Source organism: Benincasa hispida, chromosome 11 (assembly GCF_009727055.1).
Source record: "Benincasa hispida cultivar B227 chromosome 11, ASM972705v1, whole genome shotgun sequence".
Classification (NCBI taxonomy): Eukaryota; Viridiplantae; Streptophyta; class Magnoliopsida; order Cucurbitales; family Cucurbitaceae; genus Benincasa; species Benincasa hispida.
In genome coordinates this window covers 40,753,516-40,821,849 of record NC_052359.1, presented here as the reverse complement: position 1 = coordinate 40,821,849, position 68,334 = coordinate 40,753,516, and the positions used below count along the sequence as shown (strand labels likewise).

The window sequence follows — 68,334 nt, the reverse complement described above, 5'->3', positions numbered from 1 at the left end:
GAAAAGTAATTAATCTATGTACAATTTCAATAAGTTTCAACCTTGTTAACTATGACAATAGTCGCGACTATAAACAGACTCGCGACTGTGGCAGGGCGGTACGCTCTACTCTCTCGGGACCCCTAATCTAATCAAAAGACTAAATGGCCCTTCTAAAAGGCGAGCACTGGAATGAAAAAGGCTTGTAGACTCGTGAGGCTGAACAACACATTCGAAAACTAAAGTGCACACTCAACAGTGCTTCAAAAGGTGTCAATTTTATTTTATTTTATTATTCACTAGAGAAATTATGATCTGGAAGTTGATCCGGGGCAAGTGTTTAGATCTATTATGACATAGCCATGAGGCACTCAATGGACCTTTGTTTCGACACACACAATCCATATTATATAAACATAAACTGTTGAGTTATCCAAGTATTTAACGTTTATGTGTACAACATGTTAATTTTTTTTATAATAATGTCAAGTTTGCAAGATTCAATATACATACATACAATATACCAATTCATAAGTAATTGAGTTGAAATATGACATGTATTTTGGTGGTATGTTTTACAGATTGAAGAGAATTATAGTTTTTTTACAGTTTTTTAAAAGAATACGTTGAAAAGAATCTGTTATGTTTTACAAATTGAAAAAAATATAGAGTTTTTTCAGTTTATGTCATAAAAGAGTTGAGAAAATATGTGTATAGTAGAAAACTAATCAACAATAGCAACCAAAAAAAAAAAGAAGAAGAAGAAGAATCAATCTCATTTACAAAAACTGTATCAGATATCCCAACTCTACTCAACTTAGCACTTAAATACAGACTTTCAAACTCAACTCAATTCAATTTTGCACACTAAACACAGATAATAATTATCAAATCAACTAAACTCTACACAAATAATTTAACTTTCCCGATAATAATTACCAACTCAACCCAACTTTGCACAACAAACACTGACAATTTAACTCTCCAGTTAATTTAATTCTCTAGATAATAATTATCAACTCAACTCTATAATTTTATCGTGAGTCAAATGCTCTCGTAATTAAATTAAATTCAAATAAAAAAAAGTTGAATTCAAAAAGGGGGGGAAAACGTAATAAGTGTGAATATTTAGAAATGAAAATAATATTAAGAATAGATGTGAAGAAAGTGATGACATGATCGTTGATTGGGATATTAGAATAGAACGAATGAATTAGTGGGAATAAGCTGTCGTCCATTAGGGGGAAGCATCAAAGACAAAGCGTCGCGATTTGATACGGAATCCCAATTATTTTATTTATAATTAATCCATCTCCTAAATTAATTTAATATTCACGCTGCCTATTGGTGGGCCCTACAACAGCGAACCCGGTTGGCAATTTGCCTCTACGACCAAGTCAAACGTTGACTTTCTTTTATTGTTTTCCCCCCTTTTCTTTTGTATTTTGCTTCACAACCAACTTCCAAAATCGACTTCTTTTTATTTGTTTTGACTCAAATTATTAAAAAATATATAAATATCCCACAAACCGAAATTAATTTAAAAGAGTTTTAAGAAATATATAATTGATTAAGTTGGATTATTTTTTCATCACTACTAAAATTATTTTAAAAATTCACGTCATAATTATTTTAATTAAAACAATAAAAAATCAACACAAAAGACTGAAATCCGATATTAGTGAAAAAATTGAAGCTAAAAAGTATAAATTTTGAAACAAAACTAAAACCTCTTAGGGTAAATTGTACAATTTTGAAAACTATGGACGAAATTGAAATTAAATTCAAAACTTAAAATCTAAAAGTATAACGTTTTGAAACCCAAGGACCAAATGAAAGCTAAGTTAAAATTCATTTTATGAATAGTTTTATCAAGTCATGGGAATTATTTACGGGGTTTTATCAAACTATAAGGAATTATAACTTTTACCACCAAGAAAACTAAATTGAGCCTTCTCTAAACCATCAGGACTAACTTTATAATTTCACCTAATTTTAATTTAACTTAAGCCCTTTCGGCTATGAGTATTTCTACATGCTCAATGATTTTGATATTGGCTAGCCATTTAGTTTCACTTACTCAATACTTGTCTTAGCCAACTCGCATGACAATTATATACGTACATTCCCATAATATTTTATCCCTAATGAAGACAAAAATCATTGTAACAATTTAACAACAAAAATGATACGATAGAAAATTTTGAACCACAAATCTCATGGTTGTCAACATATTCGTATGTCAGTTAAGCATAGCTTGCTTTAGTAGCATTTGTTTTGTTTAAATCAACGGGAATTGATTCTAAAACCCTAGCCAATCGAAATAAAAAAACTCTTGTGGTATAATAACTGATAGCACCATAAAAATGTTTTTTTCCCTAACTTAATTCGGGCTCATTCATGGATTTTACATGTTTATTATGCTATTTTGTAGATATTGAGCTACGAAGAGGTAGAACAAGCCATCGGAGTCGAAACAGGATGCAAACAAACCAAAACGAAGCTCCATAGAATCAACCTTGAAGAAATGATGAAAAATGACCAAAATGCCATTGGGAGCATCGCAGCCCTGCACTTTATGCTCTGCCTTACGCTTGAAGGCAGTAGTCGATGAGCCATGCAGCATTGCAACGCTGGCCTGGGGCATTACATTGCTTAAAAAATTGACAGACACGGGAGTCATGCGCACGCCTAGCAAAGTAAACAGCGTAACATCAGCGTAGCTACGCTATACTCTTAGTATAAATGAATTTTTTTTTTTATTTAGGTCATTCGATGCTCGATTTGATAGCCATCAACTTCATTCTCTTTGCAATTTCCCCTTCCCAGCATTAAACTCATTTAGTTCTTCATTTATTTTGACTTTTGGACTTCATCTCGAAACATGAGTGACTAAAGTAAGTGTTTCTATCTTAGGGTTAGGTTGATATTCATTCGATTTGGTTGTGAAAACTTGAATTTAATACTCTGCTGCTATAATTCTCTGAATTCTTGATGAGTTTTATTATCTATGCTTGAATATATTGTGGCTTGATCACCCATAATGTTTTCTTTGCTTTGCTAGGATAAAAATATGCCCATGTTTTCATATCCATCAGGGCACAAATTAGAGCATGTTTGTTAGTAATTTATAGGTTATTTAGGATAATCCATTTACTACATTGCATGACTAATTGTTCAAGAATCAGTAGATCAACCACAAGTAAAATTAAGCATACAATGATTTTTAGAACTTCAATGAACAACCAACCGAATGAGTGAATGTTGAATTCCTTGAGCTAGGCTTTAAATCAAATCAAGACATCGCTTTTAAAATTACACTTTTACATTATTATTTTTAAATTCAACGACAATAAAAACTACTCACAACCTCCCACCCTCACCATGTTACCTCTCGAACTCATAAATTGGTTCATTCATCTCAAGATTCCATGTGGAGACGATCCGGTCTTGCCACTTATACTATGTTGCAGTCTAGGTAGTAAAGATTGGAGTTTATAAATTTATTTGACTTTTAGGTTGCTTGTGACGGCAAATTCTTCGACGATCAATGACCCTTAATTCTCATCACTAAAACCCCCCAAATTAACTCCATTTCAACCCTAAGGATTGGGATAGACACGTATTGCCTTAATATCAAAGCTTCTGAAGAAAAAAAAAAGTTCCTCAAACCAAGATTCGAACACTCCAGGAGATAGGATAATCAATCCCACTTGAATGTTATCAACATGCAACTAACTCAACACATAAATTGTCAAATTCAAGAAGCTCCTTAGCTAAACTTGAAAGATGTACAAAGACCCTCAATTCATCGTGAAACCTCTCAAAACAACCTAATTAGAGACAAGCTTTAATGGCCTCCAAATGAAAACCCCAATACCACATCGTACTTCATAGTAAAAAGTCAAAAATACCCCTACTTAATATGTCACGAGAAGGATAAAATTAGACAATAAATTAGTAATTTGATATATTGGACGGTTTATATCAAGCATGGTCAACTTTCATGGAATATAATTTTTATACTTTGTGTTTTGTATTCCATTTATTTTAACTACTAGGGTTTGTTTATATATATATATATATATATAGAGCATAGTTTTTCTTTATAATTTATTTATTATTATTTTTTATTTCATAGGGTTTGTATTTCTCTTCCTTTGAAGCACAGCCAAGTTTATAAAAAGAGGAAGACTACGGATGCAATATTCTTTTCATAGCAATTTAACAATTTTGATGGTTGACTTCGCATGCCAAGTCTTTGTCATCCAATTCAATTTGATTTAATTATTTAAGCATTATTGTTTGGTCGCTGGTGTTTACAAATTAAATTTATAAATATTATTTCTACCTAAATTTTTATTTATTTTGTTATCCACTTTTCACCATGCTTAAAATATCGAGTCAAATTTTGAAAATTAAAATAATTTTTGAAAACTTGTTTTTTAAAATTTTGAATAAAAGTTCAAGTGTTTCTTTCCAAAAATTTGACAACCATAATATGAAAATTATTAAAAAAAAAAAAAAAGAAAAGAATAAATATATATAAATTTCAATAATAAAAAACTAAAAACAAAATTATTATCATAAATTCATGATCATAGTTGGATAAACATCCCATTCTATTACAGTATTATATAAGTTTATAGTTTTATTATTTCTTAATAAGTTGTAAGTTATGATAGTTATCGAATAGAGATATAGAAATGAATAATATGATTAAAAATAAAAGAATGAATAAGTTAATATCTGTACTCATTCTTAACGGGGTAATTGCAATTGATAACATTTTTAGGAATAATAACCAAGTGTATAACATCATTTTAAAAAAATTACAAATATAGACAAGTCTATCGGCGATAGACTTCTATTATTGATAGACTCCCAAATCTATCAACGATAGACTTCATTGATAGACTCTTACTAGTGATATGGTCTATCACTGATAAACTCCTATCAATAATATGATCTATCACTGATAGAATATTTAAATTGGTTATATTTGTAATTTTTTTTACATTAGGTTATATCTGCTAATACTTTCGATCTAATGTCTATTTTGCAACTGTCTCTTCTTAATATTGTTATATAATATTAATACACCCATTTTTTCATTTAGGTCCAAAAAAATAAGGCGATGTTTATATCTCTATTTTCATAATAAATCCATCATTAAAAAAATACATTAACTTTTATTTACACTCCCATCTTTTTCTTTATTTTTCTTTTAACATGATCCAACCTGTGATATCCACGTGAATTTTCAAAGAAGTCCTCTTTATTTAAATTTCGTTGATAAAAAGAACCGTTTAAAATACATTGAAAGTGTTTTAGAAACTATTTTAAAGAGTTGTCAAATATTTCATTTTTTTTCTAAAATGATTTATTTTCAAAATTAAGCACAAAAAAGAAATTAAGAATTTTTTTCAAATATAGTAAAATGAACCAAAATATTTACAAATATAGTAACATTTCACTGCCTATTTGTGATGGATTACTATATGTGATAGATTACAAATAGTAGTCCATCACGGTTTATCACATATAAATGTGATATTTCGTCATTATCTATAAATTATTTTCAACAATTTTATCATTTAAAAATCATATTTTCAAAAGTTAAATCAAATACACCATGTTTATTGCAGAGATGAAATGTAAAGAAAGGGTGAAGTAGGTAAAAGGGAAATAAGAGGGGCACTTTAGTAAATTTACCATATGGCATTTCATTTATAGCTTTGAGAAATTAAATGAATTTGTAGCTTTAAATAGTAAATGCCAAGAACAGTCTTGGATTCAAATCATTTCCCTTTCATGGCTCCTTTCTTTCACATGTTATTTGCATGATGCATCCTAAACTTTTGACTTATTTCTTATGACAATGAACTCCCCACTCCTTTTTTTTCTTTGGAAAAAATTTCCCCTAACATATGACATAACTTGACTTTAAGGGATTATTTGAGATGTTGAGATGATATAGGATGTCAAGAGTTATGATGTCTGAGGACTTCTGATATCTGTATTTGGGTGTGTAGAGTTGTTGTGTCTGAGTTTATTTGTCTGTGTTTTGGTGTGTAGAGTTCATATGTCAGTGCTATCTGGTTCAGTTTTTGTACTCTATAATAATTTGCTTGTATGAACACTATTTTTTTTTAAATCTTATAATCCAATTATTGTATCTGTTACGAAATCGACAATTAAAAAACATAAAAATGAACTAGAGATAGAGAAGATCGACACACAAATATATATATGGTTCACTAACACTGTGTTACCTACATCTACGGGCAGAGGGAAAACAGTATTATTGGGGAGAATGTTTTCAAAAAATTACATCAAAACAGCATCTCTAGGGTTAGAAAGTTTATACAACGCACTACTCTAAACCCAGGGTCATAATCGTAAATAAATACAAAAAAATAAATATGCTAAATACTAATTATGAATAGGTTTTGGGGGCGTTACCCCCGAACCCCTACCAATGAGACCCCCGTAATTAGTTGTTCGAAGAGCCAACAAACAAATTCAAGGCATTCCAACAGTATCCATCCTATTTAGAACAAGACAAGATTGCATTTTTTTTATTCTTTTCAATCTCAAGATATGGTATACAGTTCGATTTTATATTATTCATTCCAAATTCTCATCAAAGAAAGCCAAATGGTTTTACAAAATAGTGTTAATTTAGACCGGATATGAAATTTATTAAATTCATTCCACTGATAAAAAAAATTTAGATCGAATATGAAATTCATTAAATTCATTCATCTCAAAAGATTTTACATAATTTGATGGCCTTATACATGACCATTTTACAACTTGCTTATAAATATTTGCATCCATATCTAAGGGCCACATGCCACAGGCCATTTGTACATGTCACAAAAAATCAATAAATATATGATACTTATGGAATAAAAGATCAGGGGAAGTTACAAAAAATAATAACAAACCAACTTGCAAACACCGAGAACGTAATTAGTTAGTCTTGTCCAACAAAAACATTCCATACCTTTTTCTTTATGGTCTTATTACATTATTACATGATGTATAAATATATCTTCATCAAGGAATAAAAAGCATCGAGTTCAATTCTGCTATGATCGAGTATGAACGATCGAGTATGTTCGAGTATGATCGAGTATGAACAACTGAGTATGATTGAGTTCAATTTCGCTATGATCGAGTATGATCAAGTATGAACGATCGAGTATGATTAGGCATGACTGAGTATATTTGAGTATGTTCAAGCATGATCGAGTATGAATGATCGAGTATATTCAAGCGTGATCGAGTATGAACGAGTATGTTCAAGCGTGATCGAGTATGATTGAGTATGGTTGAGAGAGACGTGAGAGAGAGAACTGTCGATATGCGTGAAGTGGAAGGAAAATGAAACGTGACATACGATACGCAGAGGAAAATGAAATGATGAGATACGAAACACGAAAAGAAAATGGGCTCGCAAGCAATTTAAATCGATGAGATAGGATAATTGACCCCCAAACACTCAGATGATATATCAATCCATGTTATACCATTTCATGTTGGGCTCCTAAACAACCCCTGAAAAATAAATCAAATAGGTGCTCTTTATTTAAATTTTCTTTTTGCCATATGTTATTTTTATAGCTCATTTATCATTGTTTTTATAATTTGATTCTTAATTGAAAACAATAGATTAAATTATAGAAAATACCCATGAACTTTATACTTCATTTTAAAAAAAACTCTTGAACTTTCAAATGTTTTAATCACATATATATATTTTTTAAAATTGATTCTTATCATTAGTTTTGGATGAAAAATATCCTTAAACTTTTGAAAGTTTCAAGAATGTCGTTTTAACTCTACAATATATATACACATACACACACATACATACATATATATAATACCTTTACCATTCGTATATGATAAAGTCTGTTAATACCTCTATTTAAAAAATATATTTGAACTTTCAAAAATTGTATTAATACACTTAACCTATAAAAAAGTTTTTTTTTTTTTTTTTTAAAAAAGTCCTTACTATTAGTATACAAATAAAACAATCATTTATCTATACCCCATCACATCCCTTCTTATGGTTTCTCTCTCTCGTGCTTTAACTTTTTCCTAATACTTCTTTCTTTCTTCTTATTTTCATCTCTTCTTCAATTCTCTCTTACTCTCCTTCTTCCATACTTCAATTCAACTACTCCTTGAATTAAGGTATACAAGTTACAACAAAGAGAATGATAGAGCCACCAAAAGGACTTTAATGTTTTATCAATGTTGTATGTTAACAATAAAGTGTATATTAATTTTTCGTTTGAGTTTAACACACACACAAAAGAAAAATATATTAAGAATTTGAGTCATAATTCTTAAGACAACCAATAGTAGCGAAAAGATAAAACACATGCATTCTAAATTTGTATCAATAATTATCTTGTTGATCATCTTTGCAATTCAAATTAGTCTATTTGTTGCGAGTAGCTACAAAGGTTTCTCGTGATCGAATATGCTATTTCTTTTGTCGTTCATTTTTTTTTTTAACAATTCATCTAAGCTATGAGGGGAAATTTGATTTTGGGGCTTCGTGGGATTTTATGTTTTAACTTAAAATGTTAAGTCCTATTTGGTCGCTAAGAAGATTGGGGTAAATTTTAGGCAAATGGAGAAAACAAATGTGAGTATCTATTGACAAAAAAGATGGCATCTGTATGACTTGTTATTGAATTATTTATTTTTCAACTAAAAGATAACTAAAAAAAATCGATTATACTAATTATAAGAGCATTTTTATTATTTTTTTTAAAGGTTAAAGGCATCAATGCTTATTTCAAAAGTTTAAGCATATTTTTGAAATGAGATACTACCGAATTCCAAATGAGTATTTGAAAGGAAAATGATATTGACAATGACAAAAGTGATTTCAAATATAGAAAAATGAGCCAACTTATTTACAAATATAATAAAATGTTATTGTCTTTTGGTGATAGATAATGAAACAATGATCAGTATCTATTATTGACACCGATAAATATTTATCAGTATCTATAATTATTTACTATAGATAGATAATGATATTTTACTATAATTAAGAATACTTTTCATAGTTTTACCATTTTAATAATCATAGTTTAACTTGAAGGGAAAAAGAAAAAAACAAAACTCTATCGTCACTAAAAACTTTGGAATTTCAAAATCATGGCCCAAATGGGAGTGGTCCATTTAGAGTAATTTTGCAAAAACAGGGCCCAAACACAATGAGACGCTGCAAAGCGATACGTATTTACGAGGCTCCATTGGCTAAACCCTTCCCCATTTTTCATATTTTTTTTTGCCTGTTCATCTCAAATCTCTCTTTCTCAGCCATGTCCTCTGATAAAATCCGCTCTCCGTTGCTTTTCGGTGCTTAATTTCCAGCCGCTTCCCTTGTTAATCGGTTTTCTCCGTCGAGTTTTCACAGCAGTCGGTGGAATCGGCTAGGGTTCATGGAAGCTCCAATATTTGAGGGTTTGAATATCAATTGAACTCCGTTGTTAGTGTTAAAAGTGAGCGTTCCCTGTTCTGGATTGCGAAGCTCCGTGAAATAAACGCGTTGGAGATGGGGAGTGAGGATCCTGTCGATGATCGGACGTTCAAGGTTGATTTCACCGGCGAGGGAATGGCGAAACTTAGAGAGAGGATAAAGCTGAAGATGAAGGAATTCATGGGCGATTATACTGACGACACTCTCGTGGTACGGACTACCCTAGCCTTTTAACATTCATGTGCCTGAGAGGTTTTTTTTTCCAAGCAATGGGATTATAGATTTTCTGACGAGTCTGCCTAGGTGTTTTAGAATTTCTTTTAGGTTATTCATGTGGAGGCCTTATTCTTCTTCCTAACTGGTTGTTGAGGTATGTGTTTGGTTGAAGAAATGGGAATGTAGCAGTCGCCGGTTGTTATATATTTGCTAATGCCGAATGAAAATAACAAATAGTTCTGGTTCTTTATCTTTAAGTAATTACGTGCCTTAGTTGAATTTTCTCTTATCTAGTAAGGAATTCGCGAAAGGTTGATGGTTGATGTTTAATGAGATATACTCCAACTTGATGCCATGTATTATTCTTCATCCAAAGCAGACTGCATCTTTTAATGTGATATGCAATAGCCTATTTAAGAATTTGGTTAGCCGTCATCTTGCTTATCTGTCTGCTCCTCTTTGGTAAAAAACCTCCCTGAGCTAGGTGAACCGTGAACTTGCAACTGAGATTATTCGTTTAGTGTTTGATGAGCTAGGTGAGATATAAGTACATTGAAATAATGAAATGTACAAAAAAGGAAGAATCTAATTAGCATGAAAATAATAGTTGAAGTTACAGAATAGCCTATAACTATTACCTCCAAATGTGATGATTAAAATAATGTTCTCCTTAAACAACTAAGAATAGTTGGCAATAATCTTGTAGAGGCAAGAGATTGAGATTGAGCAAATTGAATGAAAATATGTTGTACTCTTTGTCTTTGCATTAGATTTTTCTGTTGAGGGATGTATTGAGAATGTCATTATGAAGAAAGATCTTGGAGTACTCATAATATCTCATCATGAGGGTGTTTCAAGAGTTCTAAAGAATTTAGTGGCAAATCCATTGTGTCTTTTGATTTTTTAACTCCCACAATATAAGATAGCTGAAATAATTTTGTACCCTACAGTTAGCTTCTGTCTAAACTAAAGCAATCCTTGGGGGGTCACTTAGGTCGGGATCTGATTTGAATTGGTTGGCTTACACGGTGTTTTTTAAAGCTCAAGGCGCAATAGTCTTCTAGGCTTAAACGCAAGATGCAAAAAAAAGCAGTCTTTCTTTTGTGAGGTGCACTATATATAAAAGTAATACATAAAGAAGTGAGAGCATAGTTGAAGTGGAAATATGAAAAAAGAAGTGAGAGCATAGTTGAAGTGGAAATATGAAAAAAGACCCTTAAACACAAGAAGTTTTTCATTTAGGCTTGTAAATTTGATTTTTTTTTTAGTTAATAAAGATGGAAAAATCTTAATCATAACTATATTTTAAAAATAATGAAAAAGCCCTGAGGCCCAGCGCTTCACAAAAGGCGCGCACCTTATTTTGTGAACCTCGCCTTTTGGCGCTAGACTTGCGCCTTGAGCCTAGGTGCACGCCTGAGAGGGTTTTTTTAAAATACCGAGCTTACATTTTACCACCTCTATTTTTGAGTATGGATATTGGAGTAAGTAGGAAATGCCTTTTGAATGTGTGTGTGGAAAGAGCTAGTGTTATAGTCTTCTTCCCCTATTGATACGTCTCCTCTTGCCTTCTTGCGTGCTATGTGGATTTGTCTTCACATCCAAACATTTCCTTTCCAAATTAGATCCCTGTATTGAGATTTGAGATTAGTATTACAAGATTGGTAGCTTCAAGTAGGGAAAAGTCTTGCAAGTGGTCTAGAGCTTTGGGATCAACAAGAATTTCAACTTTTTTGAAAGTTTCATCTTTCAGCAAGTTTTTCGTCTTCTTTAATTTACAAATCAACCATATCTTAGCCAACCCTCGAGACTAAAGTAGAGTTCCACCAACTTTTGAAGTCTTTGAGAAATTGTTGTGCTTGAGCCTCATATTTATTTATAAATTAATATAAAGGATTGGATCTCGTTTGATACTTGAAGATTCAAGAAGGGTTAATAGATGTAGGAGGTAGGTGTTTCAAGGTGTTGTAACTCTAAAATTTGAGATTTAGAGGAACCATTCATGGGAGACTAGAATCTATCAACAATGGACAAAATAAGCCATGTTGGATCAAGTTAACTTGGCTATGTTACGAGGGAAGGATATCAATGAGGGAGAGGTTGCCAATAACCTTGTCAAGGAGCTTTGTGCTTTTGGGAGGGCTTTTGTAGATGAATTTCCCCCAATTTCATCAAGGGGGTGTTTCGGGTGCTGAGTTGGTTATTATATTTTGTAGGTTATAATAGTCCGTAGTTTATAATAGTTTGTGTTTAGGATGCAGACTATTTTAATCTGGATTATAATAATTTGTGTTTGGGGTGCATACTATTTTAGTGTGCGTAGAAAATAGTAAACACTGTAACAAAGAGGGAAAGAGAGGATGTGTAGGAAATAGTAAATACTGTAATAAATAGTAAACACTCTAACAGAGAGAGATTTGAAATAGTAATCCTGTAGTTGCTATAGGGAAGCCTATGAATCAGGGGAGGTTAGTGACTTGAAATTCAAGGCTTTTGCAACAAAGCTTTGTTGGCTAAACGGCTTTGGCGATTTGCCCTTGATCTTGAATCCTTATGGTAGAAAATTATGTTAGGTACTTAAGCACCTTGGAGAACCACACCCCAAAAGCTAGCTATTGGGTGGGAGGACTAAGCCACTTACATACCACATTGGTCATCCCATTCTAACCAATATGGGACCAATGCATCCCATACTACCTTGATTCCTAACAATACCCCATCCCCGAAAAGTTGACATCTTGACGGCTACTCCGACGGTACTTCACTCGGCCACACTCGGTCAGAACCCTCTGTCGGTTCCACTCTGGAACGTCAACAACAAGCTCTGTTTCGATTATTAGGTACTTAAGCACTGGTGGGAAAACCAAGCCACTTAAGTACCACATTGGTCATCCCGTTCTAACCAATGTGGGACAAGGAATCCTATATTACCTTGGTTCCTAACAAATTATTCGGAGCAAGCATGGTCCCCATGCTTATGAGTGGGTGGCGAACAGGGTTAAAGGCACACATCAAAACCTTTGAAGAGACATTTCCTCACATTTTCCTTCCTTTTCTCATCTTGTTCTCTCTGTTGTGGGGGAGGGAAAGGAAATGTACTTTTGGGAAGATCTTTGGGTGGGGGATGGACCCTTTTCCTTAGGGTCGCCGTAGTTATATCATTTGTCCTCTTTTAAAAATTGTTGGGTGTCAGATTTCTTGATCTGATCGGGGAGTTCAGTCTCTTTCTCCTTTGGGTTCCTTTGGTCTTTGTCCAATAAGGAAGCGATGTAGGTGATCTCTCTTCTATCCTTGATTGAGAGTTTTGACTTTAGCCTTGTGAGGAAGAATGTTTCGGTGTGGAGTCCTCCTCCTTTGGAGGGCTTCTCCCACTGTTAAGTCGGTCTTTGACGTGTTATGGAAGATATAGATTCCAAAGAAAACGAAGTTCTTTTCTTGGCAAGTTTTGCGGGCGTGTGAACACTATGGATAGGATTATAAGAAAGATGTCTTTGCTTATGGGCCCTTGGTGTTGCATCCTTGGTTGGAAGGCGAGGAAAACCTTGATCACCATCTTCGGGAGTGTCAGTTTGCAAGATCTGTGTGGAATGACTTCTTTCAGGAGTTTAGTTTTGTGTTCACTCGCCAGAGGATGTTCGTTTGATGATCAGGGAATTCCTCCTCCAACCGCCTTTCAAAAGGGAAGGCCGTTTCTTTGGGATGTTGGGGTGTGGGCAATTTTGTGGGATCTTTTGGGAGAGAGAAACAACAGAGTGTTTTGTGGCGTGGAGAGAGGCCCTAGTGAAGTTTGGTCCTCAGTAAGGTTCCACGTCTCTCTTTGGGCTTCGGTCTCGAATTTTTTTGGTAATTATTCTCTAGGTAACATTTTACTTAGTTGTTGGAAGCCCTTTCTTTAAGGAGTTTTGTGGGTTATTTTTATTTTTTATTTTTATATGTCCTTGTATTCTTTCATTTTTTCTCATAGTTGTTTCTGTTAAAAAAAAAATGGAGGTTATAATAGTTGGAAACACCGACTATTGTAATTGGAGTCCCAAACAGGGATGGGCCACCATAATAGCTCACTCCACCCCCTTAAAGTTGGTGGCCAAACACCCCCTCAAAAATATTGAAGTCTCTTCCTACTCCATTAGCCATAACAACGGCACCCAAGATTTTCCAATTTACCTAAAAAGAAACCTGGATATAGACATCTTGAGAGGGGCCAGAAATATTGAACAGCTTGAGAGGAAGAAAAAATAGCAGTGGAAAGTTTTGAGGGAGTCCAGCCTTCTCTTAGGCAGAAGAGTCTAGCATGGTTCATCCTTTTGGATCTGAGGATTGCTGTACTACGTGGACTGGTTGGGGCTAATTAGCTCTTGGAGAGTCGTGGGAGTTCTGTACCAATTTTTCTTTTAGAGTTTTCTTCAAACCACACTGGAAACATTCATCTTGATAAGAAGATGCCATCTTTTGAAGAGAGCATTAACCATAGTAATCTTGCTTCTTCTTCTTTTACTTTTCTATTGTCTCAATGCGCTTCTTTCTTTACATTCTTTTGAAGATTGCATTTCATTTGAAATTTTGAACTCATCCTTCCAATTTTTCATGGTCTTAAATTCCTGCTCCCTCCACAAAAAGTACTGGAACATTTTCATTTTTTTGGAATCTGAGAGGCTTTTACCTGCTGTCTAGTGCACTTTTGAGTCACCTTAAGTAGAAGACATTATTTAATGCAATGGATATTGATGGGATCCGGTAGGAGCTAGATATCTCCACAAATAGAGGCTTTCACTCGCTGTCTAGTGCACTTTTGAGTCACCTTAAATAGAAGATGTTATAACTTACTTCAGGTATCTTTGAGGCCTTCGTAGGCTTTCAAATGCTAATTAGTTCATTTTATTGCCTTGGTGCTAGATAAAGAAAGGTAATTGGAAAGCTAGTTTATAAATTGGCTGGGGGGACTTTTCCCTCTATTCCTTGTTCCCCTGCCTTTATCATTAATTTGCTTTTAAAAAATTGTTTTGTGGCCTCGATTCTTCTGCCATTCGGGACTTCCTTGTCTATCTCTCTTAGTCTTGGTCATTTGCCTTACTGATTGAGAATCTTCAAATATTACGGCTCTTCTAACTTTAATTGGTGATTTTGTTGTTTGGTAGGTGAGAAGTGATCTTAGTTTGTGTAGCTCATTCCCTTTGGGCGTTTCTTTTCCCATATCTCTTTTTGTCGCTGTCGAGTGAATCCTTTGTCTTTGAGTCCTACCATCTTCTTATTGTTTTGGAAGATTAAAGTCTCGAAGAAGGTTACCTTTTTTCGAAGTAGACTTTCCTTGGTAGGGTTAATACGTTGGATCGCGTTCATAGGGTTGTGCCTAAGGTCAAGCCCAACATTGCACCATTTGTAGGGGACCACCTGAGGATCTAGATAATCTCATGTGGTCCTGTTAGTTTGCAAGATTGTTGTAGAGCAACTTTTTTGAATCATTCTTTTTCAGGTTGGCCTAGCAGAGAACTTGCAGTTCCATGTTCGAGGAGGTTCTCTCCCTTTTCTCTTTTTGTGAAAAGGGGTCAGCTTCTTGTGGTTAGCATGTCTTTTATGCTATTGTCTGGGGAGTTTGGATGGAAAGGAATAATAAAATTTTAAGTAGAGTGGAGCAATCTGTGGGTGAGGTGTGGTCCTTTATTAGGTTTCATACCTTGTTTGGGTTTTTGTTTATAAAGGCTTCTGTAATTATCCCTCAGGTCTCATTTTGGTTAGCTGGAGCCCCTTTTAGAGTAGTCGGACTCTTCTTGGGGTATTTTTTTAATTTGTTTATTCTCCATGTGTTCTTACATTTTTCTCAATGAAATCTCAGATTTTTTATAATAATTAAAGAAAGAAAATACTAGTTTATAGAGCTGAATGCTTGGAAAATTATTTTGAGATGTTGGCATTTATTTAAGTGACGTGGTATTGAGCCTTTGAATATCCTTTGCTTTCTCTCTCAGGCGGTGCTGTATGAGATTGTGGAAACTTTCTTCACTGTATTTTTAATTTAATTCAGCATTATACTTCTGTATTTTTCATATACCTGTTTGTTTGTTGCTAAGATTGTGTCCATGTTTCATTTTTCTATATTTATTGTAATATGGTTTGAATTTACTTCAGAGACTGGGATTTAAAGTGTCTGTTTGAAGAGATCAAGTTTTATTAAATTTAATGAATGTTCTTTGGTAGGAATACGTGATTGTCTTGTTGAGGAACGGCAGGCGCAAAGAAGAAGCACAGAATGAACTTAATGTATTTTTGGCAGATGATAGCCATTCTTTTGTATCTTGGTAATTTGATTCTCATCCCTCTTGTTCATATTTGTAATTGGGGTGGTAACTTGTGTTGAGACTTGTGTTAAGTCATTCTTGCAGCCAGTTGACTAATTGTTTTGAGCTTCATTTCAATAGGCTGTGGGACCATCTGGCTTCAAGTATGGATTTATATGTGGAGCCGCCTACTAAATCTTCTGCCAATGAGGTGCCCAGACCAAAGTCTCCAGTAGCAGAACCAGACACAATAAATAACTCTCACAATCTGGAGTCTGATTCAGAAAGAGGGAAGTCTGAAAAATTATCTAGTAGACGGCGTAATAGGGAATGGAGAGGAATTGCTAATGATGAAACCCGTGTTGTTCCAAGATCTGAAGTTAGTCGTGTCAAGCATTCTTCTCCTGAACAAGTTCCTAGTCATAGGAAAAGGAGCCGAGCGGATGATCATCAAGGCACTGAGGTTCATTATCTGACTTTTCTCTTCTAAGTTTGTACCTAGCGGCAGTTAACTGGGTTTTAAAATGTGAAAATTTTCTGGGAGGGGGAACCCATGGTCCCTAGGGTTGATTCTCTTCCTTGTTATGAATATGTTCCTTTTGTTGTTTCTTATTAAAAAAAAAATGTTCTTTTTAAACGTGAAATTTAAATTGGTGGTTTGCTGAACAATATCTTGTTTCTCAGTTTGCAATGCAATAGCTTTGAAATTTTAGGAATCCACAATTTTTTGTTCACAACTGCATGTTCTTATGTACTTAAAATTTTAAGTATCTTAATTTAAATAAAGTCCTCAATTAAGTATGTTGTCCAAGTCCTACTCGCCCTTGTGTGCGTGTCTTGTTTTTTTTACTGCTTTTGAACGAACTCTTAATTTCTTCTCCTTGCAATGTCAATATGTTTAAATTCAAAATTTTCTTTTATGTAATACAGCTATATTGTAATGCATCTTTTTTGGTGCTTTGGGAGTTTTCTTTCTCCCTCCATTTCGTTTATCAATGAAATTGTTTCCCAATCCAAAAAAAGGTATGCTTGGTTTATTTTCGTGATAATAATTTGACTGCTGTACTAAACTACCTTAGTTTTTGGTACTTTTAGTTATTGAAAACAACTTGGTTCAGAATATTGAATGGTTTATTGATGCATTATTCTAATGGGAAATAAATTCTCACGTTTCTTGTTTTACAGAGGGAGGCAGCCTTTCAGGTAAGCATTGCTGCTCCTCGGAGGCTGCTCCAGTTTGCAATGCGAGATGCTGTTGCCACCACTAGGCCCTCTAGTGCAGCTAAGGAGCCCCATTCAAAACGTCTTCGTTCAGTAGTTTCTACATCCAATAGTGACACAACTAATTGTCCTAGGAGGCTTCAATCGGTTGCAAAAGTTCCAAATCCTATGGCAACTGTGATTAAGGCTGTGACAGAGGCAGCTGAAGATGTGGTCAGAGTTAAATCCTCCAGTGTTTTTGACCGACTTGGTCGTCAATCTCGTGATATGGATTTAACAGAGTCCAGTGGTCAACTTGCAGAATATGGAGTAACTTCTGTTGAGAACGATAAATATGGGGATATGAATCATACGGAGGATCGACCATACTCAGCCACCTATCTCGAGAGAAACAATTATAGTGGAAAATATGCTCTCAATGAGGCCATGTTTGAACCTGAAACTGAATTAGCATCAGATTCTGCATCTGAAAATGAAGATGTTAATATTCAGGGTCACAGAATATTCGAAGATTCTTGGACTGCTGAATCAGGAGTAAGAAGGGGAGGCAATTTACGGACTGTGCCATTCCGGGCAGTTGAGAATTCTGATGATGAACGTGTGACACAATATAAACAGAAGGATCAACCTTCCTTGGTTGCAAATTCCTCACGTGACATTGTAAATATCTCTGTGAATGTTAATACTTGGAAACCACCTCACTATCAGGACCCAGGGCAGATTCCTGAACTTGCTGGTCAAAAGTTTTTGCAGGAGAGTGAATTACAACGTACCAGATCTGCTGTGCAAGTTATGGAGAATGGCGAGCCAGTGACTCTTGTTAACCAACGGAAAAGACCTGCGCCAGACCTTCAAAAGGAGTTCCAGAAACCTCCTTTATCTGCTAATGGTGGGCTCTCTTTTCTGGTGTCTGGCTCTTCTATTTAAATAATAATTTGTACGATTCTTTTGTTTTCTCTCTTTTTCTTTCTATTAGTGAGGTTTCTAATTCTATTTTTTCCCTGTATTTGGCCATCAACAATTCGTTTGGGCTCATACTTTATTATTCTCTAGTTAGTATTTCATTTTAAACAACTTTCTCATGTTACCTCAAGCAGGCCAATTTCCTGGCACTCGTCCTCTAGAGGAAGCTGATGCTCGAACCATTTTTGTTAGCAATGTAAGAAGTCTCTCTTTTGCTGCTTCTGTGAACTGGTGACTGTACATCACCTTACGTTAATTTTTACATACAGGTTCACTTTGCCGCTACAAAGGATAGCCTGTCTAGGCATTTCAACAAGTTTGGAGAAGTTGTAAAAGTTATCATAGTAACCGATGCAACCACCGGGCAACCCAGAGGGTGAGGTGTTACAGTTCTTTAGTGTACTTCAGCTATCTTTTTCTATTACCTCTACTACATACTACAAAGTTCCCTACGTTTCTTTTTAATAAATTGAGTGATGTGATTGGAGCAGGTCGGCTTATGTGGAGTTCATGAGAAAAGAATCTGCAGAGAATGCGTTGTCTCTTGATGGGACTTCGTTTATGTCTAGGATTCTGAAGGTACCGTTCGTATTTCTAACATTTTGCTCTAGTATGTAGCATCACTCAAAGTATAAGTGTTGGCAAACTTAACCTTCTATTGTTTTGTTTTTTTTCCCTTCCCTTTTGTGTGTGTGTTTATCGTTTATATCTTGAAATGGAAATGGATCTAGAAGCAAACAGAACAAATGTGCAGGCTTCTTTCAGTTTTGGGCTTTATTTTTGTTTAGTTTGGTTTCTCATTAAAAAAAAGAAACACTTGGCTGCATATGGTCAACTTATTTCTTCCACTGGTATTATAATTTGAACATTTTTATCTTTCCGGTTCAAACAAAGATAAATAAATAAACATTTATATCGTGATGTGAAAACCATGCCACATGACAAACACAACTAGCACGATATCAGATATCTTTTAGTCAAGTAGCGCTCAGTATCAGATTGATTTGAACCCAGTGTGTTGAGGTATCTGCTGCGTAATGTGAGTAGTCAATGAATGAAGCTGCCAAGTTTGATTGATTTGTCAATTGCAGGTCGTAAGGAAAAATGCTTCACAAGTAGAAGGTGCTTCAACTGCTACCTGGCCTCGTGCTGTGCGAGGCTCGCCATTTCCTACTCCTAGATTTACCAGAGTTCCATTCATGAGAGGCGTTCCGGGTGGATTTAGGGCTCGTTCCCTGATGAAACTTGGCGCCAGGAGCATGCAGTGGAAGCGGGATAGCCAGACCACAACTGCTGAAACTGGTGCTTCTCCCTCTGGTAATTCTGTACCCTCATCTGGTGCTCGTAGTCTCACCTATGTTCGAACAGAATCTAAGCCAGCGAACAAGTAGGAACCACTTGATCGAGAGTTCTCTCCTCAAGACACTATTCAAAATTATTTTGCTGAAAGAAAATGACGCAGATCCTCCCAAAATTTGTTTTCTTTTTTGGTGGTTCATGATTTTTCATGCATCATGGTGGAGGAGTTTGAGAAAGAAGACACCACGGGAAGTTTTAGCAGTTTGTAGGAGGCATATTTTTTTTTCCCCTTTTTTTGTTTCCATTGGGGAAAGGAAATTGGTGAGTGTTATAGGTAGGAAACTCATAATGGCGGTTCGGATGATTTCATAATTTTGAGCTCCCCCTTCTGATTCAGAATATTCTTGTTCAGTTACTAGATTAAAATTTGTGAATAGGGGTAAGAGTAGACGTTTTTCTTTTGTTGAACGGATATTGTGATATTTTGTAATTTTTATTACTGTTGTGACACAAGAGAATGAAAAGAGAAAAAAAGAATAGAGTTACATGAAAAGAAAATGAAATAAATTTACCTAGTTTGTGTATCACGGCTTTTGTACCTCTACACTAGCATGTTTTTGCATTGGTATTACCTGTTTCAGGTAGTTGAAAATTTTGGGCCTCTAATGGGGGATTTATTTATCCAGTTTGTAAGTTATTAGAAAATGCAATGCATTAGCCTGAGCTGTTGCTTCCTTTGGCTGTGCTACAACCAGTGGTTGTGGGCAGGATCTTACAAAAGTTTCGTGTGATGCTTGTGTTAACATTTAGGAGTTATGGATTGTACTACTCTCAGGATAGTAATTAAATATTAGTAATTAAATATTATGGCATTAATTCTGGAAAACACGCACTTTTATTTTTATATATATATAGAGAGAGAAGTTAGAGAGATGTTTAATGAAATTGGTCACTGGGAGACATGTATATAGAGATTTTATGACCCAGAGCTAGCGTTCTAATGGTGAGGGGAGGTTGAATATATGCATACTAAGAAGACGTTTATTGGATATGTATTAAATACGTGCTAGTTAAACACTGGTGGTACATAATAAATATAGACGCATTGAACGAGAAAATTAAAAGGATATTGTCCTTTTAGAAACTATTTAGGAAAATATTGTTTTCAAACTATTTGTAAAAATATTATTATTATTTTTTTTTTAAAATAAGTCGAGGGTTGAAAATTCGACCTAGATAGGTCGAATTTTGAACCCTCGACCTTCCTTTCACTTGTCGAATTTTGAACCTTCGACCTTAGCCTTCCTAACATTATTATTGAGTCTGTTTAATTATCATTCCGGAGACCTTTCTCTATCAAAAGATCGTATTTCTAAATTTTTATAAGGTCTCCCTAGAATTCCTTCCAAAGCTTGTTGAATAATTTTTACAGATTCTGTCATCTCAGCAAGTCTGACTAAATAACGAGCTAATAAATCTCATTCTTTTTGCTACTGAACTTTCCAATCAAATTCGAGAGCGAGATTTTGAGAGAGCGAAAGTTTGTGAGAGCGAGATTTTGAGCGAGAGCGGGATTTTGAGCAAGAGCGAGGGCGTGGGCGTGGGCGAGGGCGAGGGCGTGGATGTGAGCGTGAGCGAGATAGCAAGATTTTGAGCGAGAGCGAGAATACTGTACAAATTTCCTTTTTAATTATTACACATTCCACCTTCTTCTTTCTAATCTTTTTTAAAAAATTTTCATTTTATAAAAACAATTTCTAAAAATATTTTATTATTTTATTTAAACTCTAAAAAGAATAAATTAAAAAATAAAAATAACTCATAAAAATAAAAATGTAAATTAAAGATCTCATTTATATAAAAATAATTACAAAAATCAATGTGTCCCACAAGGCGGACGTCGTCGATTTCAAGCTGGTTGTCGTTGTCGCCTTTGAACATGAGGTTCCTCGGGTTCTTCTTGATGTTGCTCTGGTATCTGCAGGCGCTTCATAATATAAATATTCATTATGCTCTCCACGACCCCGACCATGTCCATGCACGTATGAAGACGAAGAACCAGCTAAGTCATAATGTCCTTAACCAAATGTTGGCATCATCATCATCGGACTAACATAATTAGTTTGACTCTGCGTCTGCGTCATAGGGGGCAACTCTTTCACATTATGTGCAACCTCATCAAACTTATCCTTCCAACAGGTCCTTTACGTCTAGGAGCTGGTGAGGAACAATAGGTATATCGTACATATAATGAATTTCCTCCATATAGCTTTGGTTGTCACTCATATAGCAAAAACTTGGTTCGGATCATTCGCAACCTCACGGAGTCTACTGTTGTTCGATCTCTGTGAATTATAAAATAATTAGACAATATTTAAAATAAATTTAAATTAAAATTTAGATAATATTCATTCATTTACCAGATGACCCACAACTGCTCCCGGACGAGTGACGTAGCGCCTTGTGATATTATTATACCAATGAATATATTCTGGAGTGACATCTGTGTCAAACTGTTCAGAGAAATCCCCACTGCAATAAACCTTGCACAATAGTACCATCGCACTTCCAAATGTGCAACTTTTTCGGACCAATCTCCAGTCCTTAGGTTAATAAATTGTCTCATCACCCTGTCAGGAAGATGCCACTCACCAATGTGAAAACATATGAGAGGACCCATTGTCCGCCATATGTTTTGACCATTCGTACAAAAATTAAGCAAAGTATCACATAATTTTGTACAGCTCCCAAATAACCTGAAATACAAAATATTATATTAGAGAATATTAAAGACAAATACAATAAAAATGTGAATAAAATAATCAATTAGGTTTAGTGTAATGTACCTGTTCAGGTTGAAGCAAATCAAACATGTATCTATAGTTGACTACATGTGTGGCTGTCCTAGTCACACAAAATTTGTCTCTCCACCTAAATTTTTAAATTGATAATTTAAATTTTAAATTAACAAGATTAGTGATATAAAAATTAAATTGAATTAAAAAAAACATACCGAGAATCGTAGGCTCGTCCAACTAACTGAGTGTCATTAACATGATGTAGCTGTGGAGCCATTGTTGGAAATCGCTCCCAAGCCCATAGTTGCAAAAGTATGAGAGACCCAGCTATCTCTCGAACCTCAAGTCTTGTTGCTTTGCATAGTTGTCTATACAACTATGCCAAGCATGCTCCACCCCACGAATACCGCCCCGTATCATAGAGGTTAGCTAACAGTGGCAGGAACATCAAGTGAACAAAATGACTTGATTTATCAAAAAATAGACTTCCACCCATCATTTGTAGTATATATGCTCGCGCATATCTTATGACGGTTTCCTCGTCTGCATCATCTGTGAGCTCACAAAATTGTGTTCCTAACCATTTGAAGAATGTTATCTGAGCAAGAGCATTTATAGGCAACATTTGAGCTCCTTTGAGGACTCCATTTATGCACTCTGATAGATTTGTTGTCATCCACCCATATCTAAATCCTCCATCATGTGCTTCAGTCCATTGCTCTAAACTAATGTTGTAAAAAAAACTTAGACATCTCCGATTTATTCCTTTGATATCTTCAATTGCTTTGTTGAACTTTTGAATTTGAAACTGACACCCGGCACGATAAACATAATTTTTCAATGAATTAAATTTATACTTTATTGAAGTTGTTGACGATATGTCGTAAGCAGAAACGATGGTGACATTTCGGTCCCGTCCAACCATTTGCTGGGTTGTTCACTGCTGCAATTATACCAGCATGTCGATCTAAAACTAAACACACCTCTTCGTGTATTACAATTTCTCTCAGGTGTTTCATACTTAGTGATCTCGAACAAGCCATCATACCGAGCGACACTGTTCATGTAACAAGTGGCAAGCATTCGGCATTCCATGTTCGCATTTTATGGTCGTTTGCTCACATTTTAACATGAACTACGAAGATTTTATTGAGGACTACTACAAATTGTCAACGTATGCCGAATGTTACTCTCCTCAATTTCAACCTGTACCGCATGAAGATTACTGGATCACGCACCCTAATATGCTCGTCTTACATCCTGATCCATCGTTGTTGAGAAGATCTGGTAAACCGAAAAGTTCACGTTATCACAACGAGATGGATTGGACAGAACCAGTCACTCGACAGCGATGTGGATTTTGTAACCAGTAAGGACATAACCGAAGGAAGTGTCATTCGTTACTAAGACGGGCTCTAGATACTAAGACGGGCTCCAGATTGTATTCAATTTTTTTTTGTAATCAATATAATAATCTAATATATTCAATTTGTTGTCTATTGATTATTCAATTATAGTATAATAATCTAATATATTCAATTTATTGTCTAATGATTATTTAATTATAGTATAATAATCTAAAATATTCAATTTGTTGTCTAATGATTATTCAATTATAGTATAATAATCTAATATATTCAAATATAGTCTAATGATTATTTAATTATGTATGACTATTAGCTATTTTTTCTCTTTTTTATATATATTTCTATGGAAAGTTCAAATAAAGTGAAGACTCTCGCTCTCTCCTAAGATCTCGCTATCTTAGTCTCGCTCTCTCCTAAGATCTCGCTCTCTCAATATCGCTCACTCCTAAGATCTTGCTCTCTCACTCTCGCTCTCTCTTAAGATCTCACTCTCGCTCCCTCCTAAGATCTTGCTCTCGCTCCCCCGCTCTCTCTCAATATCTCACTCTCTCTGTTATTGTTGTTATTTTTCCATTAATAATTATTAGCTTTCATTTCTTCTGGAACAATCACAAACACTTTTTTGATTATGGATCTACTTCCAGAAACTCAATGCGTAATCTTAGCATTCAATATGTATTCCTGAATAATCTCATTTTTCAATTATTCAACCATTTCATTTTACCAAATTTAATGTTAGTCAGATTAGCCAATATAAACTAAATCTCGCTCTCTCCAACATTCTCGCTTTGAATCTCGCTCTCTCCTAAAATCTCGCTTTGAATCTCGCTCTCTCTTAAAATCTCATTCAACATCTCACTCTCTCCTACTATCTCGCTTTGAATCTCGTTCTCTCCTTAATCTGCTTCAGCCCACTTATCTTCTTAATCGCTTTGAAGTTTCGACATGTGTGTAACCTTCGACAACCTAATATACAAAATTTTATTCGTAGACAAAGCTAATTCGAAATTGTCTTTCATTCCAAGGCATAACTTGTATCTATGCGCTTCATATTCGCCTGGGGTTCGCTCCTAGAAATATAGCCATCCCCACTCCCTCACGTCAATCCCACAAGCTTCCGTCTAATTCGAAATGATAAAAAATGCATAGGTTGTTAGAAGCAGCTCGAGTACACAGATACATATAGTATATCATCTCACTACTTTATTTCCTCTATTAGGGAAAAAGAAAAGTAATAAATCTGCAATCTCGAGGGTGGATGTGTGTCGAAACTTCAACCTTCGACAACCTAAGCGAGATTCACGAGATTTTCCTTGTCGAGGGTTGAAGTTTCGGCCTATGTATTGTTTCCAAGTTTTTTTTTGTTCGTTGAGTTCTCAACGTTCGACCTCTAGTCTCGAACTCTCAAAACAACAATGTTTCTGTAATAAGTTTCAAAACAACAATATTCATTGAACACAAAAGGAAAATTACTTTTTCTGTTTTTAGTCTCCAGTTCTAGAGAATATGTATGTGGATATATTCTAGATTATGAAGTCGTTGTAGTATTAAATTATTTAAGGGATTTTTTTAATCTTCAGAATGTATTCTAAGAATATGTTTGAAAAGTCGTTGGGGATTTTTTAAACTAATGCACTTAGATTTTGAAAACATAGGACTAAATGTTTTCAGACTAAAAGGTAAATTTTTTCTATTTTAAGAATACGTTCTTATCTATGAGAAATTAAAGTGTGAAAGAATACAAAGAGGAATTAGTGAGAAGAACGTGTGTATATAGCCAGTTGAGACTGATACAGAAACTTGAGTAGTGATATGATTATGTTGAAAGGGTGAAGTTGAAAAAGAAACCAAAGACATTTTATCTTAAGAAATAATCATAGTAGAAATTGCTTGTGGAATTAATTATTTCCACTCATAATATAGTACAATATATGTTTCATATTTATGATATACATGCAACAACAACCATGACCAAGATAAAATGAATGCATTTGAGCAAGACAAGAAACAAATTGGGGCATTTTCTGCTGTTTCATTACTTGCACCAATCCCATGCTTTGGAGTTTGGGATCCATCATAACCAAAAACTAAATGAACAAGTGAAGAAATCCCAACCAAAAAAGTTCAATATTCTTTACACAGAAAACCTCCTAACATTCTATGCAACAGATAGAACAAACTCAAAACACCCTACAAATTTCAAACCCATTACTTTAGACACCAAAAATACAAAGCAAAAGAGGGAAAACAGAACTGAAAGCCAAAGCAACAGAAGAAGGAAATGCGGAGCCAGCAGCCATAGTAGGCATTGGAGCTATCTCATCTTCAATGCCATTAACCTTCTTCATTTCTAAGCACACCATTGCAAGAACCAAAACAACAGCAGCGGAAAAAGGAGGGAGTTTCATGGAGGAAGCCATTGAAGAGCAAATTTTGAGCTTGATTGTCTCTGTTTCAAGAGAGGGTTTTGTGTTCTGTTTTATAGGAAAAAAGTTGGGGTAAAAATGGAGGGTTTTTTTATGGATGCATGTTTGACATTTGGTTGTTGTTTGTAGATTGATTCATCAAAAGGTTATATGGTGTGTTAGATGTTGATTTTGGATGAAGCCACTAGAGATTGATTGTGCAGGGAGAATGATTTAAACTGAAATGATCCGTGATAATTGAAAAAAGTTGTTTGTTTTTTTTTAAGATTTTCAGTTCCCTATGGAAGTGGGAAAAGCTTCTCAATTTTGGACCATGAACTTGCCCTCACGCCATTAGCCTTATGGTCGGCTAAATGAGGTCCCCTTTGTAGCAAATATCAAGGAGTTAGGGGGCTTTGTAGCAATTTAAATAATATACTTATTTTTTTTATTTTTTTTTTTAAAAAATCCTACTTCTTTTCTAATCATTTTGTTTTTGAAAATTAAGTCTATACAGACACTACTTCTACCTCCAAATTTCTTCTTTTGTTATCTATTTTTTTTACCAATAGTTTAAAAAACCAAATCAAAATATGAAAACTAGAAAAAGTAACTTTTAAAAAGTTGTTTTTGTTTTTGGAATATAACTAAGAATTCAACTATTGTAAGATGCCAATCATTGTAACAGATAGAGAGTAAATAGACTTAATTTTTAAAAATAAAAAACAAAAATTGAAATGGTTACCAAATGAGGTTAAAATTTTAAAATTTATTTTATTTATTTTGTTTAGTATAATAAGGAAGAGAGAAATTCAAACCATAGATCTCTTGGTTATTAACACATCCATATATCAATATGCTTGCTTTCACAAGTTTGTTGTATTTTAGTTAATCTTAAAATGTTTATTTTAACCTCTAACTTTTAAGTTTATGTCATTTTGGTTTATTCTAACTTTTAAAATATTAATACGAACATGATTTCAAGCCAAGTAAGTTAAAGACAAATATTGGACAAAATGGGTTTAAGGTAGAGAAGTAACATAGCAAGAATTAAAATGTTTGTTTCAAAAAGAAAAGTTTTGAAACTAAAGTAGAGATTTCAAAAGTTTAAAATCAAAATAAAACAAATTTAAAAATTGAAGGACCAAATAGAAAGAACTTAAAAATTTTAAAAATAAAAAAGAGATTTCAACTTGTATGATTTTTAGTTAGGTGAGATTCAAATCTTAACCTATGAGAATAAATACTAATACGTTAATGGTTGAGTTACACTTAAATTGGTTAATAAAAGTAATACATTTTGAAGTATTTTTTTAATTAACATTTTAAAGTAATTATAACCAATAATGTAATTAGTAAATAAATTGTCATATATTTATTGTGAATAAAGTTCTATGATGTGGTTGGCTTTGGGTTATATAATTTGATATGAAGAAATGTTGTGAAATTAAATTTGATTAATTCAAAGAATATTGTCAAATTAAACCAATTGCAAATACTCAACCGTATACATTCCTCCTACTAAAAATTGCAATATTTTTTTAAAAAAAATTTGCAAATCATTTTCAATGTAGAAAGTTATCAAATTATGGATTTGGATGACAAATATAAATTAAAAAGTTAGAAAAAAAGAGGGATAAATATCTAAAACAATTGCAGGATGAAGATTGAATGGCTCACATGTTCGAAAATAAATGTAATCTAAATATTTTAGAAAAATAAAATAGAAATTATAAGAATAATATAAAAAATGATAGAAACAAAACACTCCTCTTCTCTGACATTATTGTGTTTGTGCACATAATAGGTAATCTTAGAAACAGGGTAATAATGTAATCTTTTCTTAATTTATAATGCAAATATTGGATAAATTTAAAGCATTCAAAATTAATTATATTTACAATTCTCTTAGAAACAATTTTTTTTCCTTTATAGAGACACATTCTTTGATAGATTTCATTCGAGTTAATTGTTAATTCAAGAGAGAAAATATATGCCGTAAAAGTTGGATAATCTGATTTGATTTAGTGCATTATCATCGTATTATGGTGGACGTGTTTATATATATATATATATATATATTTGAAGTAGTTTTTTCTAATTAATTTTTTTTAAAGATTGCAAGAGTGAGATTCGAGATGGTAATTGATTCCTCTGGGAAGTAATTTAGCTGATTATGAAAATAAAAATGTTAATTAAAAAGAAGTATTATTGACTAATCATCAAATTTTCCCAAATTTAAAACAAAATATATAAAATAATAAATCTGACAATTAAGCGCACAGAAAATTCTGTCCAATATATAAATATCGACGGCAGCACATTAACCAATCCCTCGTATTATCTCCCTTCATTCCTTTTCCTCTCCTTCATCAATCCCACTATTGCAAGTAGTAAGCGGCGACGGAGAGCAATGAAGCCCCGATGACAGAGCCAATTGCCGGGAGACCAATGGCGGCGCCACTGCTTGGTCCAGGTGCTGGAGCCAACGCCTCATCGTGAGCCACGGCAGCGCTGACGGTTGCGGCAGCGAAGAGGACGGCGCAGGCGATCTTCTTCATCTCCATTGCGATTTTCAGTTTTTTTTTTTGGATTTGTGTGGTGTTTTATTCGGTGAGATGAATCGAACAAGAAGGATCGCCGAAAAACGCCTTCGATTTGGAAATTGCTGCCTGAGGAAAATGAGATGGAATGCACTTGATTTATAGGTGAAAACTGGAGCGATCTTCGGTGGAAGGTAATTTGATGAGGAAGTTGCAGAGCTATATTTAGAAGAGAGTTCCTGATTTGGAGGGAAATCGAAGAGGGCGATTCGTGGTTGGGAAATTAGGGCTTTTTTTTTGGGAATTTTGTTTGAATTTGATCCTTTCTCTCAAAACCGTTTTTCGTTTTCTTTCTTATTTTCCTTTTTCGAAATTATTCATTTCCTAATTCTTCAAAGGATAAGAAGAAATTAAATATAAGTCATAAATATATTTGTGTGGGGGTTATACTCATGGTATTAAATCTCTGACTCTGACCATATATCCACGTTGGGTGCATTCTAATTTGAGATCAGGATAATTTAACACGTGACGAGAAATTGGATGAATACAGAAATATAAATGTAGTCTGAGATGCACATATATATATTTTTGAGCTGACAAAAAAAGAGTAAATTTTTAAGTTTCATTTATAAAAATGATAAAAATGTTTCATAATTGTAAGAATAAAACAAACGAATTTATATAATAGAAAATACTAATTAGTAAATAACAAAATAATCAAATTAAATACAAACGAGAATGCAAAGATACAAGGTTTCAAAAACAACTCGAATACCATAAATATACCATACCTCACAAATACACGGTAAAAATTAAAAATAATTCGATATGATCATTCACTACAAGAAATAACGGATACGATAGCTAATGGAAAAAAACTATAACGGTATAACTTATTTACTTTGCTATAAAAAATGAGCTATATTGGATGCTATAATAAAGTATGAATGTATAGCTTATTTACTTTGCTATAAAAACATTTAAATTTTAATAGCATTTTTTATTAAAGCTATAGTATGTATACTAAAATAATATGCTATCTTTAACTTATGATAGCACTTTTTTAACACTATAATATAATATTTATAGCTTTAATCTTATGATATACTACGATTATTTAGTCTTTTCTAATAGCTATAATTACTATAATAATCTTTTTATAGCCTTTTTTTTTTCACTATATAAATTATGTTATAGCTTTGCTCATGGCTATAAAAAGTATAACTTTATTTCAACAATAATAATTTATATATCATTCTTCATATTTGTGTTAAAAATAAACTCGGGACTCAAGCCCAACCAACATATATTAAATACTTCATAACACATTAAATACCATGACTTTCATTCATAATTGATTTTTTTTTTAAATAATTTTATTTTAATATATATTGACAAAAATAGGGTAGGATTGAAAGTATTTTTTAAAATAGGTGTTTATTGAAACTATTGACAAAAGTAGGGTAGTGAAATCGTGTACGGGATACACGATTACCATTTAATCCAGTCAGCACCACGTTGACGGACTGGTTGACCGGTCACATGGAAACTCGTGGACCAGGTCCACGATTGCCATAATTGTGGACCCAGTCCACGATTTGTTTTTCTTTTTTTTTTTTTTTTTTTAAATAGATTGACTAATTATTTTTTTAATTGGAGATGTACAACAATATTAAGACTTTAAGAACCGGTCCACAAATTTCTTCATTATTAAACTTAATTATATATTTAATCTACAATGAAAACATAATTATCTTGCACTCATATTAAAAAAAAAATGTCAGATATTAAAGAAGGTTTACAGTTAGTTCTTTAATTTACAATTTGAAAATGAAAGTTTACATGAAATTTAAAAACAACTCCCCTGGCTCTTACCCCTCATGGGGTTGCCTTCGTGTCCCTCTAAATTAGGTTCATCCTGCTGTCGTTGTCATCTACGACGAATACGTCTTCGATCATCTTGTTTGTTAAATAATACCTTATATGTTGACCAATGTTTGCTGACACATTGAACCCAAGTCTAGTAAGTTGTTTTGCACTGAATATTTTTGTACATCTTTGATAAAATTATTCTGTACAATGAAAAAATAAATATCAAATAATATTCATATCATATATATGGAAAATGTCTGATTTTAAATCTCTTACCATGCAGTAATAGTAAGCGCCGTCAGGTGTGATAAATCGCCTCGTGATTGAATTGTACCAGGAAAAGTAGTCATCTGATATAGCTGGCCCATTTGTTAATTCTCCCTGTGCACAACGATCATGTCGCTCCATGCTAGTAGGATATATATTCCATGTGGATTCGATGCCAGTCTTGGTCGTGCTTACCTCTCAAATTGACCTGGTGTAGTGCTGGGAGTGTATAGGACAGCGAAGGTATCGTTTGTCGTAGACCGAACTGTCTCAACACACGATCTAGATGATGTATACTCGTGCATACCTACGTACGCTGATATCGTCGACATCGGAAGGTAATTCTAGAAACTGGGACGCCAACCAGGGGATACTCAATCTTGATCCTTTCAGATCATCTGGTAGAACGCCTAAGAGCTCTTCACAAACGTTCTTCTAGGCATACTGTAGTGAACCTGTCAATGGTTGCCCGTCCACTCTAACCCAAATTGTATGATCGTACATTCCTCACATGGCAGGTGAAATGTGTGGGTTTCTGGTCTCCAACGCTCAACTAGAGCAGTAATAAGGTGCAATCAAGCTGGATAAAACTGATTTGTGCAACCACAAGAAAACCTGTCTGCTCAACGTAGGGAATAATGCGGTGATCAAATAAGATAGTAGATTGTGCAGACGCCTCCCTTCTCCAACAACTCCAAACTACTATGGAAGAACTATCCCATACCGATTGTGAACGATGCGTATTTTGTTGATATAATTGTACAGGATTAGAAGGACCAAGTTCCATTACCTAAAAAGTTCAAATTACATTACATAATAAAATCCATCACATAAAAGATACATAAAAAGTACATAAAAAATACAATTACATGAAAAATAAATTCATTACATAAAAAATACAATTACATAAAACGAAACAATTAAATAAAAAATATAAGTACATAAAAGATACAATTACATGAAAAATATAAGTACATAAAATATACAATTACATAAAAAATACAAGTAAAAAAAAAAGATACACCTAATGACCCGAAAATGAAGCACCCAATGTACGCTGTAGACAAGTACATTTGTTATGTCTTTCTCTCTTGCAAATTGTACATTGAACTTTTTGGCTTGCCTCTCTCCAATCCATTTCATTATGAATGCACATACTTTTAAGACGACCCTGTTATCTTAGTAAGTCCCATTTGGACAAACTTCTATAAATGATAATTTTGGCCAATAATCTGGGTGTTCTATTGGATGGAAGCGGCCTTCATAACGTCGCTTGAAATTGGACAATTTGTAGCATTCATCAATAAGTGGTATGTATGCCATACACATGTAATTACAAACTGCAATTACATGAGAGCATGGAATCTTGAATGACTATCACTTATTACAAGAACATGTTCCTTCTTTCAAGCTCAAAACTTAGGTGTGTTGTTCTTTATAGGGAAAAATCATACTTATGCCAGTTTGTACTTCAAAAGTTTGACTTTCCCTGTCAATAGATATCACCGTGTGCGCAGATGCTCGCTTTTTCCACCTCTTAAGTTTTTTTAGGGCATATTTTGTATACATGTCCCCACGATCGAGTGCTTCACTGATTTCTTGTCTTCAACGTTTAAAATACAGTATTGTGCGATAGAATGTTAGCCTAACCAAAGAAGTAATTGATAACATTCTAGCACCTTTGAAAACACCATTCATGCATTCAACTACATTGCTTGTCATCCACCTATAGTGGTACCCACCGTCATGTGATTGAGTCCATTTTTCCAAGTCAATATCTAAAAAATATTCAAGGCATTCAGGCTCTAGGTTCACTCCAACCAATTTCCTCATTATTAATTGCAGCAAGAATGCCCTTATGTCTATCAGAAATCAAGCAAATACCATATCTTTGGGTAACATATTCATGTAATGCCCACAAAAACCATGACCAACTGGATGAATTTTTACCGTCAACAATAGCAAAAGCAAGAGGAAATATATGCTCGTTTACATCAATAGATAAGACGGTCAATAATTTTTTCTTATACTTTCCGCAGAGATGAGTTCCATCGATCTGGATTAATGGCCTACAATATTTGAACCCTTCTCTTGCAGGACCAAAGGACAAAAAAAATTGACCAAAAATAGTCGTACCTAGCACATCAAAGGGAAAAAACCAATTTGTTCGTTTTCCTGGATTGTAATGAACAAGAGCACTCAACCAATACTAAAGCTCTGAATATGATTCCTCCCAATCACCAAACACAACAATCAACATTTTTCTCTTGGCTTGCCACACCAGTCTATAATTAACATTATGTCCATATTGTTTTTTAATTACTTCTTGGAGTAGAGCCACATGTACCCCAGGATCAGCTCTAACCAAATTTTGGATTTCGATACTCATAAAATTTGAATAAGCTATGAATGATCCTGTGACAATTCTTAAAACCAACATGAGTGTTTCCCTTGAAGTTTGGTGATTCCGAACATCCCATGAGTTTTACACTGACATGCCCGTAACCTCCAAGCACAACTATCACTCCATGATTTACATCTGACATATCAAAGATCTTGATTTGATTCACACAATATTTTTTTACAGCAAGCTGTAAATCTTCTTTAGTATTAAACAACATTCCTTTTTGTATTAAACTACAATTATCTACACCTATATTCCTTTCTTCCAAAGTAGATCCTAGTTCACATGTTGAATTTGTAATTTCCCAATCTATTTGGATGAACATATCCGACGATACCAACTCAAGATCATGTTCCCCACTACTATCGTTTCCAAATAATTCATCAACTTCAACGTCAATGTCACTGTCTCCATCATTTCTAGGTTCAAGAATAATTAAATCTTTAGGACGCATCGACATACTCATTATGATTTTTTCAACTGTTATAGTTGACAAAAAAAATATGTTAATATGTCAACCCAACAAAATCCAATTTCTAAGTTCAACATATAATATCTAAATATTATACATTTAAATCAACCCAAATCTAAGATTCATAAACTATACATTTAAATCAAACCAAATCTAAGTTTCATAAACTATACATTTAAATCAGCCCAAATCTAAGATCCATTAACTATACATTTAAATCAACCCAAATAAAAACAAAATAATATATCAATGAATCATATATTTAATTCAGCCCAAATGCAAACAAAATAATATATATATGAACCAATCTTCATTTTTATAAACATATACATATATTTCTAAACTCAACCCAACAAATACATAGGCATCCAAAAAATTAATCATAAAAAAATAGCCCAACAAATAGACAAACATAATCATCCAGAAAAATAGCCCAACAAAATCTACTTTCTAAGTTCATAAACTACATTAGACAAAATCAACCCAACAAATAGGCAAATATATACATATATTTCTAGATTCAACTCAACAAATAAATCATGGATCCATAAACTATACATTAAGTTAAGCCCAAATGCAAACAAAATGATATATATATAAAGATTATATATTAGAAAACAACGTAGGGAAATTTTTTTACCACATTCAAAGAGAGGCAGAAGCTTTCGGACGAACGGTTAAATGGAGGCAAAATCTAAGAGAATAAATACAATTTTTTCGGACGGACGAACGGAGGAGGTTTTCGGATAGGGAAGACGAAAGAAAAGAGGAGGCAAAAGGCTTTCGGATGGAGGAAGAAGAAGGGTTGCAGGGATTTAATGGAGAAGGAAGTCGTGTAACCGGTACACGACTTAAGTAATTGTGTACCGGGTACAGGATTACCTCAGTCAATGGTGCATGATTGCCACGGCAGACTGCGTGTGCCACTTGTGTACCGGGTACACGATTAAGGTGTAATTGTGTACCGGGTACACGATTTAAAAACCTATTTTTGTCAATACTTTCAATCCTACCCTATTTTTATTAATATATATTAAAATAACATTATTTAAAAAAATCTTCATAATTAAAATTTTATAAATCTATTAACATTACCAAAAAAAAAAAAAAAAAACAAAACAATGATAAAGTAATGTATCTTTCATGTTTATTTTTCCAAGTAAATAAAATATTTTGCAAGCCTTCTTTGTTCACTTGTAATTCCTAAGATTCTCTTGATCTCCCAATGGACATTTCTTCTGAAGGTTGATTTGTACCTTTTGATGGACACCTATTATATATATATATAGACACATATTATATAAACCAAACATAACAAAAGAAACCTATTGGATTACTAGCACAAGTTATTTAGAAATCCACTGACACCAAACCAAGCAACAAATTACATAGTTGAACATCTCAGACTTATAAACCCAACACATCCTTTTTAACACCTAAAACTCCAACAAAATGTGAATGTTAAAATGCTCATAATAATTTTTCCACAAAACACATGCGTCATCACTTCAAGCGTATTGTAAAACTCCTAATCGAGTATGTCATCGCTCATTTAACAATCTCATATAGTTTTATTATCTATACAGTAGCAACTTAAATCAATTATTACGGATAAAATCTTGCATCTTTACTTTTTATCATTCAAGCACAAGACCAAATCTAAGGCCAATAACAAGGACATCATCAGTCACAATCACAACCATCAACTGCAACAAATTTATAAGGTGAAGGAAGCTTACAATGTTTTGATGAAATCAACATGAAGAAGGATCTTGAGGTCTTGATCTCGGTAGAAAAACATATTAAGTTATTTCCTATCCAAAGGATAAAACAAAGAAGTCTTATGTTTTACAAATATTTGGTTTGGTCAAGTCAAATTAAGCAGCAAAACAGAAGCTAAATCCAAAAGCAAAGATTTGGTCAAGTCAAATCTTAAATATTCTAATAATTAAGCTAGGGGTGTTTATGGGTTGGGTTGGATTGAAAGACTTGTTAGACCCACTTAATTGTTCGATTGTAAATTTCTTCAACCCAAATATCCCTTATTAAAAAATGAACTCAACCCAATCCAACCATGAAATATTTAGGTTGGATTGGTTCGAGTTAATCGAGTCATTTATTTAAAATTTTGTTCTAAAAAGAAGCAAAATATAAATATGTAAAAATCTAATTTAGTTATTTTCATATATTGAATTAAGATTAACTATTCAATTTCAATTTATATAGTGAAAATTTTCTTTCTAAAGTGCAAAGAAACTATTTTTAAGAGTTGTTGAAGAATAAATTATTCAAAAAATATTGGAATTACATAAAATTAAATCAATATATGTATAAATAATTGTGTTATAAGTAATAATTTTTTTAAAAAAATTAACAATAAACTCGGGTTGATTTGGGTTATATTAGGTGAACCCATGAACCAACCCAACCCATAAAATTTTCATTTATTTGAACCCAACCCAACCTAAATGAGTTGATAACCCAACTCAAATTGCATGGGTTGAGTTGGATTGATCGATTTTTTCGGGTCATCGTATTTTTTGAACACCCCTAAATTAAGGAGATAAACAGAAAGACCAAAGGAGCATTATGTTTTACAAATATGCTTCAATGTTGAAGTGCAAGAGGAAGTGTCGAGGCTTGTACTAACCAGGTAGGGCAATAAAAGCATTTGAATGCATGGGGCATTTGAATATATCTATTCAATAAGATATATAAAACAACAACAAGCATTCAACCAAACATAGCTAAGTACTTCTCTAACATTAAAAAAAAAAAAAAAAAAAAAAAAAAAAAAAAAAAAAAAAGTTACACAAATAAAACTAAAACAATCAACATTCATTTAAGATTTGGGAGAGACGCGGTTTGTTCTAGGTATTCAGATCTTTAGAGATCGAAAGAACAAAATGTTGGCCCTATCTTAGGCATCATACAGTGATAAAATGCTTGTCAAGTTCTCGATGCAGAACTCCAAGAGAGGCTTGCTCCCTTTCAGGCATTGAGTTATTTTGTCAAAAAGTTGAGAAAATGAGACGGATCCCCTATACATTGCTTGTTGGTAGCCTGATGTATGCAATGTTATGTATTAGACCTGACATCTGCCATGCAGTGGGGATAGTCAGTAGATATTAGTCTAATCGAGAATTTGATCACTGAACTGTTGTTAATAATATCCTCAAGTACCTTCGAAGAATGAGGGACTACATACTCATGTATGGTTCTAAGGATTTGATCCTTATAGGATACATGGACTTTGATTTCCAAACTAATAAGGATTCTAGGAAATCCACATCAAGATCAGTGTTCACTCTTAACGGAGGGGCAATAGTCTGAAGGAACAGAAAGTAGGGGTGCATTGCTGACTTCACTATGAAGGCTGAGTACGTAGCGACTTGTGAAGCTGTAAAATAAGTTGTGTGGCTTAGGAAGTTCCTGACTGATCTGGAAGTGGTTCCAGACATGTCTAGGCCTATCACCCTTTATTGTGATAATAGTCGTGTTGTGGCTAATTCCCGAGAGCCTAGGAGTCACAAGCACGAGAAGCACATAGAGCGGAAGTATCATAGTTCCCTATCCATGATTCTGTTATTTACTGAAATAATGTTCTCATTTGGGAGATTGTGCATCGAGGGGACGTGAACGTCACGTAGATAGCTTCAGCGTATAACGTTGTTGATCCATTTACAAAGGTCCTCACAACTACGGTGTTTGAGGGTCACCTGCAGAGTATGGATCTACAGGACAACTCACTTCTAGTCTAAGACAAGTAAGAGATTTTGTACTAGGCGCGTATTATGCCCTAGTTTATTGTTTTGTGTACTTTTATATTAGTGTGACTTTTATGATGTACACCCCACTAGCTGTAGGACAAGTAGAAGATTGTTGGGTTGATGTCCTAAATCTTGTGGGTTTTTTAGTTTTTAATTGTAATGTACAAACGATTTATTTATTTAATAAAATATGAGATATTTTTATTCGACATTTAGTAGCATTAACTCACAAAAGCAATAAACTAACATCCAGGTTATCATCTGTAGCTTAAACATGTATGTAGAGACATACATGTGGATCATGTTTAAGTGATAACTTAAATGATCTATAGTAGATGGATAAGTGTTGTGCGTATGCAGTTATTGTAAGCTACACTAGATTAAAGATGCAATATCAATATTATACGTCTAGTTGCAGTAATCATGCATTAATCACAAGTTTTCTCGTCATCAAACCAAGTATAACAAGATTACGAATTTCTCAGGATAACCCAAGGTCGAACATGAGGATTTGTACTAAGAGAGTGATAGGTGAATGTGTGTATGCGACGAAGAAAATATTTTCAAAATAACGTCAAGTTCATGCGATTAACTAATTTACATAATCTAAATATCTAAACTAACAGAGACATCCTTGAGATAGATTCTGAGAGTACTTAAGAGAAACAACAGTCTTAACGTGAAGGAAATATATGGAAAAGGCAGGCTTTGGGGAAGATCAACACCGCATCATTAAGTTTATAGTAAGAGTTTTTCTTGGCTAGCACTTCCAATTATCGCACATCTCTCGATGGCCAACCATACTTATTATATTTCTATGATGCAAGAATGAGATTGCTATGAGCTCAAGGTTATATCTATCTCTAGAAACACTTCTTGCTTTGCTTAATGAGATCCACGACTACTTTCCTTCTCGGGTAGTTAGTCATAGCTACTTAACTAAATGAGTTCTCATAGGCAAGCATTTTAATACTCATACATTAAGCAAACAGGATAACTTTCACCTATTCTACTTAGACCATGGTGTTAATCTTCCCCCTTACCCCATTAGAATTAGTTACTCGTGACACTAGATAAAGTGAAAGTGAAGATAAAGAAGATGATGAAAGTGGACATGATGATATTGAACTAGAAATACATTTATTAAATACACAGTTGAGCAATCTCTTAAATAAAATGTTATACAACAACTAAAGAGTTAAAGAGATAAGGTGAAGGGTTGTTGTTAGCAATCTCTTGCTTTCCACAGATGAATGTCAAGGTTGTTGGTGATATAATGGTTGGGTGAATGGAGAAGGCCCTCTCAGACTCTTGCTCTGGCGAGGCTCCGATGAAGAATCAAGGTGAAATATAGAGGTGAAATTTTCTTTCGTGAAAATCTCAGTCTCTGGGTCTAAAAGTCTCCCTTCTTCATGGCGTCAAGGCTTTATTTATAGAGCCATGTGCAAACTATTGGTGGGATTCCTGCTTTGATAAGTCGCTATCATCTGATGCGGTAGGTGAGAATGTCAGCACTGCTATTATGGTCAATATTCTGAATACTTGCCAGAAGATTTGCTGGTACTGGCTCAGAAATCCCGAGGCATGCAACCAATTTTTTGTTCATTGGGTAGGGGTTTCATGCATGCGATGAAGTCCTGCAATCAGTCTGCATAATAGATACTTTGGCATAACATAACTCATGATATGCAATCAGTGGGTATTTTTGAGATACTTCAGTGTAAGTTTAATATGTAGCATGAATTCTTAACAAAATTGACACATTTCTTTTTATCTATCCTCATTATAAGTAAAAGACTATAATAACTTGTATTTCTACAAGTTAACACACCCCCAAAATTAGAATAATGCTTGTCCTCAAGCACATCTTATACTAAAGAAATCCAAATCTACACTGCACCTTAAAGTTGCGCTAACTAGCTTCTCAGAATATGTTTAATCTTGCTACATTCCTTTTTCAAGTTACCTATTTCTTCCGGGTTTGGTCACTTCTTTAAGGAAATCTTTTCTTAGCCTTGAATCTGGCAAACTTTTGCTCAAAAATCTTTTTCTTATTTCAAATACTTTCATATTCTTTTTCTGTTTTGCATTGCGTTTGTTTGAAAAGGAAAATAGTCTATGTTTTACTTATTCAAATTATAGGCAAGGCGTTGAACTTGGTTACACCCTTCATTTTGGCTTGCCCCCATAGGTGTCATACAAACATCCAATTACGGTTGCATTCTAGGTTCAACTCAACTCTAATCTACATTAAGCTTTAACTTGTGTCAAACAGTGGAGTTTTTTTTATTTGATGTTATTTACATTGCATTAATCCTAGTAACCTACTTTTTTTTTTGGCTTACCTACACGGGTGTCATGTGAAGTATCCAACTACGGGCAAGTTCCTTTCATAACTTAAACTCTTATCAGATTGAGTTTTTCCCTTGCGATGATAGTGGAGTTATTTGTTTTTTTATATATATAAAAGTGAGAGTTTATGAAAAAGCTATGTAAAAGTTGAATACATCTGCTCAAACCTCTCTCACCCCCAAATTTTTTTAGAGTGGCAAGGTCCTCATTGCACTGTAAGAAAAATGAAAACAAACTTATTCAAAAATTTTGAAAAAGAAGGTTGAGCAGAGGCTTGCACACATAAAAGGATAAGACTGTCAAACAATGAAGAAGCTACTAAGATGGAAAAAAGAATGCGAGTTGTAGGGGATGAGCTAAGGAAATGCATATGGGTCATCACAAATGCTAATTTGCCAATGCACAAGAAGATGTAACATCAAAATGAATTTCACAAGGATAAGTTATAAAAGATAATAAGACAAAGATTGACAAAGCTAGAATGATGAGCACAAAAATTATAAGGATTCATTCAATATTATCATAACACTAGAATACAAGGATTAAAAAATATATCACAAGTGAAAATATAAGAGATAGAGAAAAAAAATACAACTCTAAATACATCACCCCCAAATTTAGGGTTGTTACGGAGGATCATTCACGTTGTGGGGCCGGAGGGGTAGCGTCTTGCGAATCAGGAAAGCGCAAAGGTTGGCGAAGATGAGGAGGGGTTGTTGGGCCAGCAAGTAGACTGTCAAAAAATTGAAGTACTCGTGATTTCTTTTTTCCTTCATGCATTGATTTTGGCGAAGAGTGAGAAGGTTATGTTGCACATTGACAAGAGATTGGCGTATTTTGTCTATGCCCTGGTGCAGTTCTGAAAGAGATTGACAAAGGGGTGCAAGTTGTGCTTGAAGTTCTTGAGAGATGAAATAGCTTATTAAAGCTGAAGGGAAAGAGTGGACGTGGTTGGGAAGGTTGTGGCAAAACATCCAAAGTCTCACCAGCTTCGGACTGAGGCTAGTTAGAGGGGCCAGTGCCCAAGCCGTGTGGGTCATGGAATTTGGGTGGAGGAGAAGGTAATTTTTCTATGGTGGATAGGGAAAGATGCCGATGCAGTGATTGGCTTGGAAGTTGTGGGGAGATTGGAGTGGGGCCTGATGAATTTATTCCGTCAAAAAGGGAATGTTGGTCAAGGCCTCAGGTAGAGGAAATAAAGGCTCAATAGGACTTGGAGGGAGAACTTCTAGTGGAGAAGAGGTGTGCATGCGCTCTTTAGGGTCATGGCGCTCTGGGCTCTCTCTGGCAACTTCTTTGCCTTTGGAAGAAGTTCTTGACATTTGGCTCTTGGTGGATGAGAGGCATTAAGGTCAATGATGGGGCACTTGGGTCCAATGAGTGGATCTGGGCAATGCGATGAATCCTTCAGAATAATCCTCAAGATCTTGTTGTTGATCAGCTCGAGTACTTCGGTCATAAACTCTTCGTCAATGTCAAAGCCTGTTGATAGGCAAAGGTTATTGACGATCCATAGGAAGAAAAGTTGGCCACATGGTTCGCTAAAGATCCCCTTGATTTGCTTGGTGATTATGCGTCTAATGTTAATAAGGATGCCTTTTGCAATGCAGTAGGTAGCCATTACGCAGTCCTTTGAGATAGTTTTGTCGTGTGTTGTAGGGATGAGCCACTTCTTGACCAAATACACCCATAAACGTGTCTCCGGTAGAAGATGGTTTGAAGCTAGGTTGCACCAAAACCCTTAATATGTCCTCCAAATGCTCATCACCTGGCTCTTCAATCAGCTGATTGCTCGGTGCATCAAGGATGTCTTTTAGCTTGAACAGCTCGTTGATGTCGCGGGCACTGAACGGCACCACCCGATCATTTATGATCACCACATCTTCAACCTCGTGTAGGTGGCCTTGATAGAATGCATGCACAACACTTGGGATGACAATGGATGGGCACCGGCAGAATGCCTCCCATCCATGTTCGACTATAATGCTTGTGATAAAGTCTGGCACAGGGAAAAACCCCATCTCCATTAACAGGTCGTCATTTTCCTTCCTTCCAGACTTAAAAGACCCCTTTACGGGAGATGACTTAGTCTACCTCTCCTTCACTTTTCCTTTTTCTTGAATCACAGTGAGCTGAATTCTTTGTCTCTTTATTTTTTCATTCTTCTTCTGTTTCTTCCGTTGCTTCTTCTTCCATTCTGCCTTCTTTAATCTCTTTAATTCTTTATTGTGCTTAATTTTCTCCTGCCTCTGCGCTTCTTTCTCCTCTTTTCTCTTCCTTTCCTCCTCTTCTTTTTTCTTCATTTTCTTTCTCAAATGCTTCTGATGCGGCCACAATACGTTTATCTTCTTTTAACTTATTCTTCATTTCTACTTCAGCCAACGCATTGATGCTACGACCTCGTCATCGTGTAATTTCCTCGCTAAATTTCTAGATGTGATGATTAGGCGAGCTTGCTCCTTTCTTTCCACCTTTCTCCTCTGCTCTATTTTTAACTCCTTTTTTCCCTTCTTGAAGCACTCGATCAATTGTGCATCAACTGGGTTCACAGAAGACCCAGTTGCGGTGACCTCAGGTCTAGTCACTCAAATTTCACCCCCAGTATCGGTAGCCTCTTGCACTGCTACTTGACTTTTGGATCGACGAACTAAGGGCACGGTGGTGGCGTCTTCAATTTCCTCTTCATGTTCTTAAAGTTGGGCCTCAAATGCAGCCAACATATCTTGGGGTCTTGCGATAAGTCCTTGCTCGCTTGGCTCAACGTTCTTCATCGTTAATGGTTCTTCCACCCTTGCAGTGGTGGATTATCCCTCAATGCTCGTATTTTCAGCTCTGCGACAACGTCATTCTTCTTTCTTCAATCTCTTATCGTCCTTCTTCCTTTGTTTCTTTTCCATCTTTCTCCCTTCCTTCTCCTATTGCTTCCTTTGAGCCCTTTCTAGCTCTTCACGCTCTCGCTCCTCCCTTTCTTTTTCAGCCTTCTCCTTTTCAACCCTCTTTTTCTTTTCCACCTCCTTCAGTAAATCACTTATGAATCTCTCATTAGGAGTTTGTGGGTGTGTCCTCCTTAGCATTCATTGTCACAAGGGATTCCCTTTGCGACACCACCATCAATCCAGCTTGGCTATCGCCTTGTTGCATAGGCTAGTTGATAACTCATGCTTCAATCAGTTCTTTGTCTCGTTCCATGTTGCTGAGAATGCTCTCATTCCTTGTCATCTTTCCTTTGTAATTCGCTTGTGGTGGGAAGTTAGGGTGTGACCACCTAAGGACTGGGGGCAGGGATACCCTTCTTGTTTGGTCTTGTGCAGCTTACTAAGGATGGTGGCGCAACTGGAGAAGGGGGTGGTTTCCGGGTGGTTTTAGGCTTGACTAGTGGTCGAAAAGGTTTGGGTTGGGCAAAAGCTCACCAACTTGTCGCTAACAATACGGCTTCTCTAGCTAAAGTTGGGATTTCGGCCAACGAAGCTGAAGAGATAGGGCTGTCGGATTGGCCTCCAGAGCTTGTAGAAGTGGATTGTTGAGAGGCCATGGATTCTGGTGAGAGTTTGATAAGAGAAATCAGGAAAATTATGATCAAAAGAAAAGAAGTAGAAGAATGATCTCTGGGGTTTGAAAGATGCTTGAGCTCGATAAAGGATGAAAGGAGAGAATGATGAGGTTATTTACAGGCGTGGGTGATGAAATTTCAATCGAAGGCATAATGAGTAACAACAGGCTTAGAGAAGTATAAAAGCTTGCCTCTCATTAAATTCAGCTCAGACAAAAGTACATTTCGTTTGACGGCACACTTAATGACCGTAAAAAATGTAACCTAAAAACCTTTTGCATTCATGCGTTAAAGTTTGCAGATCTTATAATTATTCGATAGTAAAGCATTATCGCATAAGTCAAGCAGTTGCAATCAATCATCGCATATATTTATTAATGCACACCATCAAAGATTCAATTCAAATAAGGTCAAATCAAGAAGTCATGCAACAGGTCTCAAAATAACAAGAATTAAATAATGCAAAACAAGAAGTTAACTATGAAAGCATAAAAAGGATATAGTGGACATCCCTGGAAAGATTAGAATTAAGTTGTCGCAGGGATGCATCCATGCGAGCGATCAGGCTAGCCTGCCTAGGTCAATGGTCTCTTTGTCTTGATCCACTGAGCCTCCACAGTAAGGTTTTACATGCTGACCATTGATTTTAAAGATGTTGGTCTCATCTTCATTCATTAATTCCATAGCTTCATGCGGGAAAACTTCTCTTACAATGAACAGTCCAGACCACCGTGATTTAAGCTTTCCTGGAAAAAGATGAAGATGGGAGTTGAATAGTAAAACCCTCTAGCCAACGGTAAGATCTTTATTACAAATTTTTCATTCGTGCCATCTCTTAGTCTACTCCTTGTAAAGCTTTGTGTTTTCATCTACGGTGATCCGTCATTCCACCAAATTAATTTAGCTAAACTTTTTTAGCCTCGCTAGCCCTTGCTAAATCCAAGTTCAGTTTCTTCAGGGCCTACTGCGTTTTATGTTCCAATTCCAATGGGAGGTGACATGTCTTCCTAAACACCAGTGCATAAGAGGACATGCCAATGAGTGTCTTGTACGCAGTACAGTAGGCCCAAAGAACCTCATCCTGCTTCTGCGTCCAATCCTTTCTAAAGGTGCTTACCACCTTCTCTAGTATGGACTTAATTTCTCAATTGGATACCTCCGTGTGACCGTTGGTTTATGGATGATAAGAAGTTTCGACCCTGTGATTGACATTAAATTTGGTTAGCAAGTTTGAAATGATGCAGTTAATAAAATGCGTACCTCCGTCGTTGATTAGCGCACGGGGCATTCCAAAACACGAAAAGATATTCTTTTTAAGAAATTTTTCCACCATGGTCGTATCATTTTTCTGATAGAAATGGCCTCCACCCACTTGGATACGTAATCAACTGGCACCATAATATATTGATGTCCACCCACTTGAAGTCAATGACATCTTGTTTTTATTTGATATGTTTCTCGTATGCTGGCACCAATTGCAATGTATCACATGGGCGCGGGCATCCTTGAACAAAGTGAGCCAAAATAGCCACACTGGAGAACCTTGGCAGCAACCCTTTTCCCCCAAAATGTCCACCATACGAAGACTCATGACATTGCTCCAAGATGTGCTGAACTTCAATTTTAGGAACGCATATTCTTAAAATGTGATTGGATCCAAGTTAGTATAAAAATGGGTCATCCCAATAGTAAAACTTAGCCTCATGTCGAAGCTTCTTCTTCTACTAGTGTGTGTAATCTTCTGGTGTCTAGGCACAAACCACGTAATTAACAATGTCTACATACCATGGTTCACTGCTGCTCAAAACCATCAACTTTTCATTTAGAAAGCAGTCCTTGATCTTCTTTTCTTTTCTTTGGATCTTAATGTTCTCAAGCCTTGATAAGTAATCTGCCACCTAGTTTTTTGTCCCTTTTTCGTCTCGAATTTCTAAATAAAACTCTTGAAGCAATAATACTCACTAGATCAATCTGGGTTTTGTTGGATTTTATGTCTCAAAACTCGTGTTTGTAAACAATAGAACTTATTCTAAAAATTCAATAAAGTTGTTATTGAATATATTGTTTTTTAGAAATACAATAAACCAAAGTCCCTTGATTATTACATGAGTACTTGAACTTTATATGGAGACATGCAAGTGGATCAGGTTCGAATAAATAGTCAAAATGATCTACAATATATGAATAAGGTTGGGTGCCTTATTCTGGTAACACTATTGGATGCAGCCTACTCTGTAGTTGTTACAAAGAGTTGTAAAGTGCTACAAACAAAGTGATCCTAATTCGTTCATGTTGGGACATGAGAAGTGAGGGTGTCTTGTGAAAATGAGTTTTGTGCAAGATCGGACCACGAAACCCAGTCACTCTTACTTTATAACATTGTTTACTGTTTAAGACTGACTATTTCAAAGCGATGACCTAGGTAACTTGACCTTAATCCTAAGCTAACTATGAGCTCCTGTTTGTTCGAGATTATCCTTTGATCTGCAAACGGTGAGAGTAGACCAACTGCCTCTCAATAAACTTACCATTTTGGGGATAAGATTGGATGAATAGCTGAGGACATGGGGTGCAAGATGGAATTCACTCCTACCCAATTAAGGATGGTAGAGAGGTTGTTCCCTCCAAGTGCTGATTCTAGGTCTTGAACAAGGGGCCTCACCCTCTCATTGGCCCGAAAGGGATTCGATTTATATTGGATCACAAATCAATTGTTTATTAGGGGATCAGTGGGACTTAAGGAACAAGAGGTAATTTCGGGGGTAAAACAGAGATTCGACCAAACCATTATTATGAGCAACCTGTGAAGGGTTAACTTACTAATCATGGTTATATCGACTGGACATAATATATCTACAGTGAGGGGAGTTCAGCTGTGGGCTTCAGTGGAATCACCCATTAGTTAACGAATGGGGGTTAGATCGGTCTAATGAGTTTAGCCGATTAATCTAGGATTGTTGGAGCCCATGATCTATAGGTCCACAAGGTCCCCTTACTAGCTCGTAAATGGATTAGCTCTAGAATAACGTGATAAGTTAATTTGAAGTGTTCAAATTAGAATTAAATGAAATTGAAGACATAATATTTAAATATGATTTAAATATTTGAAGATGGTATTGTGTAAAATTAATTTAATATTTGATATTAAATTAATTAGAATTATTTAAATATTTTAAATAATTATTTATTAATTTTATTAAGAAAAATTATTTTATAAAATTAATAATATTTTCAATTTTATTAAATAAAATTGATTTATGAAATCAATTTATTAAAATTGAAAAAAAAACACAAAATGGAAAAATTAGATTTTCCATTGTCTTCATGTAGTAGCTCACTAACAACCTACTTCTTCAACCTTCATTAACACCAAGCATGAGTTGCATCTCATGCATCAAATCTCTTTGCATGAAAGTCTGCAATATATTGAAGAGATTGGGTGTTTTGAAAGGAAGACAATCGATCAAATTTTTCTTAAAAATTCGTGAGCAAAGAAGTTGTTCTTCTGCTGGGTTGCTGCTATGAATCAGTCTCTAAATTCCCTTAATTAAAACTTATTTTGAGTCCCACTACTCAATCTAGAGCACCAAGAGGATAGTAGGGAAGATATTGGGGTGGTCTACAACAAGATTCAAAGGAGATTTGCAGCTGAATTCGAGTTAGAGGAAGTTCTTCAAAGGTATGTCATGAAACCCATTTATTTCTATTGAAGCATGTTTTCTTTTCTGACAAAATTAAAGAATTAGAGTACTTATGGATCCTGGTTTCCTCCGCTGCACATTGGTACGTTCCAGCAGGTTTTGCATCCTTCTTTTCCATAAGGTATCTGATCACATAATGATCAGTGTAAACCACAACCCTTGTCCCCACTAAATATTGTCTGAATTTATTGACTTCAAATACTATAGCAAGCATTTTTTTTCTGTTGTTGCATAGTTCTCTTAGGATTCATTTAAGGTTTTACTGGAATAATAGATTGGATGGAGGGTTTTATCCATGTGTTGACCCAGCACCGCACCTATCGCGTAGCTATTCAAGTCGCACATCACTTTGAAAGGATGCGACTAGTCTGGTGCCACTAAGATGGACACAGAGATGAGTGCATTTCTCAATGTGTTGAATGCTCGAGTGCAAGCATTGTCAAAGTTATACAGTCTGTCGACTTCCACGAGAGCACTAAGGGGTCTAGCAATATGGGATAAGCTTTTGATAAATCTCCGATAAAATCCCACATGCCCCAGAAAGCTTCTTAGCATCTTGACATTTATAGGTGCTGGCAATTTGGCGATTGTGTCAATCTTTGCTTGGTCCACCTCTAACCCAACCTTGGAGATTTTGTGTCCCAATACAATGCCCTCGGTAACCATAAAATGGCATTTTTCCAGTTGAGGATAATATTGGTCTCTTCATATTTCCTCAGAACATTTTCCAAGTTGAAGAGGCAAACATCATATGAATTGCCGAATACAGAAAATTCATCCATGAACATCTCCACTAATTCTTCCAGGAATTCAGAAAATATTGTCATCATACATTTCTAGAAGGTGTCGAGCACATTACAAAGCCTAAAGGACATGCATCGAAGGCAAAAGTGGCAAAAGGGCACATCAAGGTAGTTTTTTTCCTGATCTTCGAGCGCAATTGCTATCTAGTTGTAGCCTGAATAACCATCCAAAAAATAGAAAAAGGCATTCCCTGTAAGTTCGTCCGACATCTGATCAATGAATGGGAGGGAGAAGTGATCCTTATTTGTTGCCTGATTCAGTTTGCGGTAATTCATATAGATCTGCCATCCAGTAACAGTTCAAGTGGGAATCAGTTCATTTTTACTAATGGCCACGACTGTCATAACTCCTTTTTTAGGCACGCATTAAACTGGGCTTACACAACTACTATCGGAGATAGGGTAAATTACTCCAGCATCGAGCCACTTAATGATCTCTTTCTTTATAACTTCACGCATTGCTAGGTTCAGCCTGCGTTGTCTCTCAATGGAGCCCCCATTTCTTTGCTCTAGCCTTATTTTATGCATGCAGTATGAAGGACTATCCCTCGAATGTTCGCTAGGGTCCAGCCAATGGCTTTTGTATGCTTCTTCAAAACTTTCAATAAAGCCTCCTCGTCTTCTGCTTTTAATGCGATAGAGATAGTGATTGGCAAAGTGTCATTATCGCCTAAATACGCATATTTTAGATGCACTAGCAGATAATTTAGCTCTAAAATAGGTGGCTCTTCTAAGGATGGTTTAATTTTTGCTGTTTCTCGTTCAGTCAGATTCAAGGGTTCAAACCTAGGGTTAGATATTATCGACACATGAACTTCTTCCATGGCTAGTCATTTTCCTTCCTCTTCGAACTCCTTCTTCAACAATTCCCAGTGTCCAATTCCCACATCATCAATGCATGGACATGTCTCCAGCTCATCTAGATATTTCAATGCATAAAACAAATTGAATATAACTTGTTGAACATCCACACAAATGGTCACCTCTCCCTTCTGCACGTCTATCTATGCTCATCCAGTGGCAAAACATGGACGCCCCAAGATCATTGGAATTTCACTATCCGCCTCATAATCCAAAATAATAAAATCAGCAGGGAAAATAAATTTATCTATTTTAACAAGCACATCTTGAATTTTCCCTTCAAGATGCGTTATGGATCGATCAGTGAGCTATAGGGTTACTGTGGTGGGTCTAGCCTCACCTATCCCTAACTTTTTGAAAATGGATAACGACAACAAATTGATGCTTGCGCCCAAGTTGCATAACACATAGTCGACTTCTTTTTCCCCCCAATTGAACATGAAAAAGTGAAGCTTCCTGGATCCTTTAGTTTCGTAGGGATGTTATTTTTAAATAGCGCACTCATCTAGCCTTCGTTTGTTTGAAAGAATTTTTTTTTAGGAACTTCACATGGCTCGACATTTGTTCCAGAGCTTCCACAAAAGGAATGTTGATGTGAATTTGTTTCAAAACATCCAGGAATCTATTGAACTATCGATAGTCATCTTTCTTTTCAGTCTACTAGGGTAGGGAAGTGGGACTTGCAAGACTTCACTTGCTTGTTTTTGTTCTTTTATCACATCAGGTGCTTGCGACATATGTTCTAGACTGGTTGGTTGGGAAGAATTTCTATTGTGAGAATTTGCATTATCAGGGGTTTGATCTAAGTATTTAGACGAAGTTGTTGGAAGGTTTCTGGTTGAAGTCAAGATAATTGACTCATGGTTATTGTTTCTGTCTGAGGTGGATGGAGATTCAATTTCTTTTGTTGTAGGAGTCTGTGATTTTACAGGTCTAGCTTCTCTGGGTTTAGCTGTCGCATTAGATGTCGTCTTTCCACTACGCAATGTCACAACTTGACACTGCTATTTTCCATTTTTGTGGGAAGCTTCAGAGTTACTCGGCAGGGTGCATGGTTTCCTATTTTTCAAATTGTTGGCAATCTGCCCCACTTGGACCTCTAAATTTCGTATGGAGGAGGTTTGCGACTGGATTAACGCATCATTTTTCTAAATGTACTTCTTGAGGAGTACTTCCAATGATGATGATACGTTGGAACTGGATGTCTCATTATGATTATATTGCTATCGATTCTAGTGTTAATGATGGCCTTAGGGATGCTAACAAAATTCTGGGGGATTCCCTCTATGTGCTTGCTGTTGTTGATGCATGCTCTTTTGCCTAGACTGGTCTTGATCTCCACCCCAAGTGAAATTAGGATGGTTCCTTCCATTAGAATTGTAAATGTTATTGAACGTGTTATTGTGGATGGTGAAAACTGTCTGGGGATCATGTGGGCAAGCCTTAGCTACATGAGGTTCCCCACTTTGTATACTACTTACCGGACAGCTTGCATCATGATATTCAGCTGAGCAACATTCGTATTTAACGCACCTTGGTTTATTTCCATGGTTTGCAGAAGATAAGTAACAGTAGCCATTTGGGTAGCTAGTGCGTTCATCACATCCGAGTGTACTATTACTTCTTCCATCTTTCTTCTATCAGCTATTTCCATAATCGTCAATAACCCAATCATCCATATTCCTGAAAATCCAAGTCCAAGATCATCTTGGCCTCAGTATAGCTATTGCCCATAAATCCACCTGCTGCAGAGGCATCTACTATTGCCTGCATGGCTCTATTCAACCCGTTGTAGAAGGTCTCCATCAAAACACAGTTGGTGATGCCAATGTGTGGGCAATTACGTACAAGGCGCCAGAATCGAACCCCAGCAGTGCTCAAAGTTTCTGAGTCTCTTTGAACAAAATTCAAGATGTTTTGTTGTCTTATTGCGTTATCGACTGGAGAAAAAAGCTTTTTCATAAAAAGCTCAACTAACTGGTCCCAAGATACAATTTCATTTGTTTCAAGGGAATAAGCCCATTTCTTAACCTCGTCACGGAGAGTATAAAGAAAGAGAGATAGTCGGATTCCTTCTATTGTTATGCCTAGAATGGAAAATGTGTTGCACATTTTCACGAAGCTCTGAGATGGGTGTGTGGATCTTCACCCTATAGCCCTCTAAACTACCCGATATTTTGAATCATTTATAGCATCACGGGCTTAATTTCGAACCTTGAGTTCTCATTAATGGTTGGCCTCATGATATCAGGTGAGAAGTCATAAAGATTCGGTGTCGCATAGTTCCTCATTGAAAGGTTGCGGTCAGCAGCAAAGAAGATAAGGTCTTGCTGCCCTTGTCCAAATGCTTCATTTCCCCCAGCCTAGTCATTCAGATTGTTGTTATTAGCTATATTCCTTCTACGTCTATTCATGTTTCGTTTTAGTCTGCGATGGAAGGTTCTTTCTATTTTGGGGTCAATATGAATTCAAGGTCCGTACCGGTACTCATACATTGTTTGCCGCTTGTCACTTAAGCTTGCAATACTCATGGAAAAAAAAAGTGCCTACAAAATCACAAAAATCCAACACTCGATTAGTTTCCAAATCCCTGGCAATGACGCCAAAAACTTGTTGCGCGTATTTGGCTATCGTAAGCTACACTAAATTGAAGATGCAATATCAATATTATACATCTAGTTGCAGTAATCATGCGCTAATCACAAGTTTTCTCGTTATCAAGCCAAGTATAACAAGATTACGAGTTTCTCAGGTAACCCAAGGTCGAACAATGGGGTTTGTACTAAGAGAGTGACAGGTGAATGTGCGTATGCGGTGAAGCAAATATTGTCAGAATAACGTTGAGTTCATGTGATTAACTAATTTACGTGATCTAAATATCTAAACTAAAAGAGACATCTGAGATAGATTATGAGAGAAATTAAGAGAAACGACAATCTTAATGTGAAGGAAATATATGGAGAAGGTGGGGTTTGGGGGAGATCAACACCGCATCACTAAGTTTATAGTAAGAGTTTGTCCTAGCTTGCACTTTCGTTTATCGCACACCTCTCAGTGGCCAGCCACACTTATCATATTTCTATGATGCATGAATGAGATTGCTATGAGTGCAAGGTTATTTCTATCTCTAGAAATACTTCTTGCTTTGCTTAATGAGATCCATAACTACTTTCCTTCTCGGGTAGTTAGTCATAGCTACTTGACTCAATGAGTTTTCATAGGCAAGCATTTTAATACTCATACATTAAGCAAACAGGATAACTTTCACCTATTCTACTTAGATCATGGTGTTAATCTTCCCTCTTATCCCGTTAGAATTAGTTACTCATGACAATAGATATAGTGAAAATGAAGATAGAGAAGATGATGAGAGTAGACATAATGATATTGAAATAGAAATACAGTTGTTGAATACACAGATGAGCAATCTTTTAAACAAAATGCAATACAACAACTAAATAGTTAAAGAGATAAGGTGAGGAGTTGTTGTTAGCAATCTCTTGCTTCCCATAGATGAATGTTAAGGCTGCTGGTGATACAATGGTTGGGTGAATGAAGAAGGCCCTCTAGGACTTTTGCTCTGATGAAGAATCGGGGTGAAATATGGAGGTGGAATTTTCTCTCATGAAAATCTCAGTCTATAGGTCTAAAAATTTTCCTTCTTCATGGCGTGAAGTCTCTATTTATAGAGTCGTGTGCTGACTATTGGTGAGATTCTCACTCTGATAAGTCGCTATCTTCAGATGCGATAGGTGAGAATGTCAACACTGCTATCATGGACAATATTTTGAATACTTGCAGAAGATTCGTTGGTACCAGCTAAAAGATCCCGAGGCATGCAACCAATTGTTTGTTCATCGGGTAGGGGTTCCATGCATGCGACCAAGTCTTGCGATCAGTCTGCAAAATAGACACTTTGGCACAACATAATTCATGATATATGGTCAACGGGTGTTTTTGATATACTTCAACGCAAGTTTAATATGTAGCATGAATTCTTAAAAAAATTGACGCATATTCTTTTTATCTAATTCTTAATAAAATTGACGCATATTCTTCTTATCCATCCTCATTATTCGAAGTAAAAGACTATAATAACATGTATTTCTACAAGTTATCAATAAGGTTGGGTACCTTATCCTGGTTAAAGGAAATTGGACATGAGAATTTTCATGAACTGTGGAATGATCGTTCCAAATTCCGTTCATATATAAACATACACAATTACAATCAAGAAACGGAAACATACAGGCTATGCATAAAACGAAATTATAGCATGCTTACACAAGAGATCAAGGGATAAAACTATACATACCTTTGAAGACTCATCTTCAAACACCCTCGATCATGACCGCTCGATCAATCAGCAAGACTACAACACACAAACGCTTGTACACCACAACCACAACACAGCACGATCACAGCAACCACGAACACACTGATCTCCAATACCACGAACACTGCGAATGACCTCCAAAAAACCTTGAACTATGTCGAGTTGAGTATGACACCATCACAATGGCTACTTGGTATTCTCGGTATGAGAATCCAGAAGTATGGGCTCTGTGTGGACTTGGTTAGAGGACGAGACCGGAGGAAGAACAATCGTGTAAATTATTGAGCAAGTGGGAAATGACAAAGGTCTATCGTATAGACGATGCCCAATTGTTTAATAAATGTTATGTGATCGTTTAGCAAAAGCTGCGCAATCGTTTTGCTAAAGGCCAGCTGAGTGAACTATTATGTAGTGTCACTCTATGATCGTTTAGTCTCTCTTCAGTTATCGTTTAGTGAATCCTATTCAATTGACAGCCACCATGAGTCTTTCCGAGAATGGAAACTCTTGTAACAACTACTAAATTTAGGAAAACATTTTTCCTTTTAATTTCTGGAAGATTTTGTATTCGTGGGCTGCTATATGGGATAAAGCCACGGGAATCATTTGGAGCCCAAGTACTTTTCAAAGCCGAAGGGAAGGAATCATTTTCCAAGATTGAAGAGCAAGCTACTGGGGTTCTATTTTGCTTTTAAAAAATAGGCCCATTTTTATGATCAAATATTTGTAATCACACCTTAAGGACAAGATGCCTTAAAAGGGTGGGGTAATGTAAGTTACCCATGCGTATATTAGTGTGGCATTAGTAGTAATAATAATAATAGTAATAGAAGAGAGAGAGAAGAGAAAGAGCCCAATTTTTCGTGATCGTATTTTGTAAAGCACACCTTGAGGACAAGGTGTCTTCGAAGGGCGGAGTATTTTAAGACCCCTAGTTAGGAATTTATTGGGATAATTAGTAGAATATTATGATGGTTATTAGTTAGGGCATATTAGTAAATAGTTAGTAAGTTGGTTAGGGTTTTTTAGGAGAAGGGTTGGAGAAAGGTCTGAAGAATTTTGTGGGATTTTCCTAATTGGAAATTTAGGAAAGGATTATCTTGTTACTATTTCTTTTAATATTTCAACATATTTTCATGCTTGATTATTCTTGAGTCCATTCCTTGTTATTGAGTTTGTTCTTATTAGGAAGGATCCTAACAGGTCACGGTTACCATGAAACCACCAATAACCTCCCACTCAATTGGTTATTAGAGAAAAAGATATAATTATCCAATAATTAATATTATTATAAATATATATGGTAATCAACTTACCATATTATATTTATAACCTATAGTTTTAATATTTCATCTCATGAAACATATAAACCATACTTCTTTTTTTATTTCATGGTACTTAATGTAAATCTCATTTACAATAATCCGCCACTTGATGTATCTCATACACCATGCCGATCACATCATATATAATCGAATTTTCTTTTGTCAATTTGAACATTTCAAATCAAAACCAAGAACTGATTCTCAACTTGAATCCATTGAGCTACCAAGGGGACCTTATGAACCTGTAGTTCGAAGCTCCAACGGTACATGAATAACTGACTAAATTCTTTAATCACAGGATCCACCATCCGTTAACTACCAAGCACTCCACTAAAGACCGACAGCTGAACTCTCCTTACTACAGATATATTGTGTGTCTATATCAACCAATCAACAGTGTGATAACCCTTCACAGATTGCTCATAAGTACAACTGGGCCAATAACCGTTATGCCCCTGTAGTTACATCTAACTTCTTAAGTACCACTAATCCCTCTAATGAACATAAGTCATGGTTCTACTATGACTGAGTCCACTCTTCCAAAAAGAAGTTGTGGCCACTATGTTCATGCCCCAGAATTAACCCTTAAGGGAGCAATCTATCTACTTACCCCTATTTCGGGGAAGGAGTGAATTTCATCGTGTAACTGAGTTCCTAGCTCCCAAATCAAACAAGTTCCCAAAAAGGTAGGCATGTTGAGTTGGCAATCTAGCAACTCTCACTCATACTGATCAAAGGACCACCCTCAAAGGCAGGAGTTCCCAAAACACTCAGGATTAAGGTCATATCACCTATGATCGTTTAAGTGAGATGTAAGTCTCTAGTATCAACGGCGTTATATACAGAGACAAATCATCTCATGGTCCGGTCTTATACAAACTCTTTGAATAGGACACCCCCGCTCGCATGTCTCTACATGAATGATCAGGATCTACCATCTGTTGTAGTTCATAACACTTGCAAACCTCTACAAAGCGGGTTGTATCCGTAGTGTCACTAGGATCAGGTATCCCTACTTAATCCTTATACTACATATCTATTTAGGTTATCACTTAAGGCATACTTGTATCTCATATACATGCTTAAATTTACATATAATAACCATGGAGCTTTATTTATTGGATATGAGTAAATGCCAGATAAAATAATTGTTATTTTATTCATAACAATGTTTACAGATTACAAACTACGAGACTCCGGGAGAATTAGGACACCAATCCCTACACTGGTGGCATTACGAATATGGCTCGCTTTATAGATGTTACAATTGTTGTAAAGTTCTACAAATGATCTGATCCTGATCATTCATGTAGAGACATGTGAGGGTTTGTTCTATACAAAAGGGCTTGTATAAGATCGAATCATGAAATGAATAGTTTCATTATATAACGCCGTTAATAATAGAGACTTACATTTCACCAGAATGACCATAGGTGATATGAACCTAAATCCTGAGTGAGTTGTGAACTCCTGCCTATGAAGGCAGTCCTTTGATTTGCATGGGTGAGAATGGCCAGATCACCAACTCAATATGCCTACCATTTTGGGGATTCGTCTTATTGGGGAGCTGGGAACACAACTACACAAAACGGAATTCACTTCTACTCTAATGTGGGGGTAAGTAGATAAATTACTCCTTTAATGGTTGATTCCAGGGCTTGAACAATGTGATGTCACACCCTCTCTTGGTCTGATAGGAGTTTGGTCATAATTGGGCTATGACTTATTATTCATTAGAGGGATCAATGGTACTTAAGAAGTTAGATGTAATTACAGGGGAAAACGGTAATTTTGGCCCAGTTATACTTACGAGCAATTTGTGAAGGGTCATCGCATTGTTGCCTAGTTATATCCAATTGACACAAAAATATATATGTAGTGCGAAGAGTGCAGTTGTCGGTCTTTAGTAGAGTGACCGACAGTTAATGGATGTTAAGTAATTTAATTAAAGGAGTTTAATTAAACCATTGGAGCTTCAATCTACAGGTCCATAAGGTCCCTTCTGTAGCTCAACTATGATTATTGTGAATTGGTTTTGGATTAATTTGAATGGTACAAATTAATTGAGAGAATTAATTATATATGATATAATTAATTTAAATTAATTATATGTGATATAATGTACTTGATACATTATATAAAGTTTATTATGAGAGAAAATAAATATTTGAATATGATTCAAATAGTAATTATATGGATTAAATTCATATAATTAAATTTAATATAAATTTGATCTGTATTAAATACCATGAATTATTGAGAGTTTTAAAATTATAGATTATATTATATTTGATATAATGTAAACTATAGGTTATGTATTATATTTGATATAACATATAATTATATATATTTATATATATATAATATATATATAATAAGTTAATTATTATATATTTTTTTTTATTTATCAAATCAAATCAAATTTATTTTTTAAAATTAAAGGGAGAGAGTTACAATTTCCCTCCCCTTAATACTCTCAGTAAAAGACGTGGGTGTGGGAGGTTTTCTTGGAGGTTTTGTTTTCTTTCCTAAAAGATCACAAAATGTTTGTGAGATCAGATTACTAACATAGTTTTTCCCAGAAAACACACAGAACCTCTCTTGCAAAAAACTTCCTCTCTTTCAAAATTTCTCTCCCTCTTCCAAAATAAACAGAGCTCACACACTCTTGTTATTCTCACCCTATCCTAATGAGAATACAGAGGATTACCTTTTGGTGGTGGTCAACTTGGATTGTTGTTTTTGGTTCGAGGAGATTTGAAGAGTTCATGACCGGTGGGAGAAGGAATTCATGAAAACTTAATTTGTTCTTCAAGGGTAAGTAATATTCTAAACCCTAATCTCCCTTCTCTATTTATTTCTAAATAGCATGTTGTAAAATTATGTGCATAATTTGTGTTTCTCAGTATTATAATCCTATAAAATTGAAATTGGGACACAATCCGTGCTTCTGTATCGGACCTCACAGTCCTTCAGAGCTTTCAAAGGCAATAGAATATCTTAAGAAAGAATTTAAGATGAAAGATCTCAGGAAAAAAAAATTGTCTTGGCTTGCAAATTGATCATTTAGTAAATGGAATATTTATTCATCAGTCAACTTATATATGAAAATTTTTTAAAAGATTTTATATGGACAAAGCACATCCATTGAACAGCTCAATAGAAGTTCGTTCACTAGATGTGAAGAAAGATATATTTCGACCTTAAGATAGTAACGAAGAACTTCTTGGTCTTGAAGTACCATATCTTAGTGCAATTGGTATACTTATGTATTTTGCTAATAATACAAGACCAGATATTGCATTTTCTGTAAATTTATTAGCAAGATATAGTTCTTCTCCATTAAAAAGGCATTGGAACATAATTAAGCATATACTACGTTATCTCCGAGGAACGATCGATATGGATTTGCTTTGTTCAAATTTTGATCTAGTTGGTTATATAGATTCTAGATATTTATTTGATCCACACAAACCTAGATCTCAAACATGTTATCTATTCACATATAGAAGAACTGTTGTATTGTGACAGTCAGTGAAACAGACTATAACAGCTACTTTCTCAAGTCATGCTGAAATTCTTGCAATTCACGAGGCTAGTCGAGAATATGATGACTAAGATTAATGACTCAGCACATTCGTGAAACATGTGGTTTGTCTTCTAATAAAAATCTTCTAACGATATTATATGAAGACAATACAACATGTATATCCTAAATCAAATGAGGATATGTTAAAGGAAATGGAACAAAACATATTTCACTAAAACTTTTCTACACTCATGATCTTAAAGAAAATGACATCACTATGCAAAAAAAATGTTCGAATGATAACCTGGCAGATTTATTTACAAAATCATTACCAATTGCAAACTTTGGTGATGTTTTCATGAGGGGGAGTAAATATATTGTACTCTTTTAGGAGTGTATATTATATGAAATATGTACTTTTTCTCCTTCACTAGGATTTTTTCCATTGGGTTTTTCCTAGTAAGGTTTTAATTAGGCATATTTCATATATATAATGAACATTTAAGGGGGAGTACTATAAATATTATGATAATAGATGCCCATTAGATGCTCATGCTTAGTGTCCATTGACCATGTGTCATACCTCCATTTCCAAGTGTTGTCCATGTGTCTCAAAATTACACACTATTAATGTTCATGTAATCCACCTCCTACTTGCCAGAAATCCAAAAGGCTTGGAGTAAATTTCCATATGTTCCCATTTTCTATAATTTTTTTATTTAATTTAATTATTTAGTTATTTTATTTTAAATATGTTTTATTATTATATTATATTTTCTCCATATTCGTTTTCCGTTATGCTCCTCAATTTTACAACATTCTTATATTTCAAATTTTTCTTAAATCACATCCACTTTTTTATTACTGAAGGTATGAGTGGTTATGACTATCAATATTCTACTATTTTATATTATATCTCATTTATCAATAATTATGGTGCATTTAATTTTTCATTTATCAAATTGATATTTCGAAATAAATTTAATAGATTATATATAATTAATAAAAAAATTAACAATAAAGGTAAGTGGTCTATTATTAATTTTCATTCTTTTTCATGCTACAAGAATTGGCATGGAGGTTGGTAAATTAAGTTTAAGAATTGTGCTCTCGAATGCATCTCAAAGAGATCAAATGAGTGTTTCGTACTTCTCAAACTTTTTAATAATGTCTCAAAGTTTTGTCACTTTTTTTTTTAGTTATGAAGTTGAATCTGTCATTAGCACTACCCTTACTACAACGTTTGTCATCTATTTCAAAATGAAAGAGAATATGTGTGTCTAGCTTGTTTTAGAAATAGATGAATTGTCTTACAAAGGTTTGAAGAATAAACAAAAGGGTTTCCATAATTTTTTTTTAAAAAAAAAAAAAAAAATTAATATGGTCTAAAAGATGTCAAATTAGGAAATTTGTTGAGCGGACTTATTATGTTATTCGAAAATGAAAGTATCAATGTTAATAGGTAATCATTTATCCACTCATTACTCTTTATATTTTCCAAATTATCTCTATTTGATAATTCAATAATAGCCAAAACAATTATACATATAGATAGAGATTTTGAATTTGACATTACATAGGACAAATTGGATTGATTATTCATCTACATCTGTCATAAAGCAAAAGAAACGAGACATTTTCCCAAAAGGATAAAGAAAAGTGAAAAGAAATACATTGGATTAAATAGAGAAAAAAGAATAGGCATAACGTGTGTAATGTAAAAGTGATCTTCATCCATGTTTGGTAATTTTATAGTCACAATTTCAAATGGAACCCTTATTCACCACATTCAAATCGTCTATTGAAAAAGATATCCTTCGATTTATCTAGATTGTTTCGCTCTCTTTGCTTTTAGTTGTGATTAAGGAGCTCATAATATTGAAGCATAAAAGACACATAAAAGAAGAAGAGAGATAGAGGAAGACAAAAGAGTTAACAAATATAAATTGTACAATGGTTACCCAAAAGCTCAAATTATTCGATGGTTACCCATTATTTTATTGTGTATTCATGTAGATTTTTTAAAATCTCCTTTAGTAATTAATATTCAATCATAAATGTTATGATTAATGGGAGAGGTTGGAATTTGTAAGTGTAGAAAGATTCCTTTAATTAGCAATTAAAATTTAGGCATAAATATTATGGTTAATGGGAGAGGGAAGAATTTGAATGGGTCGAGGTAATAATAAAAATAAAAAGGGGAATTCAAGAATAAGAGTTAGACACTACAATAAATCGGAACTTCCACAATTGCGGGGAACGCCAAAGAATTGGAGTTATGATTTTTGTGTGATGGTTGACTATTTTCTAATGTAGTAGTGAATCTTGCAAATATACTATATATTTGAATAATAATTCAGCAAAACCTTCTTTCAACATTTTGAGCACATTATCATCAATTTTGGTTTATTTAACTATTTTTCAATTGATTTAACTTTTTGTTACCAGATTTAGATATATCTAAATCTTTTTTTCATTAGTTTAAACATATTGTTATTATCACTAAAATGTAATATAAAGTTAAATGTATTTCTAGTTTACCTTGATGGGCTCTAAAAATTAACTAATATACATTTACAGATACCGTGTAACTGTAATTATAACATGAAGTTATGAGATTAACTAATCTACATTTACACATATAATATAGTTGTAATATGAAGTTATGCGATTTTAACCTTCATTTTTCATGTTTCTAATTTAAATTTCTCTGGATTTTTCTCTAACAATATCTATTTGAATCATCTTTTGTTATCATATAATGTTTTATTTTTTTTATTATTATTTGTTTATACATTTTGTTATTATATTAATTTTTTGTGTATATTATTACTATTTATATACTTTATACTTTTTAAAATGTAATCTAATGATATAACAATATATCATTGGTATATAAAATATATTATATACCTTTTTATTATTTTGACAAGATTTGTTTTATATTGTTTCATTAAAAAAATAAATAAATAAATAACAACAACAACAATCCATATTCCAAAGTTTCACTATATTTATAATTTTTGTGAAAAAAAATATCTAAGCACTTTCCTCCCTACATATTTAAAAATATATTTTTTTAAAAAAAAAATCTTAATTCTATTTTACCTCCCTTTATCTCATCCTCTCTTTTCTATTTCCCATTCGCAGCAAGCTTGTAACCATAACATCTCCACAACCTCTCCTTTAAATTTGCTAGCATACTCTCCTCCACAATCGCATCTTGGGTCACCTCCTTTAGAACATTCCATTGCTACATTTTGGTCTGCATGACTATCAAATCTTCTTTTTGCTCATTATCGACTGATTCTCTAAGCAACCGCATGCCACCACCAGTGACCATCACACCACAGACACACCATCGTGGTCGTCCATTGAAGAAGCAGCCGCCAATTGTTTCTCGGTGAGGATCATATTGGCAAACTTTTAGATTTTTGAACCGTTTCTAAGATTTTAACCATGTTATTTATTTTTTAAATTTTTGGTTGAAATTGTTATTATAAAAAAAATTCTAGAAGTTTAGATAGAGTGTATTTGTATTTTTCAAGTTATGTTTGAAGCATTGCCTATTTGTACTCAATTTATTAGTCTTTAGAGTAGTTCGGTCATTTACCAATTTGTATTTTTTTATTATTTAAATTCGTTTTACTATTTTTACAATTTTGAAACTTATTTTTCCAAATGAAACTTTAAATTATGTTATTTCTCTTATCAGTCCAAACAAAAATAATTAAGTTAGACATTATAAAAAAAATTAGGGTAAAATTGTCAAAAGAAAAAAAATCTTTTTCATTCGTACTTTTATATACACAATATGAATTATACATGTTGTGATACATGACATTTTAGATGCAGTCGTGTAGTAACTAACAAAATATCCATAATGTAGTTATAATATTTATAATAAATATTTTAATTTGTTTATAAAGTATAAAATATTTATTTAATGATCTTTCCTAAAAAAACAATTGTGAATATTAGCATTTTATTGAAATTAACCAAACAATATCAAGTTACTCTCATTTTGTCAAATCAAAATCTATTTATTTAAATATAAGTTAAATTATAAATTTAGCCCTACTTTAAAGTATCTATTTAGAAGATGTTTGGGATAAGGAGTAGAGCTTCTAGAAAATTGTAAACTCGAAAAGTTAATAAGACATAAAATTATTATTTTTTTCTCGTAGATCTCACTAACTTCTTGCGCCAAACAAGGACACAACTCTTCTCTCCCTCTCTCTGCACTCTTTGGGCCGAACATCATATTTAGAGATTTATTAGACACGAAACATATTGGGATTCATGAACTAAATTTGTAGCTTAACCTTAAGTAAAAGTTCAAACATTGTTTTGGTCATTGTATTCTAAGATTCATTTCATTTTAGTTCTATAATAATATATAAATTCAGTCAGTGTAATTTCAATAAATCTTAAAATTAGTTCTTATTGTTAGTTCGAAAATAATTTTTATACAACTGAGTAAAATAATAATAATATTTTTCCATTCAAAAGGGTACACAATGTGAATTTTTTTTCAAAATTATAGAAGGAAAGGTAATGGAGTTTTTTTTTTTTTTTCAGCTGAATGAGTCAAATTCGGCGTATATTTAATTGAATTAGTAGATCAAATAAGTGTTGAATGAACTCTTGGAAAAATAAGTGTTCAGCGAAATAGTTATGATGAACATGAGACCATATCTAAGAGAGATTTAGTACCCTAATGATCTTATTTGATTGGAATCAACTACTCATTAGAGAAATTGAGTTACACGTAAGCTTGACTACACACACAATTTTAATATATATATATATAATAATAATAAAATTATTGAAAATATTTATAAATAATAGTAAAATATCATAGTCTATCTGCAATAGACCAAATAGACTATTATATAGATAGTAATCTATAATGATCAATCACAGTAAAATTTTGCTATATTTGTTAATATTTAGTTCATTTCCTATATTTGAAAATAATTCTAAGAAAAAAAAAAGGTCGAAAATGAAAGATATAACCAACAATACAACATCACTTTGATATGAAATTCACCTCAAAAATCAGTTCAATATCTTTCGTTTGAAGGCGTGTATTGGATAGAGGCAAAGCTCTAGGCCATGATAGCAGAATGAACAACTTTTATATATATATAGCTCTACCTGATCTGTAATGTTCTAAAACGGACTGGACATCAAAACAAATATTGTTCTTGTTACTTACAAAAGCAATATTTAGTCTTGATTTTGTTTGATGAGGGTAAAATTATTACTTATTCTACTCATATGAAAATAACCATAACTCAATTAACATAAAATGTATATACACATTACATATTGTTGAACTAAAAAAATAGATATTATTTGTTACAACTTTCTTTTTGCGGTTTAATTTGGCTAAATAAATTATAAATTTGGTATTGATGATTCAAGTATAGTATCAATTTTGTTTTTGTAGTTTTAAAATTCTGTTTATTATGGTTTATGAAATAGTCAAACTTCACAAATTTTAAGTTCAAAATCATACAAACAAAAATGTTTCACGAAAATACTTTCTATTTAGACATTTGAAATTTTAATCAAATGAATACATCAAAATTGAGGCCAAAATAAGTATAACTCAACTAGCATGTATCATATTATTGACCAAGAATATGTGGTTTGAACTTGGAATCTCCCTACCCCTAGAGATCAAACAATAGAATTCAGGAAACAGAAACTGACATTGGCGACTATTTTGAATTTTTTTGAATTGTTGTAACCAAATTTGTAATGAAATTGTAACCTTTTCCACGATAAACAACCTATCTTTAGCTTAATACATTGAAAGTAAAACAAAAAGCCAAAAATTCACCGGTGAATCATAAGAACAATTGCTAGCAAACAAGAACTCATCCCAATCTTGAGCATATCCAATAGACAAACATACATTGTATTTTATCCCATTTAATAACGAAATATTTACTTCTAATTTATCGATTATAATTTTCACGTTTCTTAAATAAACACTTAGATTCATAGTCAAATTCTTCTGTTTTTTTTTTTTCTATTATTAAAAAATACGTTTTGTTAGTTTTCAAAACTTAATTAAGTTTTGAAGAACATAAGTAGAAAATTGATAACATAACATAGGAACAAAGATGAGAATAGTACTTATAAACTTAATATTCAAAAACTAAAAACAGGATATCAAGTAGTTGTCAATCAAGACCTAAATTATATGCTCCTTGTCAAACATATCAAGAGTTGCTTCTTTTGATGTAGTAATATATTAAATAATGATTGATATGCTGTATAATAGTACTCCCTTTGCATCAGATAAAAGATATTCAAACATATTAGACAACCATGCATCAAAAATTACTCTCATCATCTTCAATACCCTCATTCTTCCTCAGATTCCCCTTGAGATATCCCAACAGTAAAAAAGAATACAAGCAATTCTATCTTACGTACATGAATTCGTATGAGATAATTGGCTTGTAAGTCAGTCTATGTTGTAAAGGTCAATTCGAACCTAAATCAGTGGATAAGGCACCGACTACCATCTCAAAATTTGATAGTTTGATCCTCATTCTGCGAGTCTTGAACTTAAGAAAGGGGAAACTCTGTGTTGTAAAAAGCTGATGATACATAGAATCATTAAACAATAAACTAACAGAGGCCGTATTGGAACGGGTTATGAATTTTGTTACATTTTAGTGAGCAAAGATCTTAGTAATTAAGGCTTGGGTTGTTCGGCAAATACCCTCTGAAGTTCTAGTTCAAGCTGGAAACTCAATAACAGTAGCATTCTTGTTGTCTTCCTCTTCCAGTACTAACGCAAAACCTCAGTGTAAGAAAAATAAAACAGAAAATCTACGACCTATAAAACCCAGAAAATCTACGACCCCTAAAACCCTAAAACAGAAAAGGTGCAACCCCATTACATAACTATTTGATTTTTTAAAATTGTGTTATTTTCACACCATTTCTTTTACAGTAGTTTTTCTCTTTGCCAAGAAATATTTGAATTCACAGTAAAATTCCAAAGGCAAAAGTACACTTTTAAGAACTACTTTTGAGTTATCAAAACTTGGCATTTTGAAAACATCTCTAAAGAACAGACAAAAAAATAAATTGGGGAGTAGTAAAGCTTAATTTTCAAAAACCAAAAGCAAATAAGGCCCAAAAGAAACACAACAATCCGATATTCCCAATCAACTTCATAGGAATCAATCCTGCAGTTGCTGTGGAATAGACGCCATGATCATACATTCACAAGCATCGAATAACCCAATTTTTCATATGCCTAAAATCTTAGATGAAAGGCATCACACACTCACAATTATTATATTGAAAATGATGCTCTTCTTCAAACCTATTAAATACAATGAATACACGTATATGAATCTGTAGCTGCCATTTTGAGCTTGCAATCAATTCATCAACTGTAAATCAATCAAGTTAACATCAAATTACTAGCTATAGTGAAGCAATTTTCACACCCAAGATTCAGAAAATTAAATTTCGAAATCCTCGAATTGAATGAAAGGAGAGAAACAGAACATCAGAGTACACATATAGTAACTGGAACATCATCTCTTTATTTTTCTAAAAAATAACTAGAAACACATCCTCTTACATTTTACATTCAGCAATTTACAACAGAATCCCGCAAGAACAGCATCGGCACCACAACCACGCTCGGAGAGAATCAAAGAATATATACAGATAGATTGGGTGTTCTACAGTTGGAAATCTCGAAAATAAAAAGAAGAAGAAAATCATCTACCTGGTGCTGCAAAGAATACAATCCAAAACCCTCAACCAAACATGCCGAGCTCGAGGATACACCCGATTGGTGTATGTTCTTGACTCGCGAAGTATCTCCTCCATGGTCTCGACGAAGAGATTGAAGCTCCGGAGGGGAGGAATGTAGAGAGTCAGAGGTACGGCGGAGAAAGCGACGGTGAAGAAGAACTGCAACATGGTTAACGGAGAGGAAGGATTGGGGGGGAATTTTGAAGGTCTAGGGTTGAAGACGGTAGATTTTGGGGAGAATTTTGGAGAGATGAAAGAGATGAGAGAGAAAGAGGAAGGGGTCTGGAAGTTTGGAGAATGGAGTTGATGCAAATGGAAATGGAAGACTGGAAGAGACCGGCTACGTGGGCTCCACTGGGAAATTTTTCTGGACGCTCACTTTAATTTTTCCGGTTTATGTTTTCAATTGACATTTAAATGTATTAGCGACCCGGATAGATGAGGGAGGTGAATTGGAGGATCGCTTTACTTTTCACTTAATTTCTTCTTCTCTCGGATTTTCTACGAAAATTTTGTGAAAATCGAGCTTTTTTGTAAGAAAAAATCCCATTTGGGTGTTTTCTTTAAAATAAAATTGATTAATTTATTACCATAGAAAAGTTTTGATTACATAGTTAAATTCCTCCCTTTTTTTTTAATCATAATATTTGATTAGTTCCATATGAATAATTTAAATTTATTCAAAATTTATTCCAATTTTATATGGGAGGAAATTTATTATCCATCAAATTATTCATATGTATGATCTAAATTTGACGTTTTAATTTAAACATGTTCATTTTTTTTTACACTAATTTGAACATATTCATTATCTCGACCAGTAAACAATTAAATTTCAAGTTTAGATATAATATTTATATAATAATAATAAAATACGACATTATATTACTAATTATAATAAATCGAAAAGAGGCTAACCAAGTGAGGAGGGGATGGTATAGAGAGTGCATTTCTCGTCTCCATTCCCATTTAACTTGTGAGAAGTTTTCCCCATTCTCCGTCTAAACAGGGAGTCCCTGCCGTGTTAGGCGCTTGTCTCTATGAGAAAAATTGACGTCTCTAGGGACCACGAATTTTGTCATTGGAGAATACATTTAGGAATAATTTTAATATTACTAAAATTCTGTTCTGTTATTTTTAAAATTATTGTAAAACTTGGTTTTAGTGATTCGAGACCAATTTTGATGAAAAACAAATTATAAGTGTAAAATTAAAAAAAAAATGGAATAATGAAAGGCAACGTATTTCTAAGTGATTTTGAGCATTATAAAAGTTATTTTAAGAATTCCAAAATCACTTTCAAACATGTCATAAGGATCCTTGTTCCTTATAATACTAAAAAACACTTGAAGGACGGTTTGAGGTGATGAGTTGATTATTATAATTTGTGAGTTATAATAGTTTATTTTAGCGTGTGATAGAAAATGACGAGGAATAACATATAAGGTCCTCGATAAGCTGCTATATACTCTTACCTAGTGGGTAGAGAATCTTAAGAAAACTAGCAAGTGAATGATAAGTGTCGTAGATTCTGTTTGAGATCGATTTAAAGAAATTGCGAGATAATTTTCCTTTTTTTTTTTTTCCTTACAAGATTATTGTGAATAAATCTAATGAAGATTAACAGATCAATTTTATCATTAAACAAGTTTTACAACCAATTAATTGTTATGATAAATAAAACGTTTGCACAATAAAAACAAATTTATTATTACAATTCTTATTTTAAAACATCAACAAATTTTAAACAATTTTGTAAAATCGAGCATAGCTCAATTGGTATTCGAATGAACTAGAAAGTCCGTGATTTGAATCTCCTTACCCTCAATTATATTAACAAATTTTAAACAATTTTCCAAAATGCCTTGAATGAAGGGGCACATAGCAAACAACCTCAATTTTCATTGAATTAAGTTCACTTTGTCATTTTTTAAAAATTAGTTGAAACAAAACAATTAACTTTTTTTACTTTTTTTTAAATACATTTTTGCTTCAAGCTTGAGTCTTAGTTTGTACTTAATCTTTAGGTTTCAAAAAGTTACATTTTTAGAGTTTAAGTTTTGAGTTTGGTTTTAATTTGGTTCATAAGTTTCAAAATACAATTTTACCTATGACGAGTTTTGTTTCTAAGTTTAAAGATTTACATTTTTAACTTTGATTTTTTCACTAAATACTCATTTTCTACATTTCGTGTTAATGTCTATTAATTAATTTAAATAATTGAAAAAAATATATAATTAATTATGTTTCACTATTTTTCAACAATGTTAAAATTAATTTTAAATTTTTACTTCACAATTATTTTGAACTAATGAACATTAATACCAAAAATTAAAATGAGAATACAGTATAAAAAAAAAAAAAAAAAAAATTAGAGACCAAATTGAAATAAAATTCAAGTCTCGAAGATAAAATTGTGAAATTTTGAGTTTAGGGAGCAAATTGAAATGAAACTCAAAACTTAACTACTAAAAATATAACCTTTTGAAACCTAAGAATTAAATAGAAAGTAGACTCATTTATCGACCAAAAAATTATTTCATTTTTTTCTCTAGCTCGCAATTTAATTTAATTTAATTTTGTGGTCCATCTAATTCATTTATCATAAACATTGTAGGGTCCATAAGAGGGATGACAATGCCAATCTCTAACAACCACCTTTTCAAGAGGGTTTGATCATAAATGATAAGCTAACATATAAAAGGTTCC

General features: G+C 34.1%; 3 protein-coding genes across 5 annotated transcripts; 1 reads left to right on the top strand and 2 right to left on the bottom strand.

The window, feature by feature from the left end:
* Positions 1–9,285: 9,285 nt before the first annotated feature.
* LOC120090933 (nucleolin 1) lies at positions 9,286–20,042 on the top strand. 3 transcript variants are annotated; one of them, XM_039048632.1, is made up of 9 exons: positions 9,286–9,706; positions 15,905–16,005; positions 16,126–16,447; positions 17,170–17,865; positions 17,959–18,094; positions 18,303–18,364; positions 18,438–18,544; positions 18,660–18,747; positions 19,260–20,042. In XM_039048632.1, exons 1-9 carry the CDS (start codon positions 9,572–9,574, stop codon positions 19,557–19,559), a joined length of 1,947 nt encoding a protein of 648 aa, XP_038904560.1. In that variant the 5' UTR covers positions 9,286–9,571; the 3' UTR covers positions 19,560–20,042. The 3 variants fall into 3 exon arrangements, with proteins under 3 accessions (XP_038904560.1, XP_038904559.1, XP_038904558.1); XM_039048631.1 differs by having other exon boundaries at positions 17,950–18,094; XM_039048630.1 differs by having other exon boundaries at positions 9,287–9,706; positions 17,170–18,094.
* An 8,186-nt stretch (positions 20,043–28,228) lies between these two features.
* LOC120091614 (arabinogalactan protein 23-like) lies at positions 28,229–28,992 on the bottom strand. The gene has a single exon (XM_039049716.1). It carries the CDS (start codon positions 28,602–28,604, stop codon positions 28,419–28,421), a length of 186 nt encoding a protein of 61 aa, XP_038905644.1. The 5' UTR covers positions 28,605–28,992; the 3' UTR covers positions 28,229–28,418.
* A 36,323-nt stretch (positions 28,993–65,315) lies between these two features.
* Positions 65,316–65,986, bottom strand: LOC120091370. Its single transcript, XM_039049372.1, has one exon. The coding sequence runs from the start codon at positions 65,791–65,793 to the stop codon at positions 65,593–65,595; it is 201 nt and encodes a 66-aa protein (XP_038905300.1). The 5' UTR covers positions 65,794–65,986; the 3' UTR covers positions 65,316–65,592.
* Between the last annotated feature and the right edge of the window lie 2,348 nt (positions 65,987–68,334).

Excerpts from the sequence above, each read along its gene's own strand:
- LOC120090933 (XM_039048630.1), top strand. The coding sequence starts at position 9,572 with ATGGGGAGTGAGGATCCTGTCGATGATCGGACGTTCAAGGTTGATTTC. Across the intron at positions 16,006-16,125 it reads AGCCATTCTTTTGTATCTTG|GCTGTGGGACCATCTGGCTT; the intron begins GTAATTTGATTC and ends TCATTTCAATAG. Across the intron at positions 16,448-17,169 it reads ATGATCATCAAGGCACTGAG|AGGGAGGCAGCCTTTCAGGT; the intron begins GTTCATTATCTG and ends CTTGTTTTACAG.
- LOC120091614 (XM_039049716.1), bottom strand. The coding sequence starts at position 28,604 with ATGGAGATGAAGAAGATCGCCTGCGCCGTCCTCTTCGCTGCCGCAACC.
- LOC120091370 (XM_039049372.1), bottom strand. The coding sequence starts at position 65,793 with ATGTTGCAGTTCTTCTTCACCGTCGCTTTCTCCGCCGTACCTCTGACT.